The sequence below is a fragment of the Papaver somniferum genome, chromosome 8 (genome assembly GCF_003573695.1).
Source record: "Papaver somniferum cultivar HN1 chromosome 8, ASM357369v1, whole genome shotgun sequence".
Lineage (NCBI taxonomy): Eukaryota > Viridiplantae > Streptophyta > Magnoliopsida > Ranunculales > Papaveraceae > Papaver > Papaver somniferum.
The window spans coordinates 152,756,875-152,828,963 of record NC_039365.1 but is presented as its reverse complement, the minus strand read 5'-3'; the positions used below and the strand labels follow the sequence as shown (position 1 = coordinate 152,828,963).

The following is a 72,089-nucleotide window of genomic DNA, read 5'->3' as shown; positions in this document are numbered from 1 at the left end:
TTCTCCCAAACACGGTCACCCCTAGGTACAAAAAGAGAGAGTGGAAATTCCCCTACTTTTGAGACTGGAATTGAATTTCCAAGACAAAGAAATAATTGAATATGTTCAGTCAGTCCTTTATTCGAAACTAAGTAAATAAAATTCAAAAGGCACTTGTTGCTTCATTTCTCGATTTCGGACCAAATCTCTTTCATTATCTCAATATAAAAATCAATCTTTCTTCATTTGATTCGTTCATTCTCCAGTCTGGTGCTGCTTGTGGTGTCAGCGACTTGTTCATTTCGAGTGTCATGCCACTGCGCTTCATGAGATGGGTGATATTTGTGATTTGGGTCCATTTAAAAGGCTGATCTTATCACCACTGTTTGTTAAGGAATTGAATCGTACTACCTCAGCTGGTTTTTTGAGTACAATCACTCAAGGAGCTAATGAGCTTGCATCTACTGTGCGCGTACGAATCAAGAGTCACCGCAAGAAGCACAAGCATGGGAGTGAAACCTCCATTGATGCTGCAAAGACATCAAACACCTGCGCTCAGTCGAAAGAGAATGCTGCTTATACTGATCAAACATCAAAAGGTTTAAATGGAAATGGTGAAAGTTGTAATGGTAATGCGGAGTTGCAGGTAACTCATGAAGGTGGTGAAATGAATAACAAGGTGGACCTGAAGCCAAAATACAAAAAAGTACTATCATCCAATCAGAGAGACGGGTCTCAGGTTTTAGGGGTAAAACAGAATTATGAGTTGATCGATTTGCCTCCAGATACAAGACCACTTCTTGTTTTCATAAACAAGAAGAGTGGGGCCCAACGTGGTGATACACTCAGGCAGCGTTTGAACATCCTTCTGAATCCTGTTCAGGTAAATATTTTTTCATGATTGTTATCACAAAAAAATGGGTACTTACTTGCAGGAAGTTTTAGTTTTTGCTTCTCTGGTTCTTGAAGATTCTGGTAGAAAATATATTCATGTTCGAGAAAGCAGCTTTCTTCATCATACAAGATGCAAAAGTCCCCCCTATACTTCATATAACCATTCATTGGCCTGTACCTCATGCGCCACCTCTTACTAATCTAGTATGTACTTTGTTGTAGGTCTTTGAATTGAGCGCCACGCAAGGACCAGAGGTGGGCCTTCACTTATTTAGAAGAGTACCTCATTTCAGGGTTCTAGTATGTGGAGGGGATGGTACAGTCTGTTGGGTTCTTGATGCCATTGAGAAGCAAAATTTTGTATCTCCTCCCCCTGTTGCAATTCTTCCAGCCGGGACTGGGAATGATCTAGCCAGGGTTTTGTCCTGGGGAGGTGGTTTGGGTGTGGTGGAGAGCCAAGGAGGACTTTGTACAGTGTTGCACCACATAGAGCATGCAGCAGTTACTATTCTTGATCGATGGAGGATAACAATAACAAACCAACATGGGAAAGTTCAATCACCGAAGTTCATGAATAACTATTGTGGTAAGTTCGCATGGATTTACCCTTAATTGCATGTTTTAAGATCTAGAAGCTGAAGATACCTGTTGGTAATGCAATTACTAGAACTGTGGCTCAGAGTAAACTGACAAATTTAACTTCTCAATATGTGGGTCTATTTTATTCTAAATTCCAATCAAATTTGTTTAATATTTTATTTTATTTTTAAATTCAGTGGATAATCAGAGTTACACAAGTATTCTTATTATTAACGACAGGAATTGGGTGTGATGCAAAGGTGGCGTTGGATATTCATAATCTGCGGGAAGAGAATCCAGAGAAATTCTATAATCAGGTACTAAGCTGACTGTTACATAAAACATAGATATCACCTGGTTTTGAGTAGAGTAATAAGATATCACCTGGTTTTGTCTGATCCCCACAGAGAAGGGAAATGATGAAATATGACTACCATTTTCCGTATCTTCTACTTCATCACCATTTTGATGATCACTTTCATCATCCTTGTCATCTTCTCTTGGATACATTTCATAAGTAAATTCATCAAGCTTACTCATCTTGATTCTTGAACTTGTTTATCTCATCGGTTTGTTGCTTTCATTTTCCTATATATGTTTCATTACCACCTTCACTACCCGTTGTACATATTGAAATTATCACACAATTCCAATGTGCATATATTATGTATGTGTATCAATGCAACCCTGCTAAAGATATCGAGTAAAAGAATTTTGATTAGTACTCATGGTTATGTGCACGTACTGAAATTGTGTCGGCAAACATCATGTGTATGTCCTGTTGTTACTCCACCGAAGGCTTGTCCACTGGACCTTTCATATATGCCCGTCTTTTTTTTGTTCAGCCACTGAAGATAGCCTCCTATTTGTTGCACTGATAGCAATGATAATTTACTTGCAGTTTATGAACAAAGTGCTTTATGCTCGGGAAGGAGCAAAGAGTATGATGGATAATACATTTGAAGACTTCCCTTGGCAAGTCCGAGTGGAGGTGGACGGGGTAGACGTAGAGGTCCCAGAGGTATGTGGTCATGTCTTTTCCTATTACAGAATACTTCCTTTCTAGATTTTTCTGAGTATTATGTATAAGCGCGCTGCTATAGTTCACTTTGACCCTGATCATCTGGATTACATAACTGCGGGGAGTCTTTTAGTTTGAGCACATTTAGTTTTCTTTTCGTAGTAGTTGAACCCTTAATCTAATTTAACCCAGGATGCGGAGGGTGTACTTGTTGCTAACATCGGTAGTTACATGGGAGGTGTGGATTTGTGGCAAAACGAGGATGAAGCTGATGATAATTTTGATCCTCAGTCCATGCATGACAAGATGCTCGAGGTTGTCAGCATATCAGGAATGTGGCATCTTGGAAAACTTCAGGTCAGCGAGAAGTATTTTGTTATAAGACTATTGACCGTCCCATGTGCATGTTATTGACTCTTTTGAAGAGCTTTTACGTAGTAATGGAACATGAAACCTGAAATTAGTTGGAATAACTCTGATTATAACCTCAGGAGAATGTTATCAACTCCTTAGAAGAGCTTTTACGTAGTAATGCAACATGAACCTGAAATTAGTTGGAATAACCAGTAAACCCAGAAAAGTCTACTCTGATAGCAAGTCTGGTGTTCAATTTTATTTTATTTTTGTGAATGTTTACTGAAACTATTAACAGGTTGGACTTTCACGAGCTAGAAGACTTGCGCAAGGGCAGTCTATCAAGATTCATATCTGTGTCCCCTTGCCAGTTCAAGTGGATGGCGAGCCTTGGTTTCAAGAACCGTGCACATTGACTATATCGCACCATGGCCAGGTTAGACTTCCTTTTCTTTCTCTCTCTATTCAGTTACCATTCGCACACATGGGTTCTACTACTGTATGCTATGTGCGAATACTTAAACCTTGTTGAACTGAATATCTAAATATCAAGCCTTTTAAAGATCTTATACCCAGTTCAATTTGTCAGATATGTGCCTCCTGATGTATGATCATGTTTTCTTGGTCAGCAATCATTTTCTTGTTCTAGGCCTTTAGACTTCTCTTCTTCTCCTGAAATTGAAAGGGCACACATATGCGGAGATGTGAGTAAGGATCCCTTACCCATGTCCCTGAGAGGCATATCCATGTCATGATTTGCTGACCTATGTCCTCAAAAAGCATAACAAAACTTGATGAGAGAAAATGCTTAAAGAAGAGTTAATGAAGACCCGCAAAGGACACAGACTGATGTGAAAAAGCTTATATGGGAAAATGAAATCCTTCAAGCTGCAAAAGAATCCTTTAAAGTTATATGGTTCAATTCCTAAATTAGTTACCACAGAACATATATGAACCACAGAACTTTTTGGTCGGAGAAAAGCTAATAAGTAGAAACTCTACCTGGGTTATACAATCATTCAGAAGCATATTGGCATAGTTGGGTTTAGTGAGCACTGTAGCATTGCAATCGGTTGTTTTTTTCTCTTACTTGCACGTTATGATGTTGCAAACAGGCATTCATGTTGAAGAGGGCTTCCGAAGAACCTCTAGGTCATGCAGCTGCGCTAATAGCCGATGTACTCGAGAGTGCTGAAAGCAATCGTGTCATTACTGCCTCCCAAAAGCGAGTCCTGCTTCAAGAAATGGCATTAAGGTTATCTTAGAGAAAGAATAGCATACATCCCAAACCGCTTTTCCAGTTTGGAGTTTAAGGGTTTTAATTTCACCATTTCAAGTGTGCAATTTCCATAGAAAAATAGTAGATTGTAGTATTGAATTACGGACAAGGATAGCCAAGTTAAATGTGAAGTTGTCCTTGTGTTCTGTGAGTAGTTGTGTTGTCGATGTTTGTTGAAACTTGAAACTAGGATTTCATGTATGCATGTTTTGTTGGCCAACTTTAAAACTTTCTGCACAGGACTGCGAAAAAGTCCAGCAAATGAATTAGTGCTCAGCTCATATGAGAATCAGGAGGCTCGATGGTTGTAACTTGATTTTTTGAACTTGTAATCGCCTTTTGGAGCTGTCCTTGTGTTCTACACTTCTATGTGGTCATTCTTGTGTCATTTTATTCACCAGTGACATAAATTAAAAACAAGGCCCATTTGCTACAGTTGCTGAAAAGAAAAATACCCCAAATAAAGAACCCTGATTTTGGGCATACCAAAATCTTTCTAGACATATTGAATAAAGACAAAAAATGTTGTGAAATAGCAAATTCAGATAACCCCTTAACCGAAATTTTTTTTAATGCAAATCTCCCCTTTACGTATTAGTGTTAGTAATATTGATTAGTGATTAAATATTTTGTTTAGTGATTAAGATAATTTTCAGAATTATAAAGGTTGTTTAGATGAAAAATTTTGGGGAAAAAAAATCAAAATTTTTATTGAGAAGGAGAGAAAGAGAAGGAGAAAGTGAGAAAATTTTAATTCTTGATTGAATGGAGGATGAGGAGGGTCATAATTCATCTAAAAAACCTAGGAAAATACACATCAACTACACCAATGATTCCCAAATGGTTGATTTCTTAGATTATGAGAATGATTTTACACCCATTCAAACTCAAGCTCAAACTCAAGATGATGATTTTTATGAGCCAAATCCTGATGATGAAGACATTGATAAGGAACCCAATGCTTTTGATACACAGGTACACTTCTATCCTATGCTTAATCTCACTTCTATAGCTCTCAATTATCAAAAGTTAGGTTTTTTGGATCATGGTTCGGCGAAACAGGTTGAGGTTCGGCTCACATCTATGAGCCGAATCTACCAATTGATGAACGGTTCGGCTCACTGAATCTGTTTGCAGCATGCGCCGAACCTATAATTTTCAATTCCAACCCTTTTGCTAGACACTAGTTCGGCTTATATTAAAGTTTCATAGTAAGCCGAACAACATCCTGAATAGGCCGGAAAAATAATAATTATTGGTTCGGCTTATATTTCGAAAATAGTATGAGCCGAACATCAATTTGTTAATTTTGGGTTAAAATGCTGTTATTGGTTCGGCACATATTGAGAATATCGTATAAGCCGAAACCTCTAAATGTTCATGGTTCGGCATATAATATGATTATCGTATGAGCCGAACATAAATTTTTAATTTTTGGGTTGAAATATTTTTATTGGTTCGGCACATATTGAGAACATCGTATAAGCCGAAACCTTTAAATGTTCAGGGTTCGGCACATAATATGATTATCGTATGAGCCGAATATTTCTATTATTTTCCCTTTCAAGTATTTGAACCTTGTGATATTCTTTGTAGATCGTACCCATGGAAGATCAACCTTATCCAGTAGACATAATTCACGAGGATACCAAGGATCACTTCCAAAATGATTTGGTATGTAAGAACCTTTTGTTTACCTTAATGTTGTCGGAATGTTGTGGGAATATTCCAAAGTTTTGGAATGAACGCAGGGATAGAAAACTAAACCCGAAGTTCTGGATTGGCTTGAGGAACACGCGATGAAGATAAATTGTGTACTAGTTAAAGGACAACAAAGCCGATGGGATCGGTTTGAAATGATTTGTGAGCGTAGTGGAACCGGCGCTAGCAAGGTTAAAAAGGGTACTGTACACGTTGGGAAGACCAAGAGAAAGAATAGGACGAATAAGAAGAAAAGAAATTGCCCTTTCAAGATCGTTTTCAACCTCAAGAATAAGTCCTTGAACAAAGAAGATCAATATTGGATAATGAATAAAGATATGGATTGTCGTCATAACCACCCACGTCCCAAAGACCTGCATGGACATGCGAAAGTAGCGCGACTCAAACCCGATGAGATGTTAGAAGTGGATAAAATGACACGAGCACGTTTTCCACCGTCTAGGATCCTTAGCAAATTAAAGGCAGACAACAAGAATAACAAGTCGACTATGCAAACTATCTACAATGCAAGACAAAAGATTAGAAGACTCAATTTGCAAGGTAGGATGGTGATGCAACAAGTAATGTGGTTAGGGGTGAGGAATAACTAGGCTTGCCAAAAGAATTTGGATGAGTTTAGTCAAGTCACACACCTTTTCCTTGCGCACCCGGAATGCGTCCAATTGGCTCTATGCTTCCCACAAGTTATTATATTGGATTGTACGTACAAGACTAATAAATATGAGATGTCGTTGATGAACATTGTGGGGCATACTTCGACAAATACACCATTCACCGTGGCTTTTTGTTTCTTGAAAAACGAGAAGAAAGAGAGTTATGTTTGGGCGTTAGAACAATTGAAGTTAATCTTCCGGGAGGGTGCTCTTCCTAAAGTGTTCGTTTCCGATCAAGATTCATCGTTGATGTATGGTATTAAGAAGGTATTTTTGGATGCATTCAATTTTGTACTATACGTTTCACATATGGTGCAATGTGAGGAAAAAATGGCAATCGAAAATTTAACCACTTAAGTTGAAGGAATTAGAGAATATTGCTAAAATCCAACCGGAGGAGACGCGAGTAAAGAAAAAAAAAAGAATTCTTGAAAGAATATGAACATAATGAGATGTTGTGGGCTTCATTCCAAGGCGAATGGGAAGCTTTGGTATGGTCAATCACCGAGGATGTCTACGAAGAAAATTTTAAAATGCTTATTAAGCATTGGAATACCGGCTACCCCGATGTCATTACTTACTTGGTCAAAGATGTGTTGGAACCTAATAAAGAAAGGTTCGTGTTTTGTTTCACAAATCGGCACAAACACTTCGACAACCAAGCCAAAAATATGGTAGAGTCGGCTCATTATCGGTTAAAGAATAAACGTTTTGGATGTGTTGACACTTTTGTCACGGTTTTTGATGCAATTGGTGAATATTTCAAAAGTGATGTTGTGAGAATTAAAGCCGCCTTCGAGCATAACCTTATGTTCAGACACAAGAATTATGGTAGTAAATGGCTACGGGAATTAACTTATAGAGTCTCACATTTATGCATCGACTTGTTGATGGAAGAAGTGGATTTGATTAAGACATTAGGCGCCAACTTGGAGGAAGAGTGTGTTTGTAAAATGAAGACATCTATGGGACTTCCATGCCGCCACGAACTACTTCGTTACAAGGATGGTATCATACCATTTGAGGATATTGATCATTTTTGGAAACAATTAAGCTTTGATCCTCTCCCAACCGAAGACGACGAAGATGATCTAGAGATATGGGACACGGCAAATGGAAAAAAGTTGGCGGAGATGTATAGGAATATGGGCCGAGGTCAAAAGAAATTCCTATGGGACAACATGATGTCGGTCATATATCCTTTCACCCAAGAAAATATTTTGGAACCAGAGAAGAGTGAACCGAAAGGTAGGAAGAGTAAGAAAATGAATAATTTTCAAACTAGACAATCCAACAAGGAACTATTGGGTAATAAGAGGGATCCATCCGGCGTTAACTACCATGATGCAAGGATTGAAAAGGCAAAAAAGGAAATTGAGAAGTTGATGAAGGAGGAAGAAGTCAAAGTTCCAAAAAAACGAGGTCGTCCAAGTATTCAAAAGTCCGAAACAAGTAACAAAGAGGTGAATAATAATGATTGTTAGGCACAAGCAAAGGATAGTAAAGAGGTTGTCAAGAGGAAGGCTAAGATGTATCCTTCACAAACTAAGATAAAGGAGAAAAGGACCGTACATGAAATTGGTAGGATGAGAGGACCTATAAGAGATAAGTCCGGTAAGTATTTGAGGCCTATCAATTTTATATACGATAACTACTTGGAAGATCTATCGCCAATAATTCATGAGCATATTGTAGCAATGGACGACGTGCAAGGTGATGGAAATTGTGGATATCACGTCACGGCGGAACAACTTGGTCCTTTTAAGGAAGAGAACAATCCTGTGTCCCCTGAAAATGAAGTTAACTATATTCGGCAACGATTGTTACAAACCCTACGTAAAAACAAATATTTCTATAAGACAATGATGAGAACAGGTGCAAGAGGAGATGCAGGGGTGGCAGCGGAGTACATTGCATTCGAACGTCGTTTGCATGGGGATTTTATCATTACCGAAGAACATTGGATGTCAATGCCCATTTGTGGGTTTTTAATAGCGGAGACATTCGATTGCGTCGTACATTGTTTCTCATGGACGAGTAGTAGCTTTACTTACGCGCCTCCAAAAAAACCTTGCAATGATGGTGTAAAGGATAGAAGACTTGTTCTTGGATTTATTCAAAATTGTCATTTTATCGGCCTCAAGCCCATTACCACCTTTGATGAGTGTAGCCTTTTTTCCTAGATTTGAAAATAATTTTGCGATGGATTGGTGTGCAAATTATGCGACGGAAATGGATCTTTGGATGTCTTTGAACGTGCAGCCTCCAAGTGGACAAGTAATTATGTTTTCAAGTGATGAGGATGAAGATGATAAGCAAGAGGTCAGTGAAGATGATGAGAATGAGGTCAGTGAAGAGGATGAGAAAGAGGTCAGTGAATAGGATGAGATTCGTTTAGGATCTCCATAAAAATGTTTCATGTATTTATCCGCGTATTTTGTGTCTTTTGATTTTCGTGTATGATGAGGATGATATTTTGACTAGAACTGTAATTACATGTACCCATCAAAACGAAATACTTCAATGATTTACTTTTTGGTTATGGACCGTGTCGTTTTCTAGAAACTGGAACCATGAACACAGGAGATGGTTCGGCTTGTAACTTTAGTTCAAGGAAAGCCGAACCCGACAGAGTGATGAAAATATAGAGTTTTTCAGTCAGGTTCGGCTTAGAGTATTATTTTGATGAAAGCCGAACCTGACAAAAAAAAACCAGAGTTTTTTTGTCAGGTTCGGATTATAATATTATTTCACTGCAAGCCGAACCTGACCAAAAAAAAACCTCGGCTAGGTTCGGTTTGTATTATATTTTTTAAGAAAGTCGAATCTTAAAAAATTCGGCGCATAACTGGAATTACAGGATAAGCCGAACCTCTCATGATTCATGAACACAAAAAATATAATATCATTCCAAATAGACTTTTCAAATTCATAGAAAATGTGGATTACACACCCGTTACATAATAGCCTTACAATAAATTTCTAATCGAATTCTAATAATATCCTAAACGGGTAATGAGAAACCTTCTAAGAATGTAGTAGTGATCTTTGTATTCGACATTCTTTCCTTTCCATCTTCGCCATTCCTCTAGAGCTCGATCTTCAATATCAGAGTTTGTTTCACCCTTGAGACGATATAGACTCACAATCCGAACTAAAGATATAAAGCCTTTTACCGTTTCTTTAATAGTTCCAATTCGGCAAAACAAGGTCGCACTATCCCTGTTGTGAGGATTACCCGTTTCGTTGCTGAAGGCTTCATGAATTCTAACCAAGTAGTACATACTCATCAAACCCTTCACTCGTCGTTCTTCACCCTTCTTTGGATAGTATGCTACGTAATTAGTGCAAAGAGACAAATCTTCTTATAAAGTAAACTCATGAGTTGGGAGTGCCATTTTTTTTTAGTATATGCTCTGAAGATTATGAAAAACCATGTATGCCTATATATAATACAGGTTACAACGGCTATATATTTCAAAAAAGAGTCGTTCATAGATTTTTGTGCAAAAATAGACAATGTTCGGCTCATAAGAAGGTTTGAACATAAGCCGAATCCGTTTATGTAACGTCTAGAATTTCAAATTTTGAAACTTCTTACAGGTTCGGCTTATATGACTTTGCATATCTAAGTCGAACCCTCCACTGATTTACATAATAGTTCAATATTAAATTATCTCTAACGAATCTCGGCGATTAGTTCTCTAATAAATCTCGGAGTTCTTCTCCTCAACCATGTATAACACATTCCAAGATCGTATCTTCCTCCATGACGTATTTCACAAAGGCTTTGAAATCTAGCTTCCTTAAAAAAAGAAGAATACCGAAGTTAGTATGCAAACTAAAGCATATTATCGAAATTAAGGGTTCGGCACAAAACTAATTCCATCGAATAAGCCGAACCTGAAGGACAAAGGATTCGGCGCGTAACTAACATTACAGGATACGCCGAACCAGAGTTAAAACATGAAATTCAAGGTGTCCATAACACAATCCCAGCACCATTAAAAACAAAGTTCAGCACCTAAAACCAAAGGTATTTGCAACACCATAAAAGTGTACTTAAAACTTAAGAAAACATTAAAAGGAACTTGGAAACATAAAAGGGAATTTAACCACGACATCTTTTCTTAGTTGCACGACCACCTCTTCTTCCACCTTGGCCTTCATCTTCCGACGCATCATTACCGGGTTGGCCGGTAGCACCATCTTGGCTTGTACCTTCACCAACTTGTCGAGACCTCTTAGTGGTAGGATTTTGTGCGGGTTTCTCGGGTCCTTCTCTTTGTTGATGATTGCATCCCACTTTTTGTAAAGGTATTTTTGTTCTTCCACGGTCATTGGTGTTTTGCAACCAAGTTTGGCCTTCATTTTTTTCAACATCTCCCTACCCGCGGCAATCTATTTTTCATTTGTCAATAACTTATAACCGTGAGGTTGAAGACATTTTTACCATAACTAATATATGAAAATAGTATAAAGTGAAGTCATTCTTACAATTATCTTGAAAGCGTTGACTACATCTTCGGAAGTAGACTTGTTGGTGATCTTGATTTCCTTCGCCTTCCCCTTATAAGATACCTTTTGACTTTTATTATTGATAATGAAGAGATGAGAAATTTGGTTATACCAATCCATATAGCTCGGATCCTCTTCACATGGATCATCAAGTAAAGGTGCTAACTTGGACGCATCTAATGTGTGATATTCTAAGTTATTCCAAAACTCAAGGGTGGGATCAGGATCATACTTTGGTTCCCAAGATGAAGTGGTTCTTTTAGTTCCAGTACCACTCTTTGGTAACAACCTGAATTTCTCATCAAACAAAGGAACCTTTTGCACGCATCCTAATTGACGGAGTACTCGTCGAGGATCGTATGTAACATAACCACCGGGATACCACAATGGCCCATGATACATACCTACCGGCATATCCTCATCTTCAACAACTTCATCTTCTTCATCTTCCTTCTCATATGGTTGAAAAGTGACATCATCAACACCCAGTAGGTCTAACGTCTGTCTCAAACTTGCCACCAAGTGTTTTTTGTTCCTTTTCTTCGAGTCCTCGTACTCGTACTGTGCTGCAGTTGGCTCTGTATCAACATAATCGACATCCTTCTCAAATACTTTGGCCAGGTTCAAAATTGGGAAATGGTCATATATCCACACCTACATCCAAAGAACCACATTCAAAAATCAAAGGAATTGAAGTGATAGAAACAATTTTTACTTGGAAACATCAAAGTAAGAATAAAGTTTGCAAACTCAGAGAACTGTTCGGCTTATATGGATCAAGTATTACAAGCCGAACCAAATAAATAACAAGTTCAGCTTATACGATTTTATGGTTATAAGCCGAACCATACTCTGAACTCCCAAAAGTTACCTAGAGCAAAGTGAAGTTCCCTCCGATGTTTGTACTTGTCAACCTAGACGCGGTGGCAAGTTGTTTCATCAGGTAAGCGAGCGTAGCCGTTCCCCAAGCATACTTGTTACAAGTTTCAAGATTCTTTACCAATTGGAGATAATTAGCATTTAACTTGTTTCCGTTTGTGTCGGGAAAGATGTCTCTACCAAGAGTATAAAGCAAGTAGGCAGTTCCGGCTTGCTTCACTTTGACGGGATCCATTACTCTCTGCTTTGTGTTCTCAAACTCCTTTTTCAAGTTAGTCATCTTGATCTTCTTATTCTTCTTATTTCTACCATTGGGAGTGCATACGGAATTGACATCTTTAACGGATCGACAAAACTCCAACTCAATTTTGTTTGAATCCCAACCAAGACTTTCCTCGAACAAATTGTAGAGCTCATCCCAATTCATGTCATAAAAATCAACATCCACACTTCTATCCCTTACTTTAAGGCCTGTAATCTTTCTAGCCTCATCAGGAGTGATTGCCATATCTCCAAAAGGTAATCGAAATGTGTAAATTTTTGGACAAAAGCGCTCGGTAAAGGCAGAGGTCGACACACTATCATATTCCTTATGTCCATAATTGATAGCAGGCCATAAGGCACTGGCTTGTACGTAAGCAATCACCTCAAGAATCTCTTCAGAAAGTTTCCATTCCGCTGCCCACTTGTGTTTCAATACTCGGACTGCACGGTTGTGATCAGGAGTCTCATAAATTCTCTTCGCCCAAGATTCGGCATAACCAATCAACACATTTCCTCCATCTTCCGGAAGACCATGAGGCAAACCATCTGATCGAGGTGTAATTACGTCATCTTCATCAGGAATGTGTAAACCAGTGATCCGTCGATCATCATCGTCCTTCTCTTTCTCGGGTTCTGCCACCTTCTTACCTTTCTTGTCTTTCTTGGGTTTTCCTTGGGGTTGTGTTGCTTGATGAAATTCTTGATTATCATCTCCAGCTATTCCTTCTACTTCTTCATCTTCAGCTATTCCTTCTTCTTGTCTTTCAACTCTTACTTGTTCAACTTCTTCTTCTAAAATGCCTCCTCTACCTCCCGCTCCCAATTTTTCTTACCTCCTCCTCGAGGATCGGGAGTTTTATAAGTAGAAGGTGTTACCTCCATCTTCTTTCTCTTTTTAGATGCATTGGTCCTGACACAAGTATGAAAGTTATAAGACTACTTAGAACAAGAAAGGGATACAAACTATACGAAATATGGATTTCAAATGCCAAAAAATTGTCAACAAATAAGAAAGCTCGGCTTACCCGAAATAACACATATGAGCCGAACCATGTCTTAGAATTTTCAATAGCTTACACAGAGAGTGGTTCGACTCATACCACAAACTATTTATAAGCCGATCTCATTTGTTCGGCTCACAACAAATACTATCGAATAAGCCGAACCTAAAATTATGAATTCAAACATTTATTCGCCGCAAAAGTAGTACTACCATATGAACCGATCCTATACACATGCAAAACTTATGAAATTGAAACAACATTTATTCGGCACAAAACTAGTACTACCATATGAGCCGATCCTATACACATGCAAAACTTATGAAATTGAAACAAACATTTATTCGGCGCAAAACTAGTACTACCATACAAGACGATCCTATACACATGCAAAATTTATGAAATTTCCACAACACAAATTCGGCGCAAATCTAATGCCATTGAATAAGCCGATCCTAAATACAAGGCTCTATGTCACTAGGTTCGGCGCAAAACTGATATGCATTTTAAGCCGAATCGTTCATATGCAGTTTCAGGGTTGAGTTTGAAGAACAGTTCGGCGCAAATCTAAACTTGATTTTACGCCGAACCCAACCCTGTAACCGCCGCACAAACCATGTTTTTGACGAATTAAACCAATCATACCAACCAAAAACATCAAATACAAGATGGGTTTGTAGAACTAACCTTCTTATTCTCATTTCAGGAGTTGGTTCTTCTTCAATCTCTTCCTCCGGTTGGATTTGTGGTTGATTTTCAGTTTCTTCTTCACTCTCTAAATCTTCTTCTTCTTCAACAGGTTGTTCAATTGATCGATTATAACGAGATACTTGCTTACGACGACCCATTATATAGATGAGTTTAATCGTCGATTAACTTTTCATGAATCGACGATCAAATTTCGGCGATGATGCGATGAAATTTTTTTTGGAGAAGATGAACGGGTTCAGCTGCTGTGGAGAGGAAGAAGAAGGTGAATGAAACTGATTTTAGGTTTATTGATTATAGTCTTTGTATTAGGGTTAGGGATAGATTAGTAATTTACAATATTTAAGGGCATATAGGTAATTGAACTACCCATAGGGTATCCTTTATAAGTTTAAGAGCATATAGGTAATTGAATTACCCATAAAATATCTCTTATAACATCATCCAAGTTAGGACTATTGCTTTGTATGCCTAGAAAGATTTAGGTACGCCCAAAATCAGGGTTCCAAATAAAACCTTCTTCCTTCACTTTCCCCCGCATTTCACTAGTTCAGCCAAAATGTTGATTCGTCTGGCTCAAAGGTTTGCCCGGACACCCAAAAACCCTATTTCCATCTCCATCACTAACAGACTCTTCTCTGTATCCTCATCTCTTGAATCATTTCTTCCAATTCCTAGAAACCCATTAATCAAACGGCCATCACAAACCCATCATTCAAAACCAAACTCCCAATCTTCCCATCAAAATCAAGATGAACAAAATCCTAGTCCGAATTTTCTTCAAAGAGACTGTATTACAATCTGCAATCTTCTAAAAGGCAGTTACAATAATCTCTCACCTGAAAAAACTCTTGAAACTGCATTAGATGAAACTGGTATCAAACCTGATTCAACTCTTTTCCAAACAATTTTGCCCCATTTTGATTCTTCGCCAGAACCCTTTCTTTCTCTCTACAAATGGGCAGTAAAACAACCCTCTTTTGATCCTGATACTTTTGCAGTTCTCATTAAGCAGTACACTCGTGCAGGTATGACTTCGACTGCGATTCGCACATTTGAGATTGCTAGTGAATTAGATTCAAGTCATTATACATTTTCAATATCTAGTTTGTTTGAGACTTTGATGGATTCTCTTTGTAAAGAAGGGCATGTTAGGATAGCTTATGAGTATTGTGTTGAGAGGAGAGAATTGGAACCAGGTTGGGTACCTTCAGTTGGGGTTTATAATGTTTTACTTGAGGGATGGTTTCGATTAGGGAAACTTAAACAGGCTGAAAGACTCTGGGAGGATATGAAAACAGAAAATGTAGCTCCTAATGTTGTAACTTATGGTACACTTGTTGAAGGTTATTGCAAATTGCGTCGCGTTGAGAGGGCAATGGAATTAGTGTCAGAGATGAAGAGAGAAGGAATTCGTAGTGATGCTATTGTTTATAATCCAATTGTTGATGCGTTGAGTGAAGCGGGTAGATTCAAAGAAGCTTTAGGAATGATGGAGAGATTGTTGGTTACGGAATCAGGTCCAACTCTTTCGAGTTATAATTCTATGGTGAAGGGTTATTGCAAGGCAGCAGATTCGGCTGGAGCAAGCAAGATTCTAAAGATGATGATAGGGAGAGGGTTTATTCCAACAGCAACGACTTATAATTATTTCTTCAGGCATTTTTCTAAATTTGGGAAAATTGAAGAAGGGATGAATCTTTACTCTAAGATGATTGAGTCAGGGTATTTGCCGGATCGTCTTACTTACCACTTGTTAATCAAGATGTTGAGTGAGGTTGGGAGGTCAGATTTGGTTGTTCAAGTTTGCAAAGACATGAGGGTTAAAGGTCATGGTTTGGATCCGGCTACTAGTTCCATGTTAATTCATTTGCTCTGTAATATACGAAGATTTGAAGAAGCTTGTGTGGAGTTTGAGGATATGATAAGGAGAGGGGTGGTTCCTCAATACCTTACTTATAAGAAACTTTTTGACGAACTGAAAGTAGCAGGAATGCATGAAATGGCTAGGAAGTTATCTGTCCAGATGAGTTCTATCCCACATGAGATGAAGTTACCAAATACATATAGAGGTGGAGGAGATAGGTCACAAGAAATGAGAACATCCATATTGCGGAAAGCTCAGGCTATGTCTGATGTTTTAAAGACATCAAAAAATGTGTGGGTACCCTCTAAGCTTAGAGTTCTTTCGAAGGAACCTAGCGAACCAAGAATCGATAAACAGAATGTAAGGAGATTCAGCAAAGATGTGAAGGGTGTGTAATCTTGAGTTTAGCCTAAAAATGGGAATGTCTATTCAGTTCTCACTCAGCCAAGGCCATCAGATGCACAAGGAAGAAATGGTTCTTTTAACATTGTGATTGCCCATCATGTGAAATGCTGGTGCCATATCTGATACGCTTTGAAGATCTCAAAGAGGGGTATGTAAACCACAGGTATTAACTCTAAATACTCTTTAACTTGGATTGATCTAGAAACATGTACCATTGTTCATTGGAGTCTGAAGAACACTAGGCAGGCCCGGATCTTAGGAGAGAGACAGGGCCGATGCGACAGCCCTATAGAGTTCACTCAACGGAACCTGGTGAAAACGGATTGGTAAAGAAACATAAATGTAAGGATATGCAGGAAGATGTAAAGGATGTGTCAATTTGAGTTGTCCAAAAGAGACAATGACCGGATGTAACTCTTGGTCTGGTTTTAGTGAAGACAATGACTGGATTACCATCATTTGGCCATCTTGGTTTCTACATATTAGGGAAGCATTGTTAACCTTATAAAACTACTAGAGGAAATAGCTCCTTTACTTATAAATGTAGTCGCAGTGGAATAGGATACATTGGTTGATTCCTTCTCCTCCTTAGATAAGATACACTGTGCAGATGATACTGTGATCCATCTTATTGTTGTTGGAGCTGTGTTCCACGTAGTAGCACATATCGATGCTTAAAGCTAGTGCAATAAGTTCCAAGGCAGGTAAGCTCGGATACGAGAAACTGCAGTAACAATGAGGTGAGACACTTGTGTTTGCGCATCTAGGGCGAATGAGCTGCCGAATTATGTATGTGCAGGTTTACTAAATGGTACCTATAATCCTAATTTAACCTCCTCTAATATGACGGACTGGGGACCAATATTGTTGTGCATTCTGCACCCAGAGTAGATTTCTTGGTATTCCTTTTCAAGTGCTGACTTGCAACGTTGGTTTCTTTTGCTGTTTATTTTTCCTAGTATTGCTCTGATGTTTCTGGCAGCGTCTTTGTCACCACACTCGCAGTTGAGCTGGACTCGGAAGTAGTAAATGAACATCCCACCGAGTCAGAATTACATCAAATGCTTTCTCACTAGGAAAGTTTCTTAATTCCCTCGCGTTTTTAGGGGCCACTCGAAAGGATTTAGGGGCCAACAATAAAACAAAAAAGGTCACCCAAAGGGAAAATGTAGCCAGCCATTATCTCGCGTAATTCGTAATGGCGAAATTACCCTTATATATTCGGAGGATATGATAACATTGTTATCCTCCGATTGCAATCGGAAGCCAAAATATTTCCCAGACTTCCGATTGTAGTCGGTGCAGTATTAGAATGATTTGTGTTCATTAATCGGGAGTGTACACAGCCAGCCATAACCACTTGGTTCGTGTTTTGGATGCAGCGTTAATCGGGAGTTAAATATATTACAAAACCTACCGATTATAAGTTGCCCCAAATTCAAATTTTGAAAGCTACCATAATCGGTAGATATGCTAAATACAATACCTATCGATTATTGGTTTCTCCACATTCAACTTTCGTCAAATTAGCCGTTGGAGTTTTTGGGAAAAACAAAAAGAGCCGTTGGACCCTAAACCTATATGAAGAAACTCATATCTATCACCCCAATTGCACCAAACTCTTTCCTCTCTTCAGTTTTAATTTTCATAACAAAAAACATGGATATTGCTTTTGCCGAAGAAGAAGATTGTGCTATTTATAGAGCGTGGGTTGTGGTAACTGCTCATGATCGTGTTCACAAGCTCCACAAATCGGAATCCGAAGAGCAGATATGGAACCGTATCTTAATGGTATTTGAGGCCTTAGATGGTAATCGAATTCGAAGATCATCCAATGACATTAAGATGAGAAAGAATGCGCTCGATAAGGAGATTGAAAAACTTGAAGATGAGGAACGGTTTGTTAGGAACGCTTTTCCTTGGTGGACGTATGAAAAACGAGTAAGTATCTCTGTAACTCCAACTCACATTAACAAAAGTTAGTACTAACTTGTTACTCATTCGTAATTTCAGAGAAATCTTGCGGATCGCCGGTATGTGGACCTCTACGGGAGACGATTTGAACATGGTGTTGTTTGGTTCCAGGAAACAGTTTTTTTTGTACTTGTAATATTCGGAGGATAATTTTTTTTGTAAAGTTCCGAATGTACGATGGCCCAAAAATCAGAATTTGGAAAAACTTATACTTTTCAAATATTGTCTTTGAAATAATCGGAAGTTAAATTAGTTACCAAAACTTCAGAATATGGGCTGTCTAACCTTCAATATTGGCCCTTGGAACCACCTGGAGCCATGGCGTGGTTTGTTTTGAACTTGTAATATTCGGAGGATAGGTTTTTTGTAAAGTTCCGAATGTACGATGGCCCAAAAATCAGAATTTGGAAAAACTTATACTTTTCAAATTTTGTCATTGAAATAATCGGAAGTTAAATTAGTTACCAAAACTTCCGAATATGGGTTGTCTAACCTTCAATATTGGCCCTTGGAACCACCTGGAGCCATGGCGTGGTTTGTTTTGAACTTGTGATATTCGGAGGATAGGTTTTTTGTAAAGTTCCGAATGTACGATGGCCCAAAAATCAGAATTTGGAAAAACTTATACTTTTCAAATTTTGTCTTTGAAATAATCGGAAGTTAAATTTGTTACCAAAACTTCCGAATATGGGCTGTCTAACCTTCAATATTGGCCCTTGGAACCACCTGGAGCCATGGCGTGGCTTGTTTTGAACTTGTAATATTCGGAGGATAGGTTTTTTGTAAAGTTCTGAATGTACGATGGCCTAAAAATCAGAATTTGGAAAAACTTATACTTTTCAAATTTTGTCTTTGAAATAATCGAAAGTTAAATTAGTTACCAAAACTTCCGAATATGGGTTGTCTAACCTTCAATATTGGCCCTTGTAACCACCTGGAGCCATGGCGTGGTTTGTTTTGAACTTGTAATATTCGGAGGATAGGTTTTTTGTAAAGTTCCGAATGTACGATGGCCCAAAAATCAGAATTTGGAAAAACTTATACTTTTCAAATTTTGTCTTTGAAATAATCGGAAGTTAAATTAGTTACCAAAAATTCCGAATATGGGCTGTCTAACCTTCAATATTGGCCCTTGGAACCACCTGGAGCCATGGCGTGGTTTGTTTTGAACTTGTGATATTCGGAGGATAATTTTTTTGTAAAGTTCCGAATGTACGATGGCCCAAAAATCAGAATTTGGAAAAACTTATACTTTTCAAATTTTGTCTTTGAAATAATCGGAAGTTAAATTAGTTACCAAAACTTCTGAATATGGGCTGTCTAACCTTCAATATTGGCCCTTGGAACCACCTGGAGCCATGGCGTGGTTTGTTTTGAACTTGTAATATTCGGAGGATAGGTTTTTTGTAAAGTTCCGAATGTACGATGGCCCAAAAATCAGAATTTGGAAAAACTTATACTTTCAAATTTTGTCTTTGAAATAATCGGAAGTTAAATTAGTTACCAAAACTTCCGAATATGGGATGTCTAACCTTCAATATTGGCCCTTGGAACCACCTGGAGCCATGGCGTGGTTTGTTTTGAACTTGTGATATTCGGAGGATAGGTTTTTTGTAAAGTTCCGAATGTACGATGGCCCAAAAATCAGAATTTGGAAAAACTTATACTTTTCAAATTTTGTCTTTGAAATAATCGGAAGTTAAATTAGTTACCAAAACTTCCGAATATGGGCTGTCTAACCTTCGATATTGTCCCTTGGAACCACCTGGAGCCATGGCGTGGTTTGTTTTGGACTTGTAATATTCGGAGGATAGGTTTTTTGTAAAGTTCCGAATGTACGATGGCCCAAAAATCAGAATTTGGAAAAACTTATACTTTTCAAATTTTGTCTTTGAAATAATCGGAAGTTAAATTAGTTACCAAAACTTCCGAATATGGGCTGTCTAACCTTCAATATTGGCCCTTGAAACCACCTGGAGCCATGGCGTGGTTTGTTTTGAACTTGTAATATTCGGAGGATAGGTTTTTTGTAAAGTTCCGAATGTACGATGGCCCAAAAATCAGAATTTGGAAAAACTTATACTTTTCAAATTTTGTCTTTGAAATAATCGGAAGTTAAATTAGTTACCAAAACTTCCGAATATGGGAAGTCTAACCTTCAATATTGGCCCTTGGAACAACCTGGAGCCATGGCGTGGTTTGTTTTGAACTTGTGATATTCGGAGGATAGGTTTTTTGTAAAGTTTGAATGTACGATGGCCCAAAAATCAGAATTGGAAAACTTATACTTTTCAAATTTTGTCTTTGAAATAATCGGAAGTTAAATTAGTTACCAAAACTTCCGAATATGGGCTGTCTAACCTTCAATATTGGCCCTTGGAACCACCTGGAGCCATGGCGTGGTTTGTTTTGAACTTGGATATTCGGAGGATAGGTTTTTTGTAAAGTTCCGAATGTACGATGGCCCAAAAATCAGAATTGGAAAAACTTATACTTTTCAAATTTTGTCTTTGAAATAATCGGAAGTTAAATTAGTTACCAAAACTTCCGAATATGGGATGTCTAACCTTCAATATGGCCCTGGAACCACCTGGAGCCATGGCGTGGTTGTTTGAACTTGTGATATTCGGAGGATAGGTTTTTGAAGTTCTGAATGTACGATGGCCAAAAATCAGAATTTGGAAAAACTTATACTTTCAAATTTTGTCTTTGAAATAATCGGAAGTTAAATTAGTTACCAAAACTTCCGAATATGGGATGTCTAACCTTCAATATTGGCCCTTGGAACCACCTGGAGCCATGGCGTGGTTTGTTTTGAACTTGTGATATTCGGAGGATAGGTTTTTTTGTAAAGTTCCGAATGTACGATGGCCCAAAAATCAGAATTTGGAAAAACTTATACTTTTCAAATTTTGTCTTTGAAATAATCGGAAGTTAAATTAGTTACCAAAACTTCCGAATATGGGCTGTCTAACCTTCAATATTGGCCCTTGGAACCACCTGGAGCCATGGCGTGGTTTGTTTTGAACTTGTGATATTCGGAGGATAGGTTTTTTAAAGTTCCGAATGTACGATGGCCCAAAAATCAGAATTTGGAAAAACTTATACTTTTCAAATTTTGTCTTTGAAATAATCGGAAGTTAAATTAGTTACCAAAACTTCCGAATATGGGCTGTCTAACCTTCAATATTGGCCCTTGGAACCACCTGGAGCCATGGCGTGGTTTGTTTTGAACTTGTGATATTCGGAGGATAGGTTTTTTAAAGTTCCGAATGTACGATGGCCCAAAAATCAGAATTTGGAAAAACTTATACTTTTCAAATTTTGTCTTTGAAATAATCGGAAGTTAAATTAGTTACCAAAACTTCCGAATATGGGTGTCTAACCTTCAATATTGGCCCTTGGAACCACCTGGAGCCATGGCGTGGTTTGTTTTGAACTTGTGATATTCGGAGGATAGGTTTTTTAAAGTTCCGAATGTACGATGGCCCAAAAATCAGAATTTGGAAAAACTTATACTTTTCAAATTTTGTCTTTGAAATAATCGGAAGTTAAATTAGTTACCAAAACTTCCGAATATGGGTGTCTAACCTTCAATATTGGCCCTTGGAACCACCTGGAGCCATGGCGTGGTTTGTTTTGAACTTGTGATATTCGGAGGATAGGTTTTTTTAAAGTTCCGAATGTACGATGGCCCAAAAATCAGAATTTGGAAAAACTTATACTTTTCAAATTTTGTCTTTGAAATAATCGGAAGTTAAATTAGTTACCAAAACTTCCGAATATGGGCTGTCTAACCTTCAATATTGGCCCTTGGAACCACCTGGAGCCATGGCGTGGTTTGTTTTGAACTTGTGATATTCGGAGGATAGGTTTTTTGTAAAGTTCCGAATGTACGATGGCCCAAAAATCAGAATTTGGAAAAACTTATACTTTTCAAATTTTGTCTTTGAAATAATCGGAAGTTAAATTAGTTACCAAAACTTCCGAATATGGGTGTCTAACCTTCAATATTGGCCCTTGGAACCACCTGGAGCCATGGCGTGGTTTGTTTTGAACTTGTGATATTCGGAGGATAGGTTTTTTTAAAGTTCCGAATGTACGATGGCCCAAAAATCAGAATTTGGAAAAACTTATACTTTTCAAATTTTGTCTTTGAAATAATCGGAAGTTAAATTAGTTACCAAAACTTCCGAATATGGGTGTCTAACCTTCAATATTGGCCCTTGGAACCACCTGGAGCCATGGCGTGGTTTGTTTTGAACTTGTGATATTCGGAGGATAGGTTTTTTTGTAAAGTTCCGAATGTACGATGGCCCAAAAATCAGAATTTGGAAAAACTTATACTTTTCAAATTTTGTCTTTGAAATAATCGGAAGTTAAATTAGTTACCAAAACTTCCGAATATGGGTGTCTAACCTTCAATATTGGCCCTTGGAACCACCTGGAGCCATGGCGTGGTTTGTTTTGAACTTGTGATATTCGGAGGATAGGTTTTTTAAAGTTCCGAATGTACGATGGCCCAAAAATCAGAATTTGGAAAAACTTATACTTTTCAAATTTTGTCTTTGAAATAATCGGAAGTTAAATTAGTTACCAAAACTTCCGAATATGGGCTGTCTAACCTTCAATATTGGCCCTTGGAACCACCTGGAGCCATGGCGTGGTTTGTTTTGAACTTGTGATATTCGGAGGATAGGTTTTTTTAAAGTTCCGAATGTACGATGGCCCAAAAATCAGAATTTGGAAAAACTTATACTTTTCAAATTTTGTCTTTGAAATAATCGGAAGTTAAATTAGTTACCAAAACTTCCGAATATGGGATGTCTAACCTTCAATATTGGCCCTTGGAACCACCTGGAGCCATGGCGTGGTTTGTTTTGAACTTGTGATATTCGGAGGATAGGTTTTTTTAAAGTTCCGAATGTACGATGGCCCAAAAATCAGAATTTGGAAAAACTTATACTTTTCAAATTTTGTCTTTGAAATAATCGGAAGTTAAATTAGTTACCAAAACTTCCGAATATGGGATGTCTAACCTTCAATATTGGCCCTTGGAACCACCTGGAGCCATGGCGTGGTTTGTTTTGAACTTGTGATATTCGGAGGATAGGTTTTTTGTAAAGTTCCGAATGTACGATGGCCCAAAAATCAGAATTTGGAAAAACTTATACTTTTCAAATTTTGTCTTTGAAATAATCGGAAGTTAAATTAGTTACCAAAACTTCCGAATATGGGTGTCTAACCTTCAATATTGGCCCTTGGAACCACCTGGAGCCATGGCGTGGTTTGTTTTGAACTTGTGATATTCGGAGGATAGGTTTTTTGTAAAGTTCCGAATGTACGATGGCCCAAAAATCAGAATTTGGAAAAACTTATACTTTTCAAATTTTGTCTTTGAAATAATCGGAAGTTAAATTAGTTACCAAAACTTCCGAATATGGGCTGTCTAACCTTCAATATTGGCCCTTGGAACCACCTGGAGCCATGGCGTGGTTTGTTTTGAACTTGTGATATTCGGAGGATAGGTTTTTTGTAAAGTTCCGAATGTACGATGGCCCAAAAATCAGAATTTGGAAAAACTTATACTTTTCAAATTTTGTCTTTGAAATAATCGGAAGTTAAATTAGTTACCAAAACTTCCGAATATGGGTTGTCTAACCTTCAATATTGGCCCTTGGAACCACCTGGAGCCATGGCGTGGTTTGTTTTGAACTTGTGATATTCGGAGGATAGGTTTTTTGTAAAGTTCCGAATGTACGATGGCCCAAAAATCAGAATTTGGAAAAACTTATACTTTTCAAATTTTGTCTTTGAAATAATCGGAAGTTAAATTAGTTACCAAAACTTCCGAATATGGGCTGTCTAACCTTCAATATTGGCCCTTGGAACCACCTGGAGCCATGGCGTGGTTTGTTTTGAACTTGTGATATTCGGAGGATAGGTTTTTTTTAAAGTTCCGAATGTACGATGGCCCAAAAATCAGAATTTGGAAAAACTTATACTTTTCAAATTTTGTCTTTGAAATAATCGGAAGTTAAATTAGTTACCAAAACTTCCGAATATACCACACAAATCATTGTCATTTGAACTTGTCTAACTTAGTTACCCAAACAAATTTCCGAATGTACAAAAAAAATCATTGTCATTTATCTGCTCTTCTTTACTTTACGACCGTGACTACCTCCCAGTCCTGCACGACCACGGGTTTGAGCACCTTCAGTTGGAGCAGCTTCAGCGCTCGATGAAGCTCGAGTTCTTTTACCCGTCTTTGATACTGCCACCTTGGGCTGATGCCTCTTCGTGACTTTCTCCCCAAACTGGGAAGCATAATCTTCGTTATCCATATTATCAACTAGATCTCTAGCCTATTTGATCTTCTCAGCTGGTATGGGATCTCCGCTCTTCAGGCATGCAGTTAATATTTTGGAAACACGCTTGAACCTATTCACCTGTTTTTTATACGTAATGACATAACATCAAACGGTAATTACCTAAGATTTATAGGAACAATATAAAATGAACAAAAATATAAGAACACGCACCAGTCTATCATAACCAGCTGGTTTGTCTTTGATGATACAATTATAACTTGAACCCGCCGCAGTAGTGTTGGATTTGATTTCACGGATAACCAAAGGATGTGATACCTTGTTATACCAACTCATATAGTCTGGAGAATTTTCATCACCTCGGATGGTTCGTCTACCAGTGTCGATAATGAAGTCATTCCTCTTATCCCAGTTATCAAGAACAGTAGGTGGGCTGTGTGAACAATCGTGAGATTATCACCACTAGAAGAGCACAACTCCAACTCCAATTTGTAGTAATCCCCCATTTTCTCCACAGGTTGCTGTTGTATATACCCGTGTTGTCGCATCACCCTAGAGGGGTTATACATCACATATCCTGTGGGGTGCCACTGGTCCAAAATAAAGGGACAAGTCCGACCGAACATTTATATGCCCACTGGATCGATCTTCCTTGTATGGATCAAAGCATACGTCCGAGGCCTTCAATTGGTCCAAAATCTCCCTCATGCGAATCAACTGCTGCTCTTTGTCCTAGAACGGTTGTCTTCAAATATACTTTGTTCCTCTAGGAGTACCTTTGCACCACCCCGGGTTCTCTCCGGCCAACTTCAGGATAGGGAAGTGGTCATAGATCCATGCCTATACATAAGAAACCAAGTTTTAGTAAATAGATTGTGTATATTCGGTAGTAATTTCCAAACTTATTTCCGATTAATATAATCGGAAACTAAAACTGAATACCTATCCACCGAATACCAACATTCGAAATAGAGGATCATTTCCTACCGAATATGCGTCATTTGGAGTTCAGTAACCTATAGTTTTCTGGCCTGTATATTCGGTTCTAATATCAAAAGAATATTTCGATTGTATATAATCGGAAAACAAAGTAAGTACCTAACCACCGAATACCAACATTCGGAAATAGAGATGGATCAATTCCTACCGAATATGCGTCATTTGGAGTTCAGTAACCTATAGCTTTTCTGGCCTGTATATTCGGTTCTAATATCAAAAGAATATTTCCGATTGTATATAATCGGAAAACAAAGTAAGTACCTAACCACCGAATAACCAACATTCGGGAAAAGATATGGATAATTTCCTACGAATATGCGTCATTTGGAGTTATGGATATGCATCATATGTATTGTCTACTGAATAACTATAGAGTGAGTTATAGAGTTAAAGAAAAAACCTGCAATAGAGCCACATTCCCGGCAACTTGGCAGGTTCCTAGCCTCGAAGCCTTTCTCAACTCTTCCATCAAGAATGCTAGGCATGCCGTGCCCCAAGAATAGTCACCGACTTCATGGAGAGGATCCAAAAGTTGTATAAGGTTGGCGTCGATCCGGTTGCCAGAAGTATTGGTGAATATGACACATCCCAATACACAAAGGAGATATGCGGTGGCAGCGTGGTTCACTTGCTCATCAGTTAACGTTCCATTCTTTTCCTTCTCCAAGGTGCCTCGAACATATTCATCAAAGCTGTAATGTTGATCTGTCTTGTTCTGTAACTTGCATGCCTCCTAAACTCTGCTGTTGTTGTCTCTTCATCCCAACCTAAGCACTTTTAGTTAGAGCATAAAGTTGTGCCCAACTTAACTGCTTTGTGTAGTTAAACTTCACAGCTGTGCCTTGGTCGGGAAGGTTAAGAATCTGCACAACATCATCCGGAGTAATCGTCATCTCCCCAAACGGCATATGGAAAGTATCGGTCTCAGGATACATTCTCTCCACGAACGCCGATATGGCCACACGATCATGTTCCAACAATGAATTCTCGGCGGCATTATCTAACCCCGAGTTGGCAACAATTGACTTGAACCTTTCACATTCACCGGATAAAGGCCACGCAAGCATTTTTGTTGGTGCGGCGGTAGGTTTGAGTAGACGGACCGCATCTTGATGATCCTATTAAAGTACATAAAAAATACTTAATACAAATATTACGATATAACACATAGACAATACATTAAAAAAAATAGTAATTTTATTACCTCGGTTTCGTATATTTCTCTGGCCCATGGTCTTTGTATCCAAATAGCAATTTTCCTCCATCCGCTGGTATCCCAAGGATTGTGCCTGCTAAATACCCTTCTTCTTCAAGTGCTGAGGGACAAGATGTGATGCTTTCTTAGCAATATCCTTCTTTACACCATCTTTTCCTTTTTTGGCTTTTTGGGTACCACTTGGTTGTCCTTCTTCTTCTACTCTTGGCACTGGATCAACTGGTTCAATTCATGGTGGGGTGTAACTTGTGGAGCAGTTGGTTATGCACTTGTTGAGCGGCTTGTTCAACACTTGGTTGCACCCCTTGTTCACTGCCTTGTTGTTCTAACACTTTGTTCAACACTTGGTTGCACTCTTGTTGACTGCTTTGTTGAGCACTTGAATTATCTTTGGCGCTCCTTTCCCTCCTAGCACTAGCTGTCACTTTCTTCCTCCTTTCTCGACTTTGTCTAAACAACAAAGAAAGGAACAATATTTACAAACTATACAATCGGAAGACAAAGTATGGAAATATAACCCGAATGACACATTCGGAAGTAAAAGACACATATTGTTCCCGAATACAAAACAATCGAATAACTAAACATTTCAACCGAATATGCATCAATTGGAGTTCAGAAGCTGTAAATTTTTATCCTACACAATCGGAAGACAAAGTGCACATCTATAACCCGAATGTACAAATTCGGAAGTAAGAAGACACATATTTTTTCCGAATGAAAACAATCGGAATATAACTAAACATGTTTACAACCGAATATTCATCAACTGGAGTTCAGAAACTCTAAAATTTTATCCTACACAATCGGAGGTATAAAACATTATATTGTCTTCCGAATAAATACTGGCCCCAAAATGGGATTTTTCCTATATCAAAATTTTGAGATTTTTTCAATATATACATTCGGTAGTGAGTGTTCTTCCGAATACTTGTGTCTACTTAAATATATTCGGTAGCCAAAAATTCATTAAACTACCGATTATTAGCAGTTTGTATCCAGGAAGATATGGCCACCAATATTCGGCAGATAATCATCAAATCTTTCTCCCGAATACTGTCGATGTTCTTGAGAAATGAAGAACACGACTACATTCGGAAGTAAATGAGCATGAATATCGTCCGAATCTGGATAAATAACCGAAAACCCTAGAAAATGTTTTTCTCGATTCGACGAATTAAAGCGAAATAAACACCAAAAATGATAGATTCTTACCTAATTGGGGCCATTTGAAGTTGACGAAGTGTTTGACTATCGGAATCGCCACCACCGACTACATTGCCGGGTACTTGTTCTTCGCGTTCTTCTTCATTTGCAGCAAGAATTTCTTTATTTCTTGCTAAAATCCCAATCTTTGGATCGATACCCCGAGCAACATTTTTGGTTCTAGGTCTGTGGGTTTGATTTCCCTTATCCATTGTTTTATAAACGAATCGACGATGTTTTGATTTTACGATTCGCGGCGATGTTTCGGTTGAACGAGGAAAGTTTTTTTTCTTCCACAATCGGAAGATATGAAACTGGAAGAAGAAGAGTTGAAATGAGTAGAATTTTTTTTGATTTGGTTTTTATACGGTTTTACCAAAAGGGTATTTATGTAACTTCAATATCATATATATATGGTACCCCTTAACTAGAGTCTTTGGATGGGTATAAATTGATGGCCCCTAAATCCTTTTGAGTGGCCCCTAAAAACGCGAGCCTTAATTCTGATAAATGTTTTTCTAAACATTTTCTTTCAGGAGTGATGATAAAAGTAATGTACTAGTTTCCAAGACATGGATTGAGATTGACATTATGCGATTGAGTGTTTCTTTAACACCCGCATGCTCTCTGGATATATATCCGATGGGATGTGTGAGGGGACGAATTTGAGCCTCAATAATATATTAAGGCCCCATCTCATCACCCCGTTATTCTAATGGTTAATTTATGATACTACAAGATAATCATGAGGATGATACTCTGATACATCTTTCCATGAATCATTATCCTGCAATGATGTATGCCTTTCTATGAATTGTGGATTTCTAATTTTTGTATCAATTATTTTTGGACCACTCCTCATGCTTCATGAGTCATGACCAATTCCATCTTCAGAAGCATGTTTGACCAAATTATTACTAGGTGGAACATAGATAGGCAAAGAGTAAGACAACATCTCAATTTTATTTCCAAAAAAAAAAAAAATACAATATCCATGCCTTTGCTCATTTCTAAGATTATTTCTAAGTATATTGGTCTGTTTCATGCCGGGAGTAAAAGGGCGTATTTTTCAGACCTCAGCTCCAAGTCCCCACCACACGAATTAAATTGGGAAACCAGAAATGGTGTTCCAGTCAGCCTGGTGGTGGTGGCTCTAATGGCTGGCTATATGCACTAACTATTCACCTAATTAAGTTGCCCTTAACAAATGTTGAGGCGTACACATATTTATTGGACGGTAAGATATAGTAGTATTTGTGTGCAGTCAATTTCATCACCAGACATGATTTCCAGATTCTCTGAAAATTTGCCCTAGATATTAGGGAATAAGGGAGGGGCAGGGATCAACAAAATAGGGAACATAAGTCAAGATTCGTACTTGAGAATCAAAATGTTTGCGAAATATTCTCGGCCTCCCACTCACAAGTCACAACCCAACAACGTATCACATGACCTCCCTCGAAAAACGTTATTTTTTCTCGAGGTAAAAACGCTAACCCAATCGAACCTAGTTTCAAATATTCAACCTAGCGTAGGTCCCTTTTTTGATCCTTGTAAGGGCAACTCGTAAGGCGTAGAAATAAGGGAATCTTGATAAAGTCACCTAGTTTTGAATTAGGGTAAAATAAAAGTGCCCTTCTGCATTTTTCTAAACTGTTTTTTTTTTTTTTTTCAAATAACACTTTCCATCCCGTTAAATGCGATGTGACAGTTATCTCACCTGTTAAAAAATCATACTTACCCATGAACTATGTCGTGAACTATGAACCCTAATCATGAACCCTAAATCCCTAATCCTGAACTATATCGTGAATCATGAACAACGAAGCCTGAACTATGAACCCTAAACCCCTAATCCTGAACTTTGTCGTGAATCATGAACCCAGAACCATGAATTAAATTTGAAAAAAACTAAATTAGATGGAAAAATTAACAGCGGGGGCAGTTTTGAAAAGTTGAAAAAAACGGGGGCAATTTATTGAACCGAAATTGAAAGTGGGCAGTTTATCAATATTCCCTATAAATAAATCCATAACTTTCTGATTATCCGGATTTTATGGATAAAAAATGTCACTATGGACAGAATTTAGGTCCACAACTCTCTGAAGTCCAGATGGTACTCCACTGATATATGGAGTAGGCTGTGGAGTAGTCCATCCGGTCACCGGATGACCGGATATGTCATCCGGACATTCAGTGTTCGGATGTATATATATATATTGTCATCGGGTTACTTAGTCACCGGATAGAAGATTTTGCTTTATCAATTCGGTCACTTGCTGACCGGATGAGTATTCCAAAAAAAATTAAAAAAAATAACCGTTGAACGGACGGATTTTGGGCTATAAAAACCTATCTCTTTGCTTTGTTGTTTTATACATTTTTCTCCCTGCCCATTCTAGGCATTCTTCTACCAATCTATTTCAAATGAGAGCTCCAAATTACATTTTGGCCATTCACTCTGCACAAAAAAGAAAAATAGCTGATCAGTTAATCATATGAGCCATTGGACACCCTCACAAACAGAATTCAGCTAAGGGATTATCTACATATCCGCTCATAATATGAAGTCATAGCTGGACAATTCAGTAGTGAAGCGAATTGAATCCCTTCTCATGCCATTTGCAAATTGTATCAGAATGTAGACACTAAAGTACATTGATTATAATCCCAGTAAGCCCAACTTAGTGCAATGATACATAGAAAACATACCAACTGATAGGAAAAAAAATCTTAGAGAACTTACCAATGGATTCATGTCTACGCTCCATGAGGTGTTAGGAACATGGGGACACTAGATCACCATCATAATTTGGAACGGTCATGCTCCAATCCACTAGTGGGAAGCGATTGTCTTCTTGTATAGCATATGTTCTGGATTGTAAGAAGATATCTACATATAGATAACTGTTTTGCATGGAGTAAAATCGTCTTCCCTGCATGCTTACTTTGCTCCCAAGGCTGCCATGTTGTGGACTTGATCGTTCTCATGTCTATTTGTCTCTGAGCTTCTGGTCTGGAGTGTCTCGCCGTGCCTATTTGGAGTTGTGTCGATCCAAGAAGCAATCCATGAATTCACCAATCGTGATCTCGTAAAGATTAGGAAATGTATGCAATTTAGTGTACACCAATTCCCGATGGAACATATTAAGGAAAAATTGCTTCTAAGGGGAGTTGTTCATAAAGTTTCAAGATGGGCAATAAATCGCATGATGAAACAATTGAAGTTATATAAAACTTATGATGACGAGAATACGGTTTGTGTTTGCAAGGATATGATAGGTATTGGACTCCCATGTCGTCATAAGTTGGGTAGGTATGAGTCCAACATGGTTGATTGGGATCGTGTTATGGACAACAACTTTCCCGCTGAGTTACTCGAATTGATCCCCTCGGATGATGACGATGTTTGATCGTTTTTTTTCGAGGCACGATTATAATTTTTTTTGAAACTATGTAATCGGAACAACAGTATTATAACACTTCAATACGATTAACCATATTTTATCAAACCGCCGATTAATATTAAAAATTTGAATTTACAGCACTCAAACATCACATGTTATTCTTTTTTCCCAGTCCGAGATGCAACAGTCAACGCGGCTTCGAAATGTAGAAACGACTCTCCTCTCCACTTGGAATAAGTATCTTGTGCCGCAAACCTGTCGTCTCTGTGCCTAACAAGAATACGGTTGTACTCGGTGCACAATTTTATAACATGGTGCACCCTTGAAGAAACATGGGATGGTTCATAATTGTGGCGTGGCTTCTTGTACTTACCAACAAAAGGACCCAATGAAACGTTAATCCAAAATATACGATCGTCCTGCTGTTCTTTGGGTAGATCTTTCACAATGTAATAATTTTTTATCCATTCGGTCTCTTCCTCAACTTGTTTTAATCTTTCTCTATGATGGAATTGTTCTTGACCTCGCTTCTTAGCCTTGATTTCCTCTTCCTCCTCCTCCGTTGCCACTAACGATGGTTTAATTTTTTTGGGTTGTTTGTTCCTTTTTTGTATTTCTTCTTCCGTTGCTGCAATTGATGTAGTTGTTCGCTTGCATCTTCGAAGTATGTTGTCGATTGATGATGGACTTGCCATTGAAAAGGTTTTTCATTCAGATTTGTTACTCAATAATAACTGAGAGGGGTTACCCTCCTTATATAGATTAGAGTTCCAACGGATCTAATTTTTGAAAATATGGCCGTTGAGGTTTCTGAAAATATGGCCGTTGAGGTTTCGTATCATTGGTGCACTACAATCGGTTGTTAACGATACACGTATTACCTCCGAATAAGACATTCGGTGGAAAACTTAAATTCTTATCTACCGATTAAGTTGGTATTTCTAAACACGACTATATTATTCGGAGGATAATTGTTTTGTAAAGTTCCGAATGTACGATGGCCCAAAAATCAGAATTTGGGAAAAACTTATACTTTTCAAATTTTGAAATTGAAATAATCAGAAGTATAATTAGTTACCCAAACTTCCGAATATGGGCTGTCTAACATTCTATATTGGCCCTTGGAACCACCTAGAGCCAAGGCGTGGTTTGTTTTGAACTTGCTATATTCGGAGGATAATTGTTTTGTAAAGTTCCGAATGTACGATGGCCCAAAAATCAGAATTTGGGAAAAACTTATACTTTTCAAATTTTGAAATTGAAATAATCGGAAGTATAATTAGTTACCCAAACTTCCGAATATGGATTGTCTAACATTCTATATTGGCCCTTGGAACCACCTAGAGCCAAGGCGTGGTTTGTTTTGAACTTGCTATATTCGGAGGATAATTGTTTTGTAAAGTTCCGAATGTACGATGGCCCAAAACAGAATTTGGGAAAAACTTATACTTTTCAAATTTTGAAATTGATATAATCGGAAGTATAATTAGTTACCCAAACTTCCGAATATGGGCTGTCTAACATTCTATATTGGCCCTTGGAACCACCTAGAGCCAAGGCGTGGTTTGTTTTGAACTTGCTATATTCGGAGGATAATTGTTTTGTAAAGTCGCGAATGTACGATGGCCCAAAAATCAGAATTTGGGAAAAACTTATACTTTTCAAATTTTGAAATTGAAATAATCGGAAGTATATAACATTATATTGTCTTCCGAATAAATACTGGCCCCAAAATGAGATTTTTCCTATATCAGAAATTTTGAGATTTTTCAATATATATATATATATAATATATATTCGGTAGTGAGTGTACTTCCGAATACTGTGTGTCTACTTAAATATATTCGGGAGACAAAAAATTCATTAAACTACCGATTATTTCCAGTTTGTATCCAGGAAGATATGACCAACAATATTCGGCCGATAACCATCAAATATTTCTCCCGAATACTGTCGATGTTCTTGAGAAATGAAGAACACGACTACATTCGGAAGTAAAGGAGCATGAATATCGCCCGAATCTGGATAAATAACCGAAAACCCTAGAATTATTTTTTCTCGATTCGCCGAATTAAAGCGAAATAAACCCCAAAAATGATGGATTCTTACATAATTGGGGCCATTTGACTTTGGAGCGGATTTTTTTTTTTCTTCCACAATCGAAAGATAATAGGAAACTGGAAGAAGAAGAGTTGAAATGAGTAGAATTTTTTTTGATTTGGTTTTCATACAGTTTTACCATAAGGGCATTTATGTAACTTCAATATCATATAGGGTACCCCTTAACTAGAGTCTTTGGCTGGGTATAAATTGATGGCCCCTAAATCCTTTGAGGTGGCCCCTAAAAACGCTAGGTTATAAAACTCATCTATTAATAAGAAAATGGCAAAATCTTTGTTGCTGACGGTTATTGTTGGTAAGTTTCATTCGTACAAATAAGTTTCACCTAGTTTCATTTCATGGAAAAGAGGTTGGACTTGCATCCAGAGCTTCTATTCGGTGAAGACTCACTTGAAACACAAACATGGCTGGTCCCGAGGGGGCAGCATTTTTACTTTTCCTTCGGGGAAACAAAATCTCAGGGCCGGCCTGTCTGGCTATACGAAGATGGATGCCTGAAGATAAAAAGAAATAATGGTGGACCCAAAAGTTATTTTTGACCGCTATTGAGTATGTACAGAGCGAAGCCAAGGGTAACTGATGCCTCATATTTACATCATCAGTTAGCCATAGCCATCCAGAAGATTTTTTTTTTTGAGAGAGAAATCAATGTCCATAAGGCCTATTCCTATGCCAATATGTCGAATATACCACAAGGCCTATTCCTGTGAACATTTTAAACACTAGAATTTCACATTTTTGCACCAATTATGGGTATGTTAAAGTGTCAATGTGTTGAATATACCACACAGGCATGGACGATGATGTTTCCAACGAGCGATATTAAGATCATATATTGCTCGCAGGTCATTAGAGCGCCAGCTCTAGTCACGTTGTAGCTCGTTGATTAGATCATCGCTCAAATGTTTTCCATCCAACGGTCAGGAATTCTCTCTCCTATAAATACTCAAGTTCAAATTCATTTCAACTCACACCAGAATTTCAAATATCTATAGAATTTCTCAATCTGACACATCTTCCACACTTTTCATCACTTTTCCATGTCTTCAAAGAGCATGGGTGAAAATATTAACATGACTGAGTTCATAGAAAACAAACATGCTACCGAAAATCAAGGAGTTGTTAACCAACCTGATCTGTAAGAAGGCGATTACCAAAATTTACTACCGCGGAAGATGAATGTATTTGCAGGAATTATGTTTTTTTTTACAGAGTCTATCTTCGCAGATGCATTCCAACCCCAAATATTTTGGGAAATTTCAAGATCAAACAATGAATCCCAACAATCGATAGCGCGTTGAGTTACCGCTTCAATATGATCAATAAAGAAATTATTAAGTATGTTGTTTAGTAATGTAAGCGGGTCAAAACATGAAGGATGGTGAAACCATGATGGACATTGAACAAAGGTGTCGGGTGGAGCGGCACCGCGTCAACGGAAAAGACTTCCAATATGGAAGTTGCTTTGAGATTTTAAAAGTTTTGCCCAAATATAATCCAATGTTTATGTTTTAATTTCTTAAGTCTAAGCATTGAGTTTTTATAATTGTCTTACTTTATTAGTTAAAATTAAAATCTAACTGTTATTAAAATGTAAGACTGAATTAAGAATAAAATATAAGTTTAATTAGTTAAAATACGAGTCAAATTTTCAAAATTATTAAACTTCGAATTAATCATTAGTAGTCATTTACAAGACATAAAACTAGACAATGATAATTTAAAATACAGACTTTAAAATTAAAAATTTGGGACAATGTTCTTCATCTTGTTTATCTTATTTATTTCACATAACTTCAAACCAATGCACTCATGAACAGAGTTTTCTTTGTTTATCTTCTTCTTTGGTTTCATATTTGTTTTGCCTTGATTTTTCTTGCCTTGAACTCTTCTTTGTCTTTTCTTAGTTGCAGGTTTGAGTTGGTTAATTCCAAAACTTGAAGACTTCTTTGCTTTTTACCTAATTTTTTATTACTATCACATATCTTGTTAACATCTTAAAGCATTACTCCATAAAAATCAAGTTGTGTTGCCAAATCAAGTTGGGTTTGAAATTCTGCCATTTGAGAAATTTGAAATAATTTAGATTATGAAAGAGAGAAATAGAGAATATTTTTGGGTAAAAATTTTGTATAACAATTATCTATTTATAGGCGTGAAAGGATACTAGTCGTTGGCGCTAATCATTAGATCGAGCAATATTACCATTATCCAGCGATATGGTCTTTATCGCTGATGCTATTAACAATATCGCACGCTTGGAATTCCATATCTTAACTCTTTTATCATAGTAGCACAACTCATTTCCCATGCCACCTGGTATGTCAAATACAAAAAATTTCCATGGTGCATAGGAATAGGCTTAGTAGTTCTTCTTTATATTGTGGACAAAACCAAGAGAAATCATGCACCATAATACTTGCTTTTGGGGGAAAAACAAAGGTATAAATCATGTAATGTCTCGTCCGCTAATATGCATATATTTTTTTAATAAGCGCTAACATAAATACCCTATATCAACAAAAACAAATACAAAAAATTAGATATCCTTTTTTGTGGGTTTGTATTCGTGGGGCTTTCCGTTACGATGAATTGTCTTTTAAATCAGCGATACAATGAATATTAATGTATAATTTAATTTATTTTATTAAATTCAATCTCTTATTCCAATAGTAAAATAAACAAAAATAGCTAAAATTAGGCATATAAATCACAATTCGTCTATGATTCTGTTAGCCATCAACATTATTTGGTATCGGTTTTTTTTCTTCTCGGTATCAATGAAATCGACTCATCGTATCAGTGGGTACGATACTATACTAATACTTGATACATCAAATTATGGATATAATGGGACTAGAACACCTCATATCATATTTTTTTTCTCTCTTATTTCGAAGTTTTTAGTGGAGGAAAATAGGGATTGGAGGGAATGATAGGGAAAACTCTTCAAAATTATATAAAATAATTTTTCTTTTATGTTGTGACACTAATAACGCAAAGAAGAGAAAGAACTCTTGTTCGTCTAAGTGCCTAGAATTACAAAGGTTTAGATCCCCATGTATATGATATAGAAGACTTATTATCCAAGTATATGAAAACCCTAATGTTAGACGAATGCGCATCTTAGTAAGTAAAATTAGGTTTACAACAATCCCGCTGATGACCATTGGATGTATCTAAGTCAATATGTACATACTAGGAAAAACAAAAAAGAAAAAAACCTGGAAACTGATGAGCATGTACAAACTTAAAAGTGTCATGGACACGCATATGTTGGCTTGTTAAAACCTTGATAAAGAAAACGTAGTGAAAAGGAACCTAGCCGAAAAGAAGATACTACAATACAAAGGGTACTGTATATGCTTTCCGATGACGACGTTCTCCTTGATGAACACTTTGAAGTTTTTTAACTTGCGAGTTTTCTTAGTCAATACAAAAAGATCTGTTGAATCAAAAGATTGCAGTGTTTTCGTGAAGAAAGCGTTATTATTTTTAACTAATACTCTTGTTGGGTCTGCATTATTCTTTAACACTCTAAATACTTGTATCATATAACGCCATTACTTGAGATGATTTGGGAAAGTAGTTGATGTATTTTATTCAACAAAGGCCAAAATATATAATGTATTACCACGAGTGAATAAATATCGTATTTTATGATCATATGTTATATGTTATCTTGACCTGGTTTGACAGATTGAACTCGTAAATGGTGGGCACATACCAAATAACAAAACTTATACAACTCCTCTTGGATGACCACCGTACTGAATAAGTTGCCTCATTAAATCCTTGTCAGTAAAACCCAAGGAGACAATATCTCTAAACAACGAAAAATTGAGGAGGTATTCAAATAATCCTCCCATTATTGAATGATTAGATCGAACATCGAACACATGTTATCTCGTCAAAAATTTGCCAAAAAACCCACCAGGGACAATAAAAGTTGAAATAAAAGATAAAGAGTACAATTTTTGACATCTTTATGGATGCTAACTCAATAACATAGGTAGTTAAGAAAACAGAATTCAAGACCGAATCTTTTGTCTACATCACAAAGAAGTTTATGCAAGCATAATTTCAAACTGCAAGTCCGGAAAAACTATGTTGCTTAAGCGTGGATTGTAGTGGTTTCAAGGACCTTCTAGAGACCTATAAAAACGATATCATCAACTAAACAAGATTTTGAAGATTTACCAAATTTTTAACACAAAGAATCTTTCACATATTTCACTTATTTAAGTGGTGATCATTAAATATTTTGATAGACTTGAAGCAGTCAGGTCAGGAGGTTTCATGAAAAATATGGGTTACGGATCCAATTATGTTCATACATATATTTGTTGCGCCCAAATGCAATCTGAATCCTTTAGAGACTACCACGCTAAATGCATCATGTTCTTACAATGATCATATTTCTGGTACGACGCATCATGATTACAACAACAAATATTTAATTTTCAATACTTCGAAAAAAAAATGTAATTTTCAGCTTGTAATTTTAAGGAGCGGAGTCTTCGATCTAAGTATTATGTTATTCAAGAGATTTCGTCTCAACTGAATTTGATTGTATACCAAAAAACCACACGTGCTGATAATGAATATGCGGCGAGGGTTTCACAATCACCATTTTATTATTAGTTCAGTAACTATTGCAAATAAATATTCAAAAAATTATATTAGGTTATTGTGATTAAGCACAATTTTCTATTGTATGCATACTTTGGAAAAAAAGTATACAATTACTCGTGCTGGCACCACTTCAAGGACATTATTATCTCCCCATCTTCCAGTGAGGATGTATTAACTTAGAGATGGTGACTTGATAGACTTTATTCGAAAAATATATGTAACCTCCTATAAAGAGACTCTATTTGTCAAATGTGACTGGATTTGTCTTTTCAACATGTATAAGATTATATAAAAAATGAGTTACTTCACAACAACTAAAGAATGACAACCGTTGTAGATTTGATGATGATGGGAGAAATATTTATATAAATTTTAAGTTAATTAATAATAGTTTCTAATAACTTATGATCTCCTCCTGATTATGACGGAAATATTTTTATCTTGTTTACCAAATCTTCAACTTTGTAAATTATTATCTAATTAATTCTGGAAAACATATTCGTATGAATTCCCGAATTTAAACAACATCATATTATGCCAAAGATACAAACTATTCAAGAGCCGTTATACAATTATGTCTTTCAACATAAATTACGTTAAAAAAAGAAGACCATGTAAGATCTCCAATAACTTCATCACTTGTAGGGTCGACGAGACTCACAATCCATGTTTACGCTGCACAAATCATTATCTCCTACAACTAAATTATCCATTTTTAAACCTGTACTTGATGAACACTAGAACAAAATCCGGTGAAAATGAATAAGATTTTAAGGATGTGTCAAGGTGAAATGAAATATCATGAGTTTATACAAATTAGTTGAATATAACCACTGAACAAAAATTAAAGAGAAACCCAAAGTATAGGTTGTATAGTTGTTCAACAAGAACTATGAAAAGTAGCTACTTTTTTTTTTTTGACAAGAAAAGGACAAATTTGATTAAAAGTTAACATTCATCAAAGAGATGAAAGTTAAGAAAATTACAAAGGAGACTCAACACATTAGTTTTCCCAATTACAGCTTCCCAATTACAAATAAGAGTACTCAAAGAGATCCCTTCAAAAAAAATTAGAACCCAAAGACCAATTATAAAGCGTATACTTGACTGTTATAATCAGCTGCTCAATACTTCTCTTTTTATTGTTAAAAACCCTGTTATTACGCTCTCTCCAAATTATCCACCAGATTGCGAAAGGTAGAAATAGCTACTTCAAAGCGAGTTAGTATAGTAAATTAGAGAAAATTTATTTCATTATGGAGTAGAGAAGTACCCAAAACCTCAAAAAGTAGCATGCAAAAGTCCTTATTATACGACAGAAGAAGTATCATTTGGGTGTGGCAACACTTCTTCTGCCACTTTCCTTAAGGAATATTATAAAGAACGTTAGAAAACAAAAATTTAAGGTAGGCGACACCCAAAGTGCAGTCCGAGTGAAAAAAATTCTAAAATTTCTCCCCAAACACGCTTGTTGATTTTTTTTTCTACAATGAACTTTTGAAAATGTAAGTTTTAGACGTCATTATCAGGAGGAGAATTTTACAGCTAATGTTTTGTCAAAAAAAGCTGATAATAAATGTATTTCTTGTGTACGAGTTAATTCCCCTTTTGATTTTATGTGTTCTGTTTTGACTAGTGATGTTACGAGGATAGCCTTCCCTCGTTTTATAAGGACCAACCAGTCTTTGTTTTAATAACATCCATACTACCAAATAAAGAAAAATTAAACATAAATAAAAATGAAAAATCATTGGTCTCCTTTCTACTCCATTTTAAAAAATACAGTGCCAAAATTCTCCGTCCCAATGGTCTTTGCTCGTAATCTGACTTCGAGTTCTGTCGGTTTGGTTACTCTTAATTACTCTAAGTTCTTAACCAATTCTATCAAGATTGTTAAAAGGGGTACTAGTTTATTGAGGAGGATACCAAAATTCATATAAAACAAATTAGAAAATCATTTATCTTATATTACCTCAATTTCTGGAAAAGTGTTACTTCCACTTTCTCACCAACGCATGGAGTATTAAACTCGTTACAGAAGTTAATCGCCTTGACCCCAGCCAACACAATATTAAATTAAACTCGTTTCACATTAATGTTTTATTCTTCTTCTTTAGGAGGATGCTTAATCAAATAATCACTTGAAAAGCTAATTATACCCACTCTCCTCGTATTCCACATCCCTCTCTCTTTCTCTCTCTTAATTTCCCTTCTTTTTCTCTTGTCTACAGAGAAGTGCCAGAAACCTCAGAACTGAAACATAACAGAGAAGAGAGAAGAGACTCGGAGAGAGGAGACAGTGTGAGAGAGAAGACGAAAAAGCCATTGAAAATTGATTACAGAAAGGAGAAAAACAACCACTTTTGCTTTTCAATGCTCAATCAAACTCCATACCCATATTCACTCTGATAAAAGCTCCTGAATCCTTCTCTCTCACTTTCTCTACCTTCACTACTTATACTTTGAAAATCTTACTTGTTTTTATGATTTGTCTTCCTGGGTTTGAAATTTGAATTGAAGAAGAGACTCCCAAACACTATGATTTCCTATTGATGAAATGGCACTAGTATTGCAAATGATGACCAATCAACAACAAAATCCCAAGACTAACAGTACTGAAGCTGAGAAAATTAATCCAACTTTTCATGATTTTCTTGGTATGAAATGTATTTCAGATTCTCCTCATCAAACTCCTTCTCCTATAATTGTTATTCCTAAACAGAGTAATGAAATCAAACCCTCTGAAGCTTCTTCATCCGGCGGTGGTCATACCCCTGTCTCTGCTACTTCCGATCTAGCTTCTGGTTAGTCACTTTCAGTAATTTCTCTGATTTCTTTTTTATTTTTCTACTTCTGGGTAGTTGTGATTTTAGTGGTTACTGTAGAAATTACTGATCTTTAATCTTGTTGTGGAGTTGTTTTGGTAAGATCATTCAATGGGTTTGGTTTGTTTTTCTTTTTGCTGTAATATGAAGTTGGTATGACTTAACTTATTTTTAGCCTTCCTTTGCTTTTTCTTCTTATCCCCTTTGGACATGTTAATGGGTTTGTTGTTGTTATTCTTCACACTATACCTGGTTAGGTTTGAAAGAACTGAAAGAAAAATGTATACTTTACTTCTCCGGGGCTTTAGGGTTTGGTCAGAAACCAACATTGTTGTGTAATTAAAAGTAGGCAATGTTTATAATTGAAGTAGTAGAAATGAAGTTTGGTTTTGTTGTGTGCTTTTGGATTCATGCTAGAAAGGCTAGTTGGGAACAATTCTGAGGGGGTTCAGTTGCATGGTTCAAAGAGTGATTTTTCTGGACCTGAGATAAGCAACAGATTCGCTGGAAGCAAGAGGAGTAATTCGGATTCCGTATTTATGGGTTCAGCTAGAGATAGGATGACACCTCCGTCAGGAACTGATTCGTTTGAAAGTTCACACTTGATGAAGGTATCTAATCATTACATTTTGTACATTTATGTTTTTTTTTTTGTAGAATCGGGTTTTATGTGAATGTAAATGCTCGTTGGGTTTGGTATTCTTTTAGGCTTTTCAGTTTGAGTTTTTGAACGTGGTAACGTCCACAGACACTAGAATTTGCTTATTGCTTCTCTAATTTCTCTGAATTGTCTCCAATGTTGTATACCCCTTTTGTCTCTGTACTTTGTAGTAATGCGGTTCATCTCCTTTGCTAGTGAAAATTGAGAAAATAATTTCATTTACTGATGTTGCTTGTCATGTATGAAATTAGTTAATCCGGAGTAGCACTGGTGGAGACAGAACGAGAAGTTCTCAGAGTGAAGAACAATTCTTTGGTATGCAACCACCGAGACAAACTTCTACTAATCAGCTAATATTGCAGCCTCCTGGTGTTAGTCGACCTGATTCTGTTGCTTCCAAGTTAGAGCGGCCCCTTCAGATGAATGCGAGCCCATCATCACAATATACCCCACACCATGGCCAATTTTCAACGTACATTGACAAGTTATCTTCCAACAAGTACCGAGATGGGAATTCAGGCCTTTCAATCATTTCTCAACCTGCTGCTGATGAAGGTTCTAGAACAGGCATTAAAGGGTCAAGTATATTGAATGGTATTACAGCCAGCAATCCTGTTCTTGACAGAAACTCGCCTAGGGTGATTCTTAGCGGAAAGCCAAAATATGCTTCTCAAATTTTGGACCCGGAACCTTCTAATCCATCAAGGTAGATCGTGATCTTGTCTGAAAACATGTAAAATCAATACCAAATTGAAGTGATGCTTACTCTCTCTGTTGTGATTTCAGCCAACATGGATTGGCATCTGGTTGTCGCCAAATGACTATATTTTACAGTGGCCAAGCTCATGTGTTCGATGATGTCCACCCAAACAAGGTCAGAATTCAGTTATTTGTCAGAAAGTCGTGGGAATATCTCGTTCGCCTGGTTTTCCTTTTTTGCTCTCTTGTGCTGCGAATGTAGTGATGGCACAATGCAATTGGTTACTTACCTACCAACTGTGATGTCTTTGCTTATGTTTTTCATGTTCACGAATATGGATACGACCTCTATGCATGTGTAGATCTGACATGTTATTGCTCAGCCTTCTTGGCAAGTGTATGGTGATTCTTAAATCATAAGGAAGGTTGCTAATAGAAGAATGATATGGAATTTCACACTCTGTATGGAAGATTCACGAGTGTAAAAGATAGTTTATAGCTGTATTATATTTTATAGAATAAAACCCCCGGTTATGTTGTTTAGTAAAGAGTAGTTGAGATCAAATACATGGCATAGCATGATAATATGTTCTGTGGTGTTTGTATGACAGGCAGATGTAATAATGTCTTTGGCTGGATCAAATGGAGGGTCATGGTCCACAACTTACGCCCAAAAGCCTGCTGTGAAGGTATCCATCGGTGAGACTATCTTACCCAGTGGAGCAAATGAATTGGGTGTCAACAACTTAGCACTCCCTCGGGAATTACGTGGCAAGTTGGTTACTTCAGGTAGTTCTAGTCATCTATTTGACAAAGATCGGCAAGCCTTAGGATCCTCAAGCGGCCCCTTAAACTTTTCATCCGGTATGCTCTCTCTCTCTCTATCTCCCACACACACACACATATGTGAAAGATCACTGAATATTAATTGAACTGGGTTTAGGGGGACGGCAAGGACATATGATCCCTAGCGAGGCAAGAATTCCATCACAAGTGGTAAAATACACTGACAATGAAGGCAAAAGAGATGTACGATGATATAATTACAATGAAGGCAAAAGAGAGGTATGCTGATAGAGGGGTTCCCAGTTTTGCTTTTCATTGGTTTGTTGCTACTTGTCTCCTGGGAAGTTGAGCTTCTTTTCTTCCATGTTTTGTGGTATAACCCTTTGTAGTTTGTACCTCCAGATGCTGATTAGTTGTAGGATTCACAATGAAATATACACCGTTGAACTTCACAAAATGCTTCTTATTTTCCTCCGATGTTGTGTCTCAGAATCTTTATATCTTAACCTCATTGTTACCCTGCAATAAGATTAAAGGCTGAAATGGTCGTTTACACGTAAGAAACAAAAATCTGGACAAGTCGAAAGCAAACGTCAATGCTGCTACAAGTACTTGTATCTTTGTACAATTTTGGATTTGAGTCTCTTCATTCCTGGACAAGCGAAGTTAGAGTTGGTACCTCTGATTTCTTTCCTGTGCATAGTAATATTAGCCTGATAGTGGGATAAATTTATTTGTTACAGGAGTCCTTATTTCTGAGTTTTCTGTCAGTCACGAGCGTATGTTTTATCGGTTTCTGTCCCTATTCTCGCTACACACCCGATAACACGAGCCCTGAGTACACTCTTGTTTGTAATACGCTTGGGAAGTAAGACGAGAATTCCCACACTTGCAAGTGCTCAAGAATGGTTTTAGTGCAAATATTTGTAATGCAATAAGTTATAGAAGTCTGCCTAACACCTAACAGTAGTCTTCATTAGAGGCATTCTTCAAACTATGCATGTTTTATCTTTGTAGCACAAGAAAGTTTGAATTGTATTAAGTTTGAAAATCATTCCCATAATTTTTCTTTTACAGATATTGTCAGACATCATGGGCTAAGAATCAATCATGTCTTTGATTTTAAAGCCCGTTCGAATGAGAATCATAGAAAATAAGTGCTACGGTCCTCGAACAAGATGGAATGTACATTAACTGGCTACTAGCCCCAGGGACCATACAACTTATGCTATCACGACATGAAACAAATAATATAAAAGGTTGCAGATTAGGGAGGCCACTCTTCTAGAGTTGGCTGGGATAAGGGTGGATCAGGCTGTCCCTAGTGAAGGTTATCAGATGGGAGTCCTTGATCTCTCAATTTTATAATTCTTCTTATTTTTTTATATTTTTAAATTTGGTGAAAGCAAGAGAAAAGAACAAACTAACTGTTCTGCAGAGCACCACTCCTGAGGATCTCAACAGATCCTTCTGGTTTTTGGATTGAAAATCCTTGCACAAAATTTAAATCAAAAGTTTTAAATAGCAAAAGAAGTTTATCTAAAATCCTGTTGGATACCCGCTTGGTGGTTCTCATGCTGGCTTGCATTATCCTTCTTTTTTTTTTTTTGATGCAAAAAGAAATTTAATTAATTTATGGCAGGGTAGAAGTCCCTTGCCAGAAGATTACATAGTTCTTTAGGGAAATTATTAATAAGATCTAAATTAGTACTGTTTTCCTAACAGTTTTAGCAACTGCATCAGCTATCTGATTGTCATCACTACCAATAAAAGAGAAAGAACATTGTAAAAAACTTGAGCTTAAATGTATTATTTTCTTAAGAAGGTTTCTATTCTCCCATTGTATGCGAAGAACATTGCCTGTTATTGATTGAATGATAAGTTTTGCATCAACTTCTATATGAATTCTTTTTAAATGTTTCTCTTTGGCCCACACCAGTGCTTCACGTATTGCCATGCATTCACTCATCTCCGGACTCAGAATTCCATCTGCATAGTTTCCTTTGATCCCTTCACATGTGCCTATATGAGAACGTAGAACAATACCAGTGCCACTTTGGTTAGTATCATAATCAAAAGAAGCGTCTACATTCAATTTTAAGATATCATGCATGGGATGTTTCCAATGAGAGATTCTATGAGTATTAATATTACGAATGAATGCATTATTATCATAGAAATGAGATCGCAAATGGTACTGAATCATATGCATTGAGGTGAAAGGATTAAGTGATACTCCCTGGAACACGACGTCACATCTGTCTTTCCATATATTCCATGCACTTGTCATCAAGGTGTAAAGCATCTTCTCCTCCATGACATTATTATTGGTGGTAAACCAACTTTACATCCATTCAGAAACACTAATACCCCTGCTTTGAATTTCATCAATATTGACATTAACCATTCTCCAGATTCTGCGGGCATGTCTGCAACCGAAAATCAAATGATCCATAGATTCTTCATTATGATCATAGATAGCACACTGTGTTTCAATACTGTCATTGTGCAGGCTCAGTTTAAGTCTTGTTGGATGAGCTTCATGTATGCATTTCCATACAAATAGCTTTATTTTGTGTCCGGTTCTAGTCTTCCATAGATGTTTCCAGACTTTGTCTTGAATTACTCTTCCATTGAAGTAAACTTCAAAGCTACTCATAGTGAGTTTTTTGTAAGCAATTTTAACAGTAAACTTTCCATCTTTAGCTGGCATCCAGACCATAATGTCATCTTTTGATGTATCCAGAAATAAACTCTGTATTTTTTGAGAAGTATTATGATCAAAAAGTTTATTGATCAAGTCCACATTCCAGTTGTTGGAATTTGGCAGAATCAATTCTTCAACTTCCTGGTAAAATCTATGAAGATCATTAATGGGCAGAGAGGAGTTGTTAAGCCTGGATCCACCTATCTAGCCAAATCTTTGTTTTCTTTCCCTTATTCACATCCATAAAGTAGTTTTGTTGAACCACCTGAAGCCCCTTGATGATACCATTCCATGTGTAAGAGCAATTCTCAGCTTTCAAATTTTGATGTAGTGTATCTCCATTGATGAAATATTTACTACTTATAATCTCAGTCCATAGTGCACCTGATTCAGTACACAATCTCCATGCTAACTTAGTTAAAAGGGCTAAGTTTAACATTTCTAAATCTCTAAAAGCAAGGCACCCAGATCTTTGGGTTTGCAAATTTTTTGCCTAGCAATTGGATTGTTACCTCTATTAGCACTGTGACCCCAAAAAAATCTTCTCTGAATTGTAGTAAGCATCTTGATGGTTTGGTTTGGTATCTTGAAAGTACCCATCTGATAAATAAGAATTGAATTAAGTACATGCTTAATCATTGTTGATCTGCCAGCTTGAGTTAAAGAAGTAGAAGACCATGTGGAGTATCTATGCATGAAATTCTCTTTAATAGCTTTGAAAGCCTCTTGTTTAGAATGCCCTAATAACAGAGGGGATCCAAGATATCTTTCCTTAGAATTCATAGATTTGACACCTAACATCTGAATAATATCAGTTGCAACATCTGGATTGGTATATTTGCTGAAATGTACTGAAGATTTGTCAAAGTTTATAACTTGAACAGATTGAGTACTGAAATTCTGAAGAAGTTCTAACAGATTGTTAACTGTAGTAACATTGGCTTGAGTGAAAATCAAGCAGTCATCTGCAAAGAGCAGATGATTAATGCATGGAGAATTGGCAGCCACTTTAATATCTTTAATGGTGTTATCTTGTTAAGCTGATACAAGATGTCATGAGAGAAATTTCATGGCAAGAATGAAAAGATAAGGTGAGAGGGGGTTACCTTTTCTAATTCCTCTTGTAGGGTGAAAATATTCACAAGGTGTGCCATTTAGCATGACTGAAATATTTGTTGTGTTGATGCATTGGTAGATAAGATCACATAAATCATCATCAAAACCAAAGTATTTTAGATATTTAATCAAGAAATTGCATTCTAGCCTGTCAAAAGCTTTTGACATGTCTAGCTTCAGAGCCATCCAACCAATTTTACCTCTTTTCCTCTTCATTGAGTGAATTATCTCTTGAGCTATTACAGTGTTGTCACTGATTAATATCCCTGAAACATAGGTTGCCTGGTATGGGGATATTATCTTCTCCATTAATGGCTTCAATCTGTTAACACTGATCTTTGAGATTATCTTGTAAGATGTGTTTCATAGACCAAACAACTGCACAAACATATTTATTCTTCTTAGGAATGAGGGAAATGTGGGTCTTATTAATCTGCTTCAGGATATGCTTGGTTTCAAAAAATTTGGTGAACATTTGGCAGACATCTTCACCAATAATATTCCACTGACTTTTATAGAAACCAGCTTGAAAACCTTCAGGACCTGGTGCACTCCAGTTCTCTATACTCTCCAGAGTGTCAAAAATTTCTTGATGGGATGGTACTTTAGAGAGAAGCAAATTATCTGACTCAGAAATAATGGAAGGAAGCAGCATGAATAGATTTTCATCCAAGTGAACTCCTATAGAAGTACTTATATCTTTAAAATGAGAAGTAAGATGTTGAGAAATTTACCCTCTAGAATGAAGCCAGTTACTGCCATGATCTTGTAGAGAATCTATACTGTTTCTTGCTCTTCTTCTATTGGTTTTGTTGTGGAAGTACTTGCTATTGTTTTCCATGTCATGAATGAAATGATCCCTAGACTTTTGTTGATACAGTTCACTCTTCCTCATATGCCAAATGGATAATTCCTCATTGATTTGAAGAATTTTGTTGTGATTATCATCTGAAGGAGGTTGAGATTGTAAAGTATCCAAGTCTTTTAGTAGATTATCTACCTTTGTATTAACATCTCCAAAATGAGTTATGTTCCATGATGATAATTCCTTCCTTGTTGACTGAAATCTCTTAACAAGTTGGAAACCAGGAGAACCCACCACATCAATCTTCCATGCATTTTCAATGACTCATCATTTAACCAGGTTAGAAAAAATTTAAAGGCTTCCAACTTTTTGTATTGTTATATTAGATGAAAACATAATGGGATGATGGTCACTTCCAAATTAAGTAAGATGTCTTAATTGTGAGTAAGGAAAATAATAACACCAGTCACTATTCCCTAAAGCCATGTCAATCCTAGATCTTCTAGTGACTGTACTTATATTATTTCTAGTCAAAGTGTAATCTTTCCCAACAAAACCTAAGTCCTCAAGACCGCAAGAATTAATGATACTATTAACAAAACCATCTGAAGAAGAGGTAGCAGTTTGGTTATCTCCTGTGACATGAAAATTAAGATCTCCAATGAGGATCCAAGGGCTTCTAATATTATTACCGATTTCAAGGAGATATTCCCATTGATCTTTTTTCCTAGTATAATCAGGGAAACCATACATACAAGTAAGGTGATAAACATGCTTACTAGGTTCAGATTGAATTGAAAGGTTGAACATATTATGACTAGCATCTAGAAAACTACAAGTGAAACCATCTTTCCAGAGTAGAACGAGACCTCCAGATAAACCAATTGGCTCAATGAAAGCTTGATTGGGGTAATAAATATTTCGTAAAAGAGGCTTGCTTTTATTCTGACAAATTTTTGTTTCACAAAGAAAAATCATGTCAGGATTATGGGATCTTATTAAATCATTGAGATGATCTCTAGTGGAAGAGGTTTTTAAACCTTGAACATTCCAGGAAATTATTTTCATACTGAGATGGGTATAAAAAAATTATGGAATAATATTATGATGAGGAAACACACAAGGATGTGATATGTCAAATTTTTACGATACATAAAATTTAAGATGAGTTTTTATGCATGCATGAAGAAGCAATAAATGATGAATAAAGAAAAACTTCACCTGACTATTAATGACTACTAGAGAGATGTAAAGAAATCTAATAAAAATTTAAAAAAAATTTAAAACAAAAAATTAAGATCAGTGTAAGAATTACCTGGCTTTCTTCAGGTGCATTAACAGTTTTTGCTTCGTTAGTTGTGCCCATGTGAGCTGCTTGTTCTCCCATGTTTTTATCATTATCAGCATTGGAAGAGGAAGTTTCAGGACTGGTGAGACTAAGAGTGGTGCTTCTACTAGCTCTATGCTGTTTTCCTAATCTCGTGTCTTCATCACCATCTACAGAGCTTTGCTTGAGAAGAAAGTACATGTTAACAGGAATACCATCTTTAGGTGGGACAAAAACAGTGTTCTTAACGAAGTTATTATGAATTTTTCTGAAGGTTGGTGCTTCAACATATTTTGAAGAAGAAATCGTCTTTTTTAGGTTACAGACTTTGCCAAAGAAGTAAGGCTTTTCATGAGCCTTAACTAGGAATTCAGCAGCATCCTTGCATAAAACATTGCAATGTTTTATTATATATCATTCATTGCAGATACCTGGAGGTTGACGTTCATAATAAAATTTAATCCATCGAGTTAAACCTGCATTGGATATAGCTTTGACACCCCTTCTCAATGGATTTGAGAGATCAATGTTAACATAAACCTTCACAGGTACTCAATCCACTGGTATAACATCTTTTGGTTCTATTTTAACAACTTCTCCCATGATTTCACCAATCTTTGTGACAACAAAAACATTCATGTGTTCCGGTAAAAGGAATTTTAGCTGAATCCAGAACAATTGAAAGCCCCATTGTTTTCAGTGTAGATCATCTCCGGTATGCAGTCATGAACCATCAGCAGCTTCTTATCAATATTCCAAGGACGTTCATCTATAACTTTGTTAAGCAAATCCCAGTTACTGAACTTGAAAATAAAAATATTGGGATCGATTTCAATTATTTTGAGATTTTCAACTGAAATGAAAGGCCAAGTGAAATGGATGAATTTTGGAACCATATCATGACTCATTCTTCCTTCAATGATAACTTTTCCAATCGCACTAGCTTCCCAGTTAGCTTCTTCAACTTCTTCTCATTTGTTGCTGCTTTCTTGCTGAACAATAATAATCTCACTAGTGTCTCCTAGATCTAAAGTAGGTTGCTTGAATTTGTTAACCAATTGACCCATTTAGGATGAGCTTTGATCTTCTATTTTGAGCAGCCGCAAAGGTTTGATTCTTTCTTGGATGATTTTCAGGGAAAGAAGTTTAAAGGGTTTAAGATGAGAAACTTTAGGGTTTTGGTAGTTATTCAGGATTATATTGTTTCCTTTTTCCTGATTATGCGCAATAATGGTATTGGATATTGACTTAGGATTACAAAGGAAAGTGTAGCTGTGAACATGGATGCAGATAAGACTGATTAGCCATATTTTCCAGTTGACATAGTAACTGATTTTTTTGAATCTTTTTGAGCGGACATCAAGGCGGGCCTTGGTTCTAGGATAGGAAACTGAGTTGAATCGGGATTGAAACTTCCCTCACCAATTGCAGTTGATACTAACACGGGATAAACATGTAATCAAACGATTGAGATTAGCAGACTCGGCAAATTCCATGAACACAACATAAAAAGTAACAAACGCCATTGTTAAAACAATAAATTGTAAACACATCCTGGAAAACACATGAGAGATTGGTTACACATTATGAAATTAAAAATAACAAAGATGAGAGAACAATTTTAAAATAAAAATAAATAAACCAAAGAATTAACTTAAAAAGATGCAAATAACTTGCTAATTAAAAGACATTAGTAAAGGTTAACCAGAAGATCATAGAAAGATTAAGAAAGCTAGATATGCTTGCATTATCCTTCTGGCTTTGGAATTGTTTCCCCTGAGATTGAATACCTTGCACTTGAGATGCTTTGCCAACTGGAGAGCCTCCCAGGCTGCTATGCAATCTCCTTGTTCTTTGGTATGGCTAGTTCGGTTAGAATGGAGAGGAGAAATAATTTGGTATCCAATATAGACATGATTCAGTTTAGTTTCGCGGAAAATAAATGTTCTTCTAGTCCAAACAACCTTGTAGGGCGTTATCTAAGAGACAAATTCTTCCAGTCCAAATGGGGTACCAATTAGCATGGAGGTGTACCAAAATATATATTAGATAGAGTCCTTGAACTCTCAGTTGATTTTTTTTTTTGACAAAAGCAAGAGAAACTACAATACCTGCATCTTTCATATGACGTGCATTCTAGGGCGCATAATCGTATTTTGGGAAGCGTCGTTGCACAAGATGAAGCATCATTTCGGGATTGTGCTGCTTTCTCTGGGATACATCTTGCCCGGAAGTTCACCATTAGGCATACTTGCTGCAATTAATATATCGACATTATTATGTTTGTCCTTACAATGAAATGCAACATTTTCCTATGTTGTTTACTCCTGAAAGCATTATAATACCAATGCATCGTCACGATTGTAGCAGACGAAGTGGTGCAACATTGTGCTATGTTGCTACCGAGGATGCATCATTCAGCACAGGCCTGGTTTTAAGGTGGGGCTTCTTGGGATCCATCTCATGGCGGGAATTTTGGTTTATTATGGTGGGCCAAATTTTGGTGGCCCATTATTTTTTAGTCGCCAAATATCGTACATGATCGATCCCAATTTCTAATGAGGGAGGATCCATGGACACTCTTAGATGGACAAGATCAGACATGATTTACGTCATTTTTTCCGCAAAACTTTAAGTTTGATATTTTGATGATACGTTCCTCTTATAAGAATCTACATTCCTACAAAAAAAATGAACGCAATTCGATATAACAAACCTCACCATCTATCGATATTAATTTCAACCGAATGACTGATATTAAAAGGGGTAGATGGTGGTTTTATACATTTCGAATTGCATTCATTTTTTTATAGGAATGTAGAGTATTATAAGAGGAATATATCATCAAAATGTTAGACTTAAATTCATTGTAGTTTGGATTTTGCGAAAAAAAATGGCGAAAAAAAATGGCGAAAATCATGTCTGACCTTGTCCATTTAAGAGTGTCCATGGATCCTCTCTCATTCCTAATTATATTCCATAATTAAAACTTCTGCGTTAAACTAGGGATGTACCGACTACCAAGCCAAATGAACTACTCAAGTAAAATAAAATCCAAACCGAGAACGCCCAAAAGGAAAACATTCATTAGTTCATAGTACTCGGGTAGATCAGTAGTTGTAATAATCTCATATAGCCTTATACATTTATAATAAATTTTTTTTTTGTAAGTAAGAAATTTCATTGAAAAAACTAAGACTCAGCAAGAGTCGAGATTACAAAAGAAGTAGAGTCATCTAATCCGGGATTTAAAGGATTTTCCATATTAGATTTATCTACTATAAGTTGATGAATACTACTCGTTGGAGGAGAAGTTCCCCATTCGATAGGAAAGTTCACAGTTCGAATAAACTTAGCCAAGATGTCTGCTACTTGATTGCCTAGTCTAGGAATGGAAATAAAACCCAAAATATTGGTGCAGTGATGCGCTATTCGATTTGCTTCATCCATACAAGCTTTGGCCCGCCATAAAATATCTGCATTTTGTCCGTTGATGTAGTTGAAAATACTTTCACAGTCCCCTTCTATACTGAAATTTTGAAGTTGTTTCTCTTTAGCCCAAACTGCTGCATGGAGAACTCTTAGAGCTTCTGCCTCTTATGGGTCCAGACTTGTTGCTTGTCCTGCTCTTGCGGAGGCTATTATAACTCCTAGAACTCCTAGTTATAATAACTTGCGGAGTCTATTTGCGACTTGGGTTATAGGGTTAACTGATTAACTTAATTTCTATTTGATGTTTTCAGTGTGTTAATGTGTTTATACAGGAGTATCTGAGAATCACTGAACATTTGAGTGTATATGGTAGATTAATTTTTTTTTTTGTTTTGGATTTTATGTTTATTTGGGAAAAAAGTAGTAACTTTAGTTATTGAAATAAATCTCAGATTTGATGTTCTAATTTATAAACGTAACTGGACTTTTTAAGTTGTGTCACATAAATTACTTCATTTCAATGATATACAGTCAAATTTATTTGGAAAACATATAACTACATGTGTGGAAGAAAAAATAATTGTGTAAAAAGGCGACTGAGCTCTTTTGCACGAGATCGTCTAAACATCAGAGATGACCTTGATTTAGCATGCATCATGTCGCGTAAATAAAGTGGTGCAACATTGGGTAGTTATAAAAAGTGTAAATTATTATCGATGGGAGTAATCGACGAGTGAGTGAATTTCAGTTGTTGATGATTGGAGAGTAGTGATTGCCATAAAAGAGGAAGTCCTTGTCAGATTCAGATATGAAAATTTATTAATAAAAATTTCTATTTAAGGCTCTAACTCTTACCGGAGAAAAGAAGGTAATTCATATATAAAAAATTATTAATAGAAATAGAAATTTCTATTTAAGGATGTAACTCTTATCGGAGAAGAGAAGGTACTGAGTGATGGCGAGCCGACTTGTCCTTGCACTAAGGCATTGTTTGGAAAATTTTATGATTATCTATTTGTGATTATCTATAATCATAAATAGATAAATGATTTTAATATAATCATTTTTATAATAAATTTTCACAGACATCTTTCTCAAATAACTGATTATTTTTGAAAAATGGTTTCAAAAAAGGAGTGGAAAAAACAATGATTTGGGAATTTTTTCAAAAGTTCCCTATTGTTTTTTTAGCTCTCTTTTGATAGTCTAGTGAAAATAAAAAAAGAAAACCCAACTCAATTTTATTAAAAAAATAATTGATTATAATAATTTTTAAAATTAACTTTTTTTTGTTTTAATTATGATTAAAACAATCAATTATTATAATGGTTACCAAACGCATGCAAAATCCATTATAAGCTATATAATAGATTATGGACTGATAATCCATTATAATAATGGTTACCAAACAACACCTAAGTATAGTATAATTAGTATTAGATTCTGTTTCTTCGGTACCTGACAGCTGACAAGAGAAAGAGATAAGCCTTCAACAATAAAAGAGGTGACTGATGTGCAGCAAACTCACTCGGATCAGTTGGCATCTTTGAAAACCGATTTACGAGATCTCAAAGCTCGGATAGGATCTTTGGATTTTTTTCATGGCTAATCAGTTTGTGATATTGTTTAAGAACTTGGTTCTCGAATCAATTCTCGAATCATCTACTTAACCTATTGATTCCCCCCCAGATCCTAGTTGTGTATCAGATTCTACGAACTTGAATTAGTTTAGAGACCTGATACAAAATTATTTCTCTTGCAATGATTCATGTAGTGTAATCATCTCCGTCAACCCAAATCGATTTCCCTACATTTGATGGTCGTACCCCTCGTTGTTAGATAAGAAAGCGAAAACGTTATTTTCAATTGAATATAGTGAATGTCATTCAAAGAGTGGATCTAACTTCGATTTACTTAGGAGGCAAAGCAGATCCTTGGTTTTAAGATAATCAGGAGGGTAAGAAATTTGTAGATTAGGATACCTCTGTTTGAGATGTATGTTGTCGGTTTGAGGATGTTGCTTTTGAAAATTTTGTAAACAATTTTAATTAGGGCTGTCAATGGGTCTGGATCCTCCCTGCTACCACTGAACCCGGACCTTATAAAAATCGGATCCGGTTCCAAAATTTGTGGACTCATTAAAAAACTCGGGAACCCGTCTGTTCCAGTACCCGTTGGGTATTAAGAAAACCATTAAAAAAATCAAAAAAATTAATATATTTCTCTTTTTGGCCTGATCAAAGATATTTTTTTATAAGAAATTATTATTATTTCTTTATAAATAAATATTAAATGTAAGAAAAGAATAGAAAATAAAAAAAAAAAGTCAAAGCCAAAACTAGCAAAATACTTATAATTTTGCTTAAAAGATGAAGAAAAGGATGAATAACTGGGTACTCATTACTCGTCGGTTCCTAAATTGTTAATGGGTCCAACTTTAGGACCCGGAACCAGACCAATTTTTACCGATTCCGGTTCCCGATAATGGTTATTCATTGACAGTCCTAGTTTTAATAAGTTGTCTCATGTTACTAATGTGGAAGAGTGCTATGAATGGTATGAGTCACTGAAGGCCTTTATGAAAGCTAAGAATAAATATTTATCAGAAGAAGACTTTATATTAAGTTTCGTTAATAGTCAAGGATGAAACTCGTAACTTGATGCAGATGTTCAAGCCTATTTCTGATATTGTCGCATTCTATTTAGAAATAATGCTTCTTTAGCGGTCTAATCCAAGAGACCGAGACAATTTTACAAACCCTCTGTATCACCCACTGCTCATTTCTCATATTCACCCCCTCCAAACCTTCATTACCCCGTTAAAACCCATTGTAAAACCCACGTTCTCTTAAGCTAAACCATTCATCACTCATACACATACCCCTAATAAAGTTGAACCCTCGATACCACCGTCAAGAAACTCAACCATATTCATATGTAAATGAGACGTAACAAAGGGTTGTGTTATAACCGCGATGAACTTTACAAGCCCGACCACTTATGAAAAACTCAAAAATTATTTATGTTGGTAGTTGCCAAATAATAGGACTCTAATATATCTATTGAGGACAATGACTCTTAAGAATTTTTACAATCTTCACCTACAGATGCTATAATAGAAATCTATTTACATGCCTTAGCAGGGAATATATCTGCAAGATACAATTAGAGTTCCATGTCATATTCATACACACAACATAATGGTGTTGATCGACAATGGAAGCACCAGTAGTTTCTTGGACACCAGATTGCTGACCAAGATCAAAGCACACATTGAGCCAACTGGTCATATTCTGGTGACCGTGGACAATAGTGATATCACCATCAATATGGGTGTCTGTTCTAACCTTACTTGGTCTATGCAGGGATACTCTTTACAGTTAACTTACGTGTTATTCTTGGAAGCCGCGATATGGTCCCTGGAGTGGATTGGTTAAAATAATCTGGTGATGCAATGTTTTTAATCTAGCCTTGTTGAAGTTGTGCTTTATGCGCCATGGTAAAAATATTACATTACAAGGTTGTAGTTTTAACTCTTCTCTCAGTATGATCAGTGGAGAAGCAATCAAAAATTTCATTATGAATAATACCCAAGAACTCATTATTCAGTTTTTCATAAACTCCGACATTCCAACACCACTTTCATACCTCTTATTGTTGCTTCTTTACTTGATGAGTCTGAAGATGTCTTTTCGCAACCCACTTCCCTACTACCTCAATGATCTTTCGATCACAGAATACCCTTGAAGCCGCATTCTGCATTTACTTCTCTGAGACCCTACAGATGCCCACATGTCCAAAATCCTGTGTCTGAAAACCTTGTAAAAGAAATGCTCTCTAGTAGAATCATCCAAGCTAGTCATAGTTCCTTTGCATATCCAATATTGTTAGTCAAGAAGATGACAACACTTGGCTATTTTGTGTGGACTACCAGAAGTTAAATGACATGATAATGAAAATTTTCCCTATCCATATTATTAATGAATTACATGGGGCTAAGATTTTATCTAAAACAGACAAGATCTGGTTATCACCAAATTAGAGTTCATAGTCCTCATATACGTAATACAGCTTTGAGGACCCATAAATTAGCATTTTTAATTCCGCTTACAAATGTACCTGCAACATTTGAATCTCTAATGACTAAAATTTTCAAACCCTTTTTGAGAAAATTCATCTTTGTATTTTTTGATGATATGCTTGTGTATAGCACTTCCTCAGAGGATCACTTGTTGCATCTATCTCAAAGACTCTATTGCCCAGAAATCACTTTATTTTTTGCAAAAAAATCCAAGTGCAACTTTCTTCAAACTCAGCTTGATTATCTTGGTCACTTAATCACTTCTGTGGATGTGGTTGTTGATCCTGACAAAATTTCTGCTATGCGGAGCTGGCCACAACCCGCCAACCTCAAACAGTGGAGAGGCTTGTTGGGTTTGATATGCTACTATAGAAGATTTGTAAAGGGTATGGTAACATTTTCAAGCCATTGACTAACGAGTTCAATAAAAAATCCTTCATTTGGAATTCAACTGTTATTCAAGCCTCTTCAATTCTCAAATAAGCAATGATGTCTTCTCCAGTTCTGGCACTCCCCGACTTCTCTAAGCCTTTTATCTTGGAAACTAATGCTTTTTTTACGGTTGTAAGAGCAGTCTTGATGTAAGAAGGCAAATAATTGCATATTTCAGCAGAGTCTTAGGTTCCAAAGCTCTAGCCTTGTCCATATATGAGAAATAGTTGTTTTCCATTGTTCTAGCTGTACATCAATCGAATTCCTAGAAAATATTCCACGTTCTTCATAATATTACATTACTTCAATTCATGGCTTTTCCCAACAGAATTTCATGGGTTAGTAATATATATTCAACGTACGGGCATCTGAACCACCACTGAGGAAGACCCCAAGAAAATGGTGCAAGTGTACTTAATATTAATGCATGAATGAGCAACGAATGCATGAACGAGCATTCAAAAATACAAGCGAACGAGGAAACCTATGCAAAATAGGAAAGAAAAATAATAATAATAAAATATTAAAAGGAGCGCATAGGGGACCGGGCCCACTGGACGGCCGGTCATGCCACCATGGCCGGTCCCATGCCTCTTCCTTTATTTTATATAATTTTATAATTTTTCCTTGATCTCATGAAAACTCCTTAATTTGAGAAAACTCCTTCATTTGAGCAAAACTCCCCAGTTTCATCATATTTCCTTCACATGATGAAAATAATATAAAATAGGAAAAGGTATCACGGGACCGGACCTACTAGTCGGTCGGCCATGCCCTAGCCGTGGACGGTTCCACACCTTGTAATTCCTTATTTTATTATTATTATTATTATTATTTATTTATTTTTATTTTTTTGGGGTTATTATTATTATTGGATAACGATTATTACATGAAACTAGTTGGAAGCCTAACAAGCTAGGCTCCAACAATGCACTACCACATTACTTTAACATGTTTCCGCGCTAGCCTACCAGCGAGCCTTATGAGGAACCAGCCAAGGGAACCGAAGCGGATAGGGGGGCGGATTATGTCGCAAAGGGGGCAAGCTAACTCTACCTTCCATGTCAAATTATGCAATAATGCGCCATCGGGGACTCGAACCTGGGACCTCCTGGAGCGCATCAAATCTTTGGGGAATGGGATGACCAACTGAGCTAGGCTTCCAACTCATGAAACTCCTCCGTTTGAGCAAAACTCTGATTTCTCCATATTTTCTCAAATATTGCTCAAACACGCGTCAGAAAATATCAAAATTCCCAGGACTGAGACACGGACACTATGGTGACGCAGGCATGTTACCTTGTCCGACCTGGGTCGGCCCTTTGGCTTGCAGGAATCCGGTCCCACATATTTTCATAATTTGACCTAATTTGTTCATATTAGGTTAAAATCTTCCAAACAACTTGGACTTTCGTCAAACGATCGTCAGTCGGTCCCATGACCGTCAGGGACGGTTCCATGACTTCTTGGTCGGTCCCTCACTTCTTCATAATTAGGTTTTTATCACCTAATGATCAAACGAGCACTATTTCAATAAATGATTAAACCAGCATTTAATCATCCTTTCACCAACTGGTCTTTAAGGGACTTTGGTATTTGCTCACTCGAGCATCTAGGCACTACATGGTCGGCCCATTATCCCATGTAGCTGGTCCCTCTTTCACCCTAGTGGTTGATTTTTCATAAAATCATCAATTGATCGACAGTTGATCAAAGTTAGAGTTTCGAATCTAATGCTCCTCAAAGCATAATTCTGAACAGGCTCAAACACTAATAATTTTATGTTGATCCTGCAATCGATATTTTAATTAATTATACTCGGTCCAGTTGCCAATATTTTAAATTAATATTTTATTTGGTCCCGCTACCAATAGTTCATCAAACGAGCAATATTTGATCAAACTATGAATATTTATTCAATTATCAATATTTAATTGATCAGACGTGCAATATTTGCTCAGACTATGAATATTAGTTCAACCATCAATATTCAACAATTCATCAAATGAGCAATATTTTCTCACTTTAACTATTGACATTCATTCGAAAATTATACATTTGTCTCAACAGAAATGTTCAATTCATGAATCCTAGAGCATTATCATGATCGACTCAGCAATACAAGGACTCATCGTCCAATCAAGTCAACTGACCAATTAAATACACATCTGTCTTGCAGACTCCATAATCACGTGACATTAATTGTGTCACATGGGGGCGGGGAGGGGTATTAGCTAGGGTTTTGGTATGGAGGTCTACATCACGTGTGTTCATCCACGATGAGAATGTTATTAAGTCGTGCAAACGGTTCAAGGAGTTAACAAAGTAGTGGGTGGACAATCAACCAAGCTCCACACGATGAGTAACTGGTTTTAACATGATTTCCCACTTTCCCACTCCTTCACTCCAGCAACCATCACACTTACTGGGATCAATGTTCTACTATTTTTGCAATATAAATAAGTCTTTGAATCCATGTTGGAAAATCAAGAAAAAACAAAACAAGAATTCTCAACTTCTGAGTAATCACTCTCAACAGAGTAAATTTAATCAATCAGAACTTATTCACGCAGAATACACAACATATTCACAATCCTTGATCAACATTGATCTCACACAGTTCTCAGCTTCCCTCCTACAGATCGACCCATCCTCTCTTGTGACCGAATTGACTCTGGAATAGCCATTGTCTTGGTTTAGGCCGCAGTCCTATAAATTGATCTCTCGAATTCAAAGCACTTCCTTTGCAGTACATCTGTTTGCAAAAGGTTAAAGAAATTTGCTCGGTCGAGAGTCTCCTCCATATGGTCGTCTCTCCACTTTCCTAAAAAAACCAACAAATCGTTTTCTCCCATCAACACCAATCACAAGCAATACCATGAGAATATGATAACCGGTCATGGTAATTGATGTAACCGATCCTCGTAACTGATGCAACCGGTCCTGAAACTTGTGTGACCGATCACAAGTGAAAAAGAGGGGGTCTAACAACCACACCCAATATTTCGCTTAGCAATCTATATGGACTAACTCCAATATACTTTCAAGAGTATCAACTATAGACGGTCAGACTCAATCTTAAGAAAAGTATATCAAAGAGTTATATATCAATTTCTCTATTCAATCCGCAATCAAACAAATAGGAATTTGCGAGCCCGATTGAATATAAGAAATAACTTTAACAGTATCAAAAACCAATATCCAAGTGTCAATCAATTTAATCAACAACCAAAGGTTGGATTCAAAATTGATTCAACTTACGCACAACCAGTGATATTTCAATTATATAAACAAATATAATGCGGAAAAGAAATAACACAGACACTAGAAATTTTGTTAATGAGGAAACCGCAAATGCAGAAAAACCTCGGGACCTAGTCCAGATTTGAACACCATACTGTATTATGCTGCTACAGACACTAGCCTACTCCAAGTTAACTTCAGACTGGATGTAGTTGTCCCCTAACCAATCTCACACTGATCAAGGTACAGTTGCGCTCCTTACGTCTCTGAATCCCAACAAGACTCTACGCACTTGATTCCTTTAGCTGATCTCACCCACAACTAAGAGTTGCTACGACCCAAATTCGAAGACTTGATAAACCAATATGTCTCATACAGAAAAGTCTATTGAATAGATAAATATGTCTCCACAGATATACCTATGAGTTTTGTTCCGTATTATCATAAATCAAGGTGAACATGAACCAATTGATATACCAGACTTATATTCCCGAAGAACAGCCTAGACATACCAATCATCTCACAATAATCTTAATCGTATGGTAGCGGAACAAGATATTGTGGAATCACAAACGATGAGACGAAGATATTTGTGACTACTTTTCATCTTGCCTATCGGAGATAAAATCTCGATCCAATCTTAGAGGAGATAGTACTCAATCACGATAGAAAACAGCAAGATCAGAACACGAAACTATAGAAAAAATAGTTGGGTCTGGCTTCACAATCCCAATGAAGTCTTCAAGTCGTTAACCTACAGGGTTTTGGAAAAAACCTAAGGTTAAAGGAGAATCGAATCTAGTCGCTAAAACTATCACACAAGAGGTGTGGGGATTAGGTTTCCAAGTTGCTAGAGTTCTCCCTTATATAGTCTTCTAATCAGAGTTTGCAATTAATGCTACCTTGGTAACAAAGAATTCAATATTCACTGTTAGATGAAAATCTGATTAGACTCAAGATAATATCTTTCAACCGTTAGATCATACTTAGCTTGTTACATACAAATGAAAAGTGACTTCATTTAGATATGAGTAACCGTACCTAAACTTGTGCACCTTTGTTGGCTCAACAATAGTTAACCGAAGTTATCCATATGAACATTTTCATATAAACCATATTCATCTTAACCATAACTAGTTCAAAGGACTCAAATGAAACTAGTTCTAGAGTTGTTCAATTTTTTATATTCTCATAGAAGTATACAAGACACAATTGAAGCAAAATCGATTTTGATTCACTCGAACCATTTCATGAACATTATAGCCACGGTTTTCAAAAGATTTCATTCCTTGTTATATAGATGTATTTTTTCATGAACAAACCTATTTTAGAAAATAACCTACTCAAGTATGCAAACGGGTACGCATACCTAAGTAGCTGGAGTTGGACTGTGTTCGCCAGTGTGCAAAAATGTACGCATAGTGTCGTTCATATACGAACTCAGTTGAATATAGTGCGCGTACGGGTACGAATACTAAAGTTCTCGGACTTCAACTGACTTCGCCAGTACGCATACGGGTATGCATACTATAGCTCCCAGACTTCACATGAACAACCAGTACGCATACGGGCATGCATACTAGATTGCCGGTCTTGGACTACACATATGCAAGTACGCGTACAGTGTTTATATCCAATCATGGTTAATCGTTCTAAACTCCCATTGAAACATTCTTGTAAGACTACAATAGCTGCCTCACACAAACTATTAGCTTCAAAGAAATTTTCAAGTAATCGAACGATCAGTACGAAATATTCCGAGTCTACATCAAATGACTGTCTCACACAAATCATGTAAGATGTTACAAGACGATTTTCACATGATCTTCTTTTGACTTTCGTCAAGAATATAAGATGAACTGGGTTAAAGCGAAAGCTTACCAATGCATATTTCGAGAAATATGTAAGCGAGTTAAACTCAGCTCGAAATACCAATTGTGTATAATCGAAGTCTATATAGCTATATGACTTTTGTCTCAAATAGGAGATAGAGTAGATAGACTTTTGAGTGATAGATGATTTCAAGTATCCACATACCTTTTGTTGATGAAGTTACACAAGATCCCTTTAGTAGTTCTTCGTCTTTAATCGATGAACGCCGTGAAGTCTAATGCTCAACTACACTTTCTATCCTAATCTGAGACTTAGCTATAAGTAGACTATAAATCAAGACTTATAGTTTTGACAACTAAACTTGACAAACAAGTTTGAGATAGCAACGCTTGCGAGTTCGACCGGGCAGTGCTCTAACACTCTCCCCCTTTGTCAATTTTAGTGACAAAACTATCAATATATATGGATTACAAAATAAATAAACTTTGTAGCTATTCATCCAAATACTTGATTTCCTTGGTTCTTCAGTATTACTTGAAATCTTCGTCACTTCTGAGTACTCCAGAGATTCTGAACGTGTTCAACTTATCTGTAGCTATAACAATGAGAAAACAGTTGCTCTCAATAATTGTTATACAATGTCGTAGTATCATTACACAACATCAAAGTCCAATTGTATCACAACTTTGACAACAATACTATGGTGATATGCATAACTCCCCCTTAGTCAATACTTCATCTCACATGAAAACCACTCCCCTTTACATAATGATCCGTAAACCATGTGTATTTGTAGTGTGAACTACACATTAATTCTCCTCCTTTTCATCAATATAAATTGGAAAAGGTAGGAAAACTAGTGGGATCCTAATGAAATTCTCATGGAGATACTTCATGACCAAAAGGAAACATATCAACTTTGTTTAGATGCAATCATATAGTTGAAACTAAATGCATTCATCAAAGATTTAATAAAGATGCAAGAAAACTCCTATAATACTCCACATCCACACTCTCCACAAAGATTTGGAAATTAAGCAAAAGTTCAATTAAGAATTCTCCCCCATAAAATGTTATTCGCGAAAGAACAACAAGAGCGACCTTACTTTTACAAGAAAAGAAGGATTTCTTTGGAATTAACAAATCACATGAAACATGAATTTGTATCCAGAAAACTCAATTGAATTAACCATACGAGAACCCATGACTAATTTAATCGGAAATGCTCACATAAGATAACTTATGGAGCCGCACAGTATTTACACAAAGATGTGGATCAGGGAAAGACCAATATTTCGAAATATTCAAAGACTCATTCTATTTTTTATCCATATTTGCATAGATACATATAATATACTTAATCTTTGTATACAAAAGTTCATCCTATCTTCCGTCAATATTTGCACAATGACATAATAGGCTGAACTTTTGTTGTCAAAAGTTCATTCAATCTTTTATCAATAAAGACATATGATAGATTTAAATTTTGAGCAAAATATGAGACGGTCACAGTTCACGACGTAAACATGCATATCCCATAACAAGTTGCAATATACAAAAAAATAAAGATTAATATTGCAAAATCATCTTCCAAATAAACTTTAGAATTTAAATAAATAAATCTAAAAACATTGCAAGATGAAAATCGTTTGCAATAGCTATGTGTACTCACAATAATTGTTATTCCAAACCTTAGTTATCCTTCTTAAAACATAAGAATAAATTCTCATAAGAAGTTTCCTAGACATTAAGAAATATAACTCCTAGGAAGAACGCAACCTAAGGTCATCATACATGACCAGCAACCAGAGATCGAACACGAACAAGTTCATTAGTTTCTTTCTTTAGTTCATTTTTCAGAAATTCAAGATTCTTTGTTGCAATACCAAGTTCTTCACGTATGACATCAAAATTTCGAAGAAGATTTCCTACCAATTGAGATGACATCTGAACTGGAAGTTTGTTTTCATGATCAACTACATGATATCATGTTATGAACACAGGGTCCTCGTGAAACTCAACAACCTTGCCATTTTCAGCTCTGTCTTCCTTTTTGCATCCATCCATTGTGTGCACCATAATCTCACAAGAGAATTTTGACGTTACCGAACGAGTATATATCAGAGGAAGAGTTCATGATATAAATATATATATATATATATATTTATATTTATATTGATACTTACATAGGGAAACCATAGTTACTTACTTACGTTCGATAGTGGGCCAGGTGTACGTATTCTCATGGTTATGAACCAGGTTCAAGACCAATAGAACGATGAAGCCTAATTTAGAAGTAGTTTTGAAAAAGATCAAAGCCGAATTCTAAACAAATTGACAGAAAATCTTATCTCAAGAGAAAATAACATAAGATTATTGTTGATAAACAAAAAATTGACTGTATGGAAGAAAAACAAGGGATATCAAAGTGAGCAACAAAGAGAAATTTTCCAAGAGTTACTGATCAAAAATATTACAAAAGTAATAATCAACCGGAGCAAGTCTCAACAATAAAATGATCAAAATAAAACAGATACAACAAAGACCATCTTTCCAAGAAGAAACACTTCTTGAGATTTATGAGCATCCTCACACGGTCTCAAAGAGGATGGTCATAATTAAGCAGTCAAGTCGTAGTTTGACAAGCAAATAGGGCATCAAGGGTATTGACATTTTCCCTTTTTGTTTATTGACAGTCATCAGAAGCATCATCATACCTTTTAAAAGAATTAATAGAAGAAGAACAAGTATTACCTGATGCAACAATTTTTCTTGCCTTCTTAATACTGCGTTTTAATCTATTTATATTGGTCTTGAGCTCCGAGACACGATTATTGATGTTAATGTATTCGGGAACAAACACTTTTGATTCAAGAATTTTTTCAGTGAGTGGCAAGCAGTTTGAACTTTTCTTCTTCCTTCGATGACTTTTCTTCACCAAGCGATTTAAGGAGTCAGACGTCCATATGACATTTTCTCTGTTACGATTGTGAACGTATTTTGTGTCATATTTACAACCAATAATTGTCCCATCACAGTACTTTTCTTGATTGTATACTAGACCTTTAATACCAGCATAATGAAACGCAGATTTGATTACTTCTTTAGACATCCATACAAGAATGTTATGAACTTTTTCATTTCGCAGTCGAAAAAAGACATCTTCTTTCGAGTTCAAATATCGAGTACTACAATAATAACAGTTAAAGGGAAAGTTTTTGACTGTTCTCATATGAGTTGTTTTTGAAGGTTGACAATCTTTGTCCTTAGGAACATCAGCTGCTGAAGGTAGTCTTTCACTTTTGATATTAGTGAAATTTTAACATGGGAAATTATCATTAGCACAACCAAAATTGATCTTATATACCAGCACTTGGAGCGTCTATTCCTTTATAGCCCAGACCACGTGTATCACGATGTTCTTTACGTGCTCCCAGCATAGTGGATAATTTGTAAAACTAGCATTGAATCTTTTCAAATTTTCTTCCAGTGATTTTACCTTGTCAAGGGAAGCAGCTAGATCCGCCTCTAATTGTTTTTCTCTGGCGAGAAAGCTAATTTCTCTGTCATTAAAACATTTTTGTTGAGAGTCATATCTTGCTTCATTTTCTGCAAGTCTTTCTTTCAACACAAAGAGATTTCGGCGAAGATTATCACTTTCAGAATTATTTGAACGCACGTCTTCATCACGATCTTTAAGAAGAGATTGTAAGAGTTTGTGACCACAATCACATCCCTTAAAAAGTTTTCTCAATTTCCCGTTTTCTAAACAGAGAGGTTTCCGATATTCATTCAAGCAAGCTGTTGACTTTTTTTTTTTTTTTTTTTTTTTTTTTTTTTTTTTTTTTTAAGATATGGTTAAAAATCTTGATATACAGTGAGACTTCCTCATTGACATCTTGTCCCTCTTCTGAATCACTTTCATCAGAAAGATCATCCAACTGTTCATCTAGGCGTTTTTCCCAGTCGACCACAGTTTTAGTCCATGGAGAAGATGTGTGAGATTTCTCAGGAGATTCAAGGATTTGAACCAAATCAGAGTGTTTCTGAACTGGTGTTGCGTTGTCAAAGATAACACTATTTTCCATAGGGTCATATCGCTACAAACACAGACTTATGAGGTCTTAAACGTATTTGCATGCTCTGATACCAATTGAAAAAGCGGGTGTCTAACAACCACACTCAATATTTCGCTTAGCCATATGTATGGACTAACTCCAATATACTTTCAAGAGAATCAACTAGACAGTCAGACTCAATCTTAAGAAAATACAACCAAGAGTTATATCTTTATTTCACAATTCAATCCGCCATCAAACAAATAGGAATTTGCGAGCCCAATTGACTATAAGAAATAACTTGGACGGTATCAAAAACCAATATCCAAGTGTCAATCAATTTAATAAACAACCAAAGTTTTGATTCACAATTGATTGAACTTACGCACAACCTGTGATATTTCAATTATATAAACAAATATAATGCGGAAAAGAAGACAAACACAAGAAATTTTGTTCACGAGGAAACCGAAAATGCAGAAAAACCCCGGGACCTAGTACATATTTGATCACCACACTGTATTAAGCCGCTACAGATACTAGCCTACTCCAAGTTAACTTAGGACTAGATGTAGTTGAGCCTTAACCAATCTCACACTGATCAAGGTACAGTTGCGCTCCTTACGTCTCTGAATCCCAGCAGGACTCTACGCACTTGGTTCCCTTAGATGATCTCACCCACAACTAAGAGTTGCTACGACCCAAAGTCAAAAACTTGATAAACCAATATATCTCATACAAATAAGTCTATTGAATAGATAAATCTGTCTCCCACAGATACACCTATGAGTTTTGTTCTATCTTTTGATAAATCAAGGTGAACATGAACCAATTGATATACCAGACTTATATTCCCGAAGAACATCCTAGATATATCAGTCACCTCACAATAATCTTAATTGTATGGTAGCGAAACAAGATATTGTGGAATCACAAACTATAAGAAAAAGATGTTTGTGACTACTTTTTATCTTGCCTATCAGAGATTAAATCTCGAGCCAATCTTAAAGAATATAGTACTCAATCACGATAGAAAACAACAAGATCAGAACATGCAACTACAGAGAAAATAATTGGGTCTGGCTTCACAATCCCAATGAAGTCTTCAAGTCGTTAACCTACAAGGTTTTGGAAAAAACCTAAGGTTAAAGGAGAATCGACTCTAGTCGCAACACATATCACACAAGAGGTGTGGGGATCAGTTTTCCCAGTTGCTAGAGTTCTCTCTTATATAGTCTTCAAATCAGGGTTTACAACTGGTAACAAAGCATTCAATATTTACCATTAGATGAAAACCTGATTAAACTCAAGCTAATATATTTCAACCGTTAGATCGAACTTAGCTTGTTACACACAAATGAAAAGTGACTTCATTTAGATATGAGTAACCGTACCTAAAAGTGTGCATCTTTGTTGGCTCAACAATAGTTAACCAAAGTTATCCATATGAACACTTACATATCAACCATATTCATCTTAACCATAACTAGTTCAAATGACTAAAATGAAACTAGTTCTAGAGTTGTTCAATTGTTTATATTCTCACAGAAGTATACAAGACACGATTGAAGAAAAATCGATTTTGATTCACTCGAATCAATTCATGAACATTATAACCACGGTTTGAAAAAGATTGCATTCCTTAATATATAAATGCATTAGTTCATGAAAAAACCAATTTTAGAACATAACCTACTCAAGTATGCAAACGGGTACGCATACCTAAGTAGCCGGACTTGGACTGTGTTCGCCAGTATGCAAACGGGTACGCATACTGTCTTTTATATCCAAACTCAGTTGAATATAGTGCGCGTAAGGGTACGCATACTAAAGTTCCCGGACTTCAACTGCTTCACCAGTACGCATAAGGGTATGCATACTATAGCTCTCGGACTTCACCTGACCAACCAGTACGCATACGGGTATGCATACTAGATTGCCGGTCTTGGACTACACATATGTAAGTACGCATATTGTGTTCATATCCAATCATGGTTAATCGTTCTAAACTCCCATTTCAACCATTGAAACATTCTTGGAAGACGAAAATAGCCGTCTCACACAAACTATTATCCTCAAAGAAATTTTGAAGTGATGGAATGATCAATACGAAACATTCCGAGTCTGCATCAAACGACTGTCCGACACAAATCATGTAAGATGTTACAAGGAGATTTTCACATGATCATTGTTTGAGGGTGAAAACTGTTTCTGCTGGTTTTGGTAAATTTGGGTGTGTGTGGATGAGAAACGAATCTAAACCCTAAACAAATGCACTGCACGGGAGTACTTTAAATTCGAGAGATCAATGTGTACAATTCTGGCCTAAACCAAGAAATGGCCATTCCAGACTTGCTTCGGTCACAAAGTGAAGGAGATGGGGTTGATCTTAGGGAGGGAATCAAAAAAGGTGTTGAGATTATGAAGGTGTTGGTTGTTTATGACTTGTATCGGAATTTTGAACTGGCTTGCATAATGTAAAATATCAGTTCTGGGTGTTTTCTGGATACGTAGTTAACAACACTTGGTTTTCTGTCTGTGTTGGAAATAGGTGAAGGACCTATTTATACAAGTCATTGAGCGCAACCCTTATTTCGTAGGAAGTGGAGAGGTGAAGTGATGGAGTAGTGGGGTCGTGTACGGATAATGATTGTCACTGTTAACCGTCCACCTTTTCCTGACACGTTCTTGTAATGGCGTGTTGCATGTTGCACACTGTAAACCGCCAGACCAATATCCCAGTAAGTATCCCCAGTTTATGACATGTTTGATGTCTCAAATGAGCGGATCGAGTCGTGGGACCCATCGCAGGAAATAGCATACGATGCTACTAAGTTAAATAACTAAATTATTTAAAGAATTGATATTCATGAAATATCGTGTACGCTCTATATATGTAATGCATCGAAAACAATCAATATGCATGAAGCATCGCTGTTTTAAAGCTTAACTGAATAAGTCGCGGATTAAGCATCTTAAAATGGTAGCATGTCCAACCATCTTTGAATGATAGTTTGGAGGCCGCATAGGCAGGCCACCATATGGTCGATCACTCATTGTGGTAGAGTGGCGGATGGTGATCACTGAGGCGCTTCATTGGTCGCCTAACTTTAAATCTAAGCCGTCTGTCCAAGCTGGCAAAGTTGGACGGACGAGATGATTTACAGTGCATGTTTGCTGACGAGATCAATCCAAAGAGGTGCGCAACATCCCCTCTTTGGATTGATCGAATTCAAGCATGGGTGCTGGTTTTGGTTGGACCGACCGGTCATGCGTGGAGACGACCCATTGTTGTGCATGTCTACACCTCTCGGTCCCATGAAGGTTCGGTCTAGGCCACTCTATTTGACCGGCAAAGATGAGTGCCCGTGATCGATTTGCGACATAAATCTATTTCCGCAAAGGATTAAAAGCCGGGCGACATCCCATCTTTGGGCACGCGTTTCGAGGCACCTGGCCATAGTCTGCCTAAGCCGGCCGGTTACACGGAAAGGTGGGCTCATAGTGATCATGTCAACATCCTTGGGAGTTCTTGAGTCTATATCCACACCCTCCATTTAGGCTGGCGAAGATGGATGGACGTGATCGAACTATGACAGATGTGCATCGCCGCAAACCCTAATTAGGGATTTGAAACAGTCACGCAGTCGTGACTTTGTCCAAACGATTTGGTGAGATGTGCTTCTCCTTTGGGAAGACCGATCATGTGGGGCCCACGTTGGGCTAACGGTGAACATATGTGCACCTTCCTGATGGTCCTATGTGCGATCTAAGCCATCCAAATACGCTGGCTAAGTTGGATGGTTGTGATCAATTTAAGACACTAGTGGAATTTCCACGACCCTTTAAAGCATCACGCCATCCATGTTTTGAGCAAACGTTTCATTGCTTCATGGCTTTTCCGTGAGAAAACTGATCGGGTAGGGGATAAGTGGGCCTGCCAACATATGTGTTAGCGGTTCCCTGATCATTCGCGGAATAATCTGATTCGTCCAACCAGGCTGGGGAAGTTGGACGGTCGTGATGGTTTTAAGACTGCCTTGAACAGTCTTGCTCATTCGATCCTTTCCCAAAGCAACGCGATCATCCTTCTTCAGACCGGCGTTTGACGGGCATTGAGAGTGTAGTGTGGTGTTCGACCGGCTAGGGTATAAACGGGCTCGCCAGTGGTCATCACAGTGATCGCCTACTACTGCCAGGGTTTGGCTAGGCTGGTTAAATCATGCGGCCAACTTGAGTGTCCGTGATCGTTTTTGAGACTGACATGGACAGTCTAGATTTCCCTTAAGGAATTTAACCGCGTTCAATCGCGCAACTTTTAATTAAAAGGTGCGCAAACGCGCTGATCTCTTTGTCAGAGGGTGGTGTAGCCTATGTGAGTGTTTTCATATAAGTCTCAATACTGACACTTCGGGAGATTCATGCTACTCTATTGCGAGCGAACATTTAATCGTCATGTCATGCCAATATTGAGAGTTCGCTGGGGAACATAGCATAGGAAAACACTAGGAAAGCCATGCATTAGTGAATAATGCTAGTGTAAGATAAAATTTATAAAATATTTGGGATTGTTGCTACATGCACCATTCTGAGTAAATTTTATACACATAAATATATTGAAATTCTCAATACATATATGAGAGAAGAGGCTTAGGCACTCAACACTTTTAAATGGCTCCATTTCATTAGTGAATAATGCAATTAGGATCTTAAATACTCGTTAGGCTCTATACTAGTGAACAATTCATCTAGGAGATTGAGTTTCAATACAATATGAAGAGCGGCATAGGCACTCATCATATTTTGATATATTCTTCAAATTCCTTGCGGAATATGGGCATATCAAGGTCTATTACTTCCGATGTCGGGTCAGGTAGATAGACTTTTACAATTTTAGACCTGAACTAAAATCCACCATCAACATTCATCTTTTGAATTTCGTCGAGAATATAAGATGAACTTGGTTAAAGCGAAAGCTTACCAACATATATTTCGATAAATATGTAAGGGAGTTAAATTCAACTCGAAATATCAAATGTCTATAATCGAAGTCTATATATCTATACGACTTTTATCTCAAATATGAGATATAGTAGATAGAGTTTTGAGTGATAGATGAGTTAAAGTCTCCACATACCTTTTGTTGATGAAGTTCCACAAGATCCCCTTAGTAGTTCTCGTCTTCAATCGATGAACACCGTGAAGTCTACTGCTCAACTGCACTTTCTATCATAATCCGAGACTTAGCTATAAGTAGACTAGAAATTAAGACTTATAGTTTTGACAACTAAACTTGACAAACAAGCTTGAGATAGCAACGCTTGCGAGTTCGACCGAGCAGTGCTCTAACAAAAAGTATTTCCATATTAAGATATAACCGATCCTAGTGATTGGTAGAACCGATTGAACCCATGTATGTGATTTGATATTTGATCAATCACCTAGTAATCTTGGAATACAGGTGAACCAACTCTAAACTTGTTTGGAAGTGTGGTATAACCGATTCAAAGAATGTAAATCCATATAAATATGAATAAGGATTTACAGTGAAAAGATGTCAACATACTTTGAACACGTACAGTAACTCATATCATTTATTTTTTAAAGATATTCCTTAGTACTCAAGGAGATCCTGTACCGAAATAAATTGAGAATCTTTTAATTAAGGTTTTTGGTTTTATATGCTTTAATTGCCAACAGTTAAATGCATATCTCTAGATAATAAAAATTAGTAATGTGCATTTATTAATTGGATATTTTCTTTGAGAGATTTCAGAAATTTTGGACAAGCATTTATTGGAATTAGGAAAACCGAATTTTGTTATTCATTGCATATCTTGGGAATATTTTCGGTTTTGGAAATTCCTTTGTGTCCAAATATCCTTGGTCTATAAATACCTAAGTTTGCATTTCTATCAAACTATCCTAAGAGCCAGGCAAACTTCATTCTTGTTGTTTCTGGTGGAGCCGTCTAATCGGAGAGGAAAGTATCCTAATTAGGTGAAATCTCTTACAACCGCTCGTTTAAAGAATTTTGTGGGATCAATAAGCTCTATGAGTACCATTGCTGG

At 36.7% G+C, this 72,089-nt stretch overlaps 4 protein-coding genes across 6 annotated transcripts; 3 read left to right on the top strand and 1 right to left on the bottom strand.

The window, feature by feature from the left end:
• Positions 1–243: 243 nt before the first annotated feature.
• LOC113303554 (diacylglycerol kinase 1-like) lies at positions 244–4,467 on the top strand. Its single transcript, XM_026552589.1, has 7 exons — positions 244–862; positions 1,096–1,459; positions 1,693–1,769; positions 2,354–2,473; positions 2,666–2,830; positions 3,126–3,263; positions 3,943–4,467. The coding sequence occupies exons 1-7, from the start codon at positions 311–313 to the stop codon at positions 4,090–4,092; spliced, it is 1,566 nt and encodes a 521-aa protein (XP_026408374.1). The 5' UTR covers positions 244–310; the 3' UTR covers positions 4,093–4,467.
• A 9,943-nt stretch (positions 4,468–14,410) lies between these two features.
• On the top strand, positions 14,411–16,974 carry LOC113303553 (pentatricopeptide repeat-containing protein At5g11310, mitochondrial-like). The gene has a single exon (XM_026552588.1). The coding sequence runs from the start codon at positions 14,411–14,413 to the stop codon at positions 16,112–16,114; it is 1,704 nt and encodes a 567-aa protein (XP_026408373.1). The 3' UTR covers positions 16,115–16,974.
• A 23,182-nt stretch (positions 16,975–40,156) lies between these two features.
• LOC113303552 (protein TIFY 8-like) lies at positions 40,157–44,532 on the top strand. Of its 3 annotated transcripts, none has more exons than XM_026552585.1 (7): positions 40,157–40,817; positions 41,256–41,449; positions 41,751–42,205; positions 42,286–42,373; positions 42,810–43,062; positions 43,142–43,263; positions 44,062–44,532. In XM_026552585.1, the coding sequence occupies exons 1-6, from the start codon at positions 40,571–40,573 to the stop codon at positions 43,234–43,236; spliced, it is 1,332 nt and encodes a 443-aa protein (XP_026408370.1). In that variant the 5' UTR covers positions 40,157–40,570; the 3' UTR covers positions 43,237–43,263; positions 44,062–44,532. The 3 variants fall into 3 exon arrangements, with proteins under 3 accessions (XP_026408370.1, XP_026408371.1, XP_026408369.1); XM_026552586.1 differs by lacking the exon at positions 44,062–44,532 and adding an exon at positions 43,728–44,040; XM_026552584.1 differs by lacking the exon at positions 44,062–44,532 and having other exon boundaries at positions 40,158–40,817; positions 43,142–43,455.
• Positions 44,533–44,683: 151 nt separating this feature from the next.
• LOC113306228 lies at positions 44,684–45,301 on the bottom strand. The gene has a single exon (XM_026555187.1). The coding sequence runs from the start codon at positions 45,299–45,301 to the stop codon at positions 44,684–44,686; it is 618 nt and encodes a 205-aa protein (XP_026410972.1).
• Between the last annotated feature and the right edge of the window lie 26,788 nt (positions 45,302–72,089).

Excerpts from the sequence above, each read along its gene's own strand:
- LOC113303554 (XM_026552589.1), top strand. The coding sequence starts at position 311 with ATGGGTGATATTTGTGATTTGGGTCCATTTAAAAGGCTGATCTTATCA. Across the intron at positions 863-1,095 it reads TCCTTCTGAATCCTGTTCAG|GTCTTTGAATTGAGCGCCAC; the intron begins GTAAATATTTTT and ends ACTTTGTTGTAG. Across the intron at positions 1,460-1,692 it reads GTTCATGAATAACTATTGTG|GAATTGGGTGTGATGCAAAG; the intron begins GTAAGTTCGCAT and ends TATTAACGACAG.
- LOC113303553 (XM_026552588.1), top strand. The coding sequence starts at position 14,411 with ATGTTGATTCGTCTGGCTCAAAGGTTTGCCCGGACACCCAAAAACCCT.
- LOC113303552 (XM_026552585.1), top strand. The coding sequence starts at position 40,571 with ATGGCACTAGTATTGCAAATGATGACCAATCAACAACAAAATCCCAAG. Across the intron at positions 42,374-42,809 it reads ATGATGTCCACCCAAACAAG|GCAGATGTAATAATGTCTTT; the intron begins GTCAGAATTCAG and ends TTTGTATGACAG. Across the intron at positions 43,063-43,141 it reads CCCCTTAAACTTTTCATCCG|GGGGACGGCAAGGACATATG; the intron begins GTATGCTCTCTC and ends AACTGGGTTTAG.
- LOC113306228 (XM_026555187.1), bottom strand. The coding sequence starts at position 45,301 with ATGGAGGAGAAGATGCTTTACACCTTGATGACAAGTGCATGGAATATA.